The 72,089-nt window shown below is 34.5% G+C and overlaps 1 long non-coding RNA gene across 1 annotated transcript; it reads right to left on the reverse strand.

Annotated features, from left to right (window-relative positions):
- Positions 1-21,635: 21,635 nt before the first annotated feature.
- LOC126940238 (uncharacterized) lies at positions 21,636-37,824 on the reverse strand. The gene is made up of 3 exons (XR_007720685.1): positions 37,707-37,824; positions 24,473-24,527; positions 21,636-21,717 (listed from the first exon to the last, which is right to left on the reverse strand). It is a non-coding gene; the product is annotated as an uncharacterized LOC126940238 (long non-coding RNA).
- Positions 37,825-72,089: the final 34,265 nt, after the last annotated feature.

Below are 72,089 nucleotides of genomic sequence, written 5' to 3' on the forward strand. Positions count from 1 at the left end.
GGAAAAGAGATGTGATTTTCCAGAAAGGATATGTAGATCTTCTTGTTTAATGTTTAGATTCCCGTGAATTACTCAGGAGACTGTAAAGGTTCTTTAGGAATTATACCAGCAGAAACATTCCCAGCTTGTGAAGCAGGGCATTTGCCTGACCCCTTTGCTGGACTCACAACAGCAGTGTCTTGTTTACTCCCCTGATGGGAGAGAGCACACAAGCAAATGAGGCGGGAACTGGAGTGCATGAACACTGGAACTGGCTGCCCATTCTGGTGCCTGTGGGATCAAACTACTCATTCGGACTGCTGCATTCCACCCCTTGCAGGAGGGAGCATGCAGGTGAGTGGGTGCAGGAGCCCGAGCGAGCACTTTTGGGCACTGGCAGGAGCAAACTCCATGCAGGCCCTTTTCAGGCAGTGTGCCTGTGACTCCCAAAGCCCCAGAGGGTGTGTTACAGTACTCTTTTAGCTCTGCCATCTACGAACGGTTTAAGTGTTAACATCTCAGTGGGCCCTTTGCATCCATGCTCATGACTGCCAAGCTCTTGTCTGATGTCCAGGAAAAATGAGACTGCCCAAATGAATTGAATAATGGTAAATGTGGGAGATTTTATTGCCAATGAAAGTGATTCTCAGCGGGAAGGGGAGCTGAAAAGGGGATGGGGCAGAAAGGTAATCTTCCCCTGAAGCCCAGCCTTCTCTAGCTGGATACTTCTCCAAAGTTATGCTGTCAAGCTGTCCCTCTGAAGTCAAGCTGCTTCTCTCCAATGTCCAACCATAGTCCCTACATCCAGCTGCTTTTCTTCTCTGCTGACTGAGTCTGGGGTCTTTATAGACACAGGATGAGGTGAGACAGGGCCATGAATGGTTTAGGAAAAGGCAACATTCAAGCAGGAAAACAGGGATATAAGTTCTCACTTTGGGCTGCAGTTTCAGGCTTTTCAGCTTGAGGGTGGGGTTTTCACCAAGGACCCATCCCTTTTCTGCCTAAAATTTATCTGGATCCTGTCCCTATCATTTGGACTGAGGGTGATAGAGATGGGATGAAATGAATGAAGAATGAGTCTGACTGCAGGGCCATAGATGCAGAAGCCTGAACTGATAGAACATCCTCGGGCAGGAGGCTACAGTTGCCTCTTAGGTGGCCCAAGAGGGACAAGGGGACAAAGCACTGGGCCACCGAGGCTTAGTCTGAAGCCTTGGAATTTAATGAAGTTTGCCCTGCTGGTTTTTGGACTTGCTTGGGACATGAGACCCCTTTTCTCCTATTTTTCAGTTAGGAAATGGGAAGGTCTATCCATTCCCATACACCATTGCATTGTGTAAGCATATTACTTGTTTTCTGATTACACAGACGCACAGCTTAAAAAGATTGTTGCTGCAGGATAAACCATAACCAAAGTCTCACCTATAACTGATCTAGATGATTCGATGATAAGATTTGGGACTTTTTTAGCTGATTATATGTAGATGAGATTTGGACTTAGAGTTGATGCTGGAGTGGGTTAAAACTTTTGGGGATGTCAAGATGGGGTGAACATATTTTCCATGTGGGAAGGACATGAATTTTGTGGGGCCAGAGAGTGGACTGTTACGGATTAAATTATGTCCCCATAAAAGATATATTGAAACCCCAAGATTAAAATACACTCATGTACAAGCAGAAAGTCTGGCACAATGACTCTCTGCAAAATTGTTGTTTATAAATTTTAAAATATTTGACTACCAGGCATAGTAAGTGACAAAGCAGAATTTGTTTTCTAATATGAATCTAAGTGTTACAGAAAATTGTTCATGTCATTCTGTTTATAAAATATTTTCTTCCCACAATAATCAGTGATTATAATAAGGTAATACCATTAATTAAGATGATTTACTGAAATAACTATAATTTATTAAAATATTAACATAACTTATTAATATAACTATTAATAGAACTAACATTATTTATTAACATAACTATTAATTTTGATCATCACAGTAAATATAAATTAGTTGAAATTTTAAAACAATTATAATTAGAAGGACAGTTTTACTCAAAACCACTGAGATGTTTCTGGCATGTGTTCCATCTGCAAAAATTATAATTCAAGCAAATCTGCAAAGGTAGGTATAGGCACAAACCAAAGCCTTAAAGTCTATTTGAATATTTAGCAATGGAGTTCATCCAATTACCTCCTTGAAATGGATATGAATGTATTTTTACTATTGTCCATTTTATGGATGGCCAAAAGTTCTCTGCTAAATGGCAACTACATTAACAAAGAGAAAATGAAACAAAATCAATCAAACAAACAAACAAAAACAACAATCACCATTCTAGGCTTTGTATTTTCAACTTAGGCTGTTATCAACATCTTTATCCAGGGATAGAAATACCCATTTTACAGAGAGATTTCAGTCCAATAGCTGTTCATGATACTGCTCAGTATCCAGGAACTCTATTACATTCACCATACTCTATCAAAAATGGAAAATAAAATGATAAACAAAGGTTGGAAAATTACTTGAAGAGTTAACTGTCATGACCTAGATATTATCCTTTGCTGCCCTGGCTATCAGAAATTCACTTCCTGGAAATCAAAGGTTATCATTCTATAAGCCGTTAGCCAGTGAGGCTAACATTCACACCTCCAGTAACCTATTGTCATCTCAGGTTTATTGCAATATACAAAACAAAAAGTTTGTAATCAACAGACCCAGGCAGTTTTACCAAAGGAAAACCACAGAAACAACGTTGGAAGCAACCTACAAATGCTCTTGAACCTAACTGGAATTAACTGTATTAGTTACCACTAATTTCATATTTATGTCTAAAAGCACAGATTTGTGCATTTACCTTTTGAAATTCATAAAGCATCACACTCCCATGACTTCAGTGTACTAAATGGAGATATAAAACTGAGACGCTTAAAATTCTTTAGAAGCAGACAGCATTATAAAGAATTCAGTGTTTCCAAGAAACTTGGATCAAATGTCAGATTTTTAGACTTCTGAGATTTCCAGACCTAGAGGCTGAATGCCAGGAGCCACTGATTATTTCACCCTGTGTCTTCTCTTTCTTCTCTCTTTTCTTCCCATCCTTTTAAAATAGCTATCTTTTGTCATTTTCTAAATATTATAATATAGGTTTTTAAATATAAAAAATGAAAAAGAGAGACATTTATCCTTGTTTCCATTGTTTTTGTTTCTAAAAGCTAATCCTTGTTAATAAGATAAAACAGAAAGATAAGTAAACTTGGAAACTGGCCACTGTGCCACTTTGCAAATTGAGAAGTTGAGATGGAAGGTTTTTTTCAGGCTAGGGTTAAAAAAAATCAGTGTTGGTGAAGAGAATACATCAAGGCCTATTAATAATCTACTTCTTGTGTTTCTTGACATTACAGTTCTACATTGTATCTTGTCTAGAGTCCAAGTGCTTCTATATAGCCACTACCTAATGAATGAATTTACCAGAAAACAAAACAAAGTACAGCAAAAGTCACCAGAAACTGATGATCCACCTGAAACTCAAGGATTTCCTATAATCATGGACCTATTTTGATTTGGAAACCTGGATAAAGATGATAATTTGAACTCTTGACATTAGACATGATGATGTTTTCGCAGAGGTGAATTCTGGTAAAGAGCAATGAATGTAAAACACCCTGAAAGACTAAAAATATTTCACTGTGACCCTTGAAAAATTGTCTTCAACTCTTCTTCCTCACCAAAACTTTGCTAAACCTAAGTTGATCAACCAATAGCTGATACACTGCAACTACTATTTTTCTACTCTAACATCCTGTTGTGTAATTAATGTAACATGTATCCAAAGTTTACCGAAGAATTTCCTTAGTGAACATTATTGGAGGAAAACTAAATGTTGACTTATTTTCTATCTGTCACATAATAAAATTAAGCATCATGCTTCTCTCATTAACATTCATTTCAAAATTTTTTCTCATTTTGCAACATTTTAACATAAGCTTGAGCAAATGATTTAACTTGTTTTTCTTCTTCCATAATATGTAATGGACATTTAAGTTGGTCACCAGGAAACAAATATTTAAATGAACAAGAAACAAGAATGTGATGAATACAACAAGCAAACATATCATTGCCAATTTTCCAAAGAAGATACGCTAATAATAAGTAAGTTCAAAGAGTATTGTCTGTTTCTTTAAGTTTAACAGTGTAATCAAACATATGTATACTTAAGCAAATATAAGAGAGTTCATTGAGTCATTTGAGGTTTACCATACCTAACTTGTGTCAGGAGTTTGGGTTTGGTTGGTGTAAGGGTGGCAAAATATACACTTGTATTAATTTATTTACAGATAAAACCAATGAGAAAATATAATGGTAGATAAAATCCTAATAGAAAAATATAGTGATGTTAAGGATTACAAATTTTATTTCATAATCAGTTGAACACACTAAGCTTTTTTAAGGGATAAAACTTAACTAACTTCTGTTATAGATATAATTTTAGAAAGAATGTAAATGATGGTTTGGAAATATATTGGAAGAAGACAGTTTAAGGAATGATGAGGGGCACACACTTAGGATAGTGTTTCAATGAACTGAAAGTTTCTTTTACTCTAAATGTGGGAGCTAATAAAAGTCAGAAAACAAGTTCCCCAGAATCATGGATAGAAATGGTCCATTTCCTTTACAAGACAGCTTACTTCTGTTAAGAAATACAATGAAGTTCTCATTTCAGAAAGTATTTGTTGGGTTTCTTGGGTAAAATGCAATTCCAGCCCTCATCCTCACTCTATGTAGACTTATAGAGGGGTTTTTTCAGAACATGTCAAGGAATAAGGAGTGAATTTTGGCTTTGAGCAATTATTTACTACATATCCAACTGGAAAATTGGAAAATGTATTTCTATTTTAGCACTTATTGTCACCTCTTTCTCCCAAATTTCTACTCTGTTTAGTTGCCCTCTTTAGGTTCACCATGGCCTTCCACTCCTGCTTCATTGATTGAGGTCCATCAGTCTCCGGCAATGCCTGTTTAGCCAGTGTCTGTGGCTTAAAACTGTTCCTCCTCTTTTTTTTTTCTTTCTATTGAAACAGATTTTACTTGTGATTTATTTCCTGGGTGTTATACATGACTTAAGATAGAATATGGAATATAGTTTGTCTGAAAAAAATCTGTTTTATTTGTTAATGCACTAGCTTTTAGAATACTTAAGTCTAACTTCAAAGCACTACTTCTTAATCATGTGTAGGTTATGCAACAGTCAGCTTTAGTTTTTGTTCTAGGATTACACATGCTACCTTTGAGATCAGAGTCAGTGAGTGGCTAATATACCTGAATTGGTTTCATCATTTATAAAATGGGAAAGATATGATATGTGTGTATTCATGTGGTTTATGTAAATGTTGTGGTTATAGATGCTAAAGTAATGTTTAAATGATTTACTATGTATTTTAATATGTCTATTGTGCTCACTAAAAAAAAGCATTAGAACTAAGATATGAAAGTACTATGATCTCTAAATTGAGAAAAATCCTTGTGTTCAGCTTTGAGGAATTTTTTAAATTATATCCTATATTGGAATTAGAAACAAGAGATTACTCATATTAAGAAAAGGATAAGTGTATTAATATTTGTTCAAACTACTCTTTAAATACAAATTTTTAATTTGGATTTGGAGGGCTTTTTAAATTTAGGGTATATTTTATCTTCATATGCATAACATTTTTACAGTATCAATTTTATACATATGTAGCCACCATCTGTATTTTTCTCAGTTCTCAAAATATTACTGACATATGTTTCAAAGTCACTATCTTCATGACTACTTGAAAATACATTCTGCTTCTTTCTGCCTTTAGGTATTGTTTTACACACAAAACACCCACTGAAAAATTGAGGTCTTAGTGCTCTGCACTGATTCTCTATGAATTTCATCCTGTAATGCTTTCTTTATAGGTAAGCCAGGCTCAGTGGCTCACACCTGTAATCCCAGCACTTTGGGAGGCCTAGGCTGGCGAATCACCTGAGGTCGGGAGTTTGAAACCAGCCTGACCAACATGGAGAAACCCCATCTCTACTAAAAATACAAAAAAAAAAAAATTAACTGGGCATGGTGGCTCATGCCTGTAATGCCAGCTACAAGGGAGGCTGAGGCAGGAGAATTGCTTGAACCCGGGAGGCGGAGGTTGCGGTGAGCCAAGACCGCACCATTGTACTCCAACCTGGGCAACAAGAGTGAAACTCCATCTCAAAATAAATAAATAAATAAAAATAAATAAATTGTAGTTAAAACACATGATAAAAATGCTAAAAGCAATGAGCCATTAATTTATTCAAGATGGATTATACTTAAACAGAATAATAAGAATAATAAAAGGAAAACATCATTAACCTGGATCACATTATATAAATGAAGTTTTATACACATAAAAAAGAACATAAAATGTCCATGCATTGTTTAATGAATAATCATAAAGTGAACACCTGTTTAAATACTGCCCTGATCAAGAAATAACAAAGTATCACCTGTAACTTATAGTCCTTTCCCACATCTCACGTTTTCCCCAGTCACAAACTTCTCTATTGTAATCATCACTATATTGACTTCCATGATATTTGTTTTCTTACTTGTCTTTGTATTTTTATGTACACATTTGTAAACACTATAATTTAGTTTTGTCTGATATTGAACATTACACATATAGAAAGTCTTTTTTCAGGGGAAGAAGCCAAGATAGCTTCTCTTTTTCAGGGGAAGAAGGCAACTAGAAGCAGTTGCCGCTGGCAGCTCCCATTGAGAAAAACAAAAATGGCAAGTGAATCCTGTACCTCCAGCCAAGGTATCCAGGTTCTAGCCTCTTGGAGCAACCCACGAAAGGCAAGGAAAAATAGGGTAGAGCGAAAGCCCACCAGGGAGCGATATGCGGCAAGGGGAGCTACCTTCACCAGCCAAGAGAGGCAGTGAGTGATTGTGCCACCCTGCCCAGGAAACCATGCTTTCTCCACACATCTGTGCAACCCATGAATCAGGAGATTCCCTTGTGAACCCAAGCCACCAGGGTCATGGATCCCAAGTGCAGAGCTGTGAGACTTGGCAGCTGCTCAGGTTGCAACCAGTAGCAGTAGACTGGAGACTGTCTAAGATGACCGTGTTCCTGGGAGGAGAAGCAGCTGCCATCACTGTGGCTCCAGTTGGCCATTTTCCACTGCCAGTGCTGGGGAGACAGGGCAGTATGGACAGGGAAGGATTTCCCTTAGTGCAGCACAGTGGCTGTGGCCGATTATGGCCAGACTGCTTCTTAGGTGTGACCTAGATCTATTCCTCCTCACAGAGCGGGGCTGGAGTAACTCCAGTGAGGGGTTTATGGACAGAACTCTTAACTCCCTGGGACAGAGCCCCACTACTGGGCAAACTTAATCTTTCCTGCCTGTTGGCCCTAAAGAGACCAGGCAGTCCAGATGAGTGGGATTCCCCACAGTGCAGTGCACATGCTCCACCAAGGGGCAGTCAGAGCACTTTGTTAAGTGGGTCCCTGATGCTGTGCCTCTTGACTAGGTGAGACCCTTCCAACAGGGGTCGCCAAACACCTTATACAGGAGCATTTCCACCAGTATCTGGCCAGGGCCTCTCTGGGATGGAGCTCACAGAAGAAGGAGCAGGCAGACATCTTTGCTGTTCTGCAGCCTCCCCTGGTGACACCTCCAGCTGCAGAAGAAACCCAGGCAAATATGGTCTGGAGTGGTCCCCCAGCAAACTGCAGCATCCTTACAGAAGAAGGTCCTAACTGCTAAAGAAAAACCAACAGAAAGCAACAACAAAGACCCCACATCATACCCACCCAAATGTCAACAGCTTCAAAGATTGAAGCTCACAAAGATGAGAAAGAATCAGCACAAAAATGGTGAAAACTCAAAAAGCCAGGGTGCCTCTCCTCCAAATGATTGCAACACCTCTCTAGCAAAGGCATAGAACTGAGCTGAAGCTGAGATGGATTAAGTAACAGCAGTAGGTTTCAGAAGGTGGGTAATAATGAACTCCACTGATCTAAAGGTGTATGTTCTATCCAATGCAAAGAAACTAAGAACCATGATAAAACTTTACAGGAGCGGTTAACCAGAATAACTAGTTTAGAGAGGAACACAAATCACCCGATGGAGCTGAAAAACACAACACAAGAGCTTAACAATGCAACCACAAGTATCAATAGCTGAATAGCCCAAACAGAGAAAGGAATCTCAGAGCTTGAAGCAATTTTGCTGAAATATAAGACAGGCAGACAAGATTAGAGAAAAAACAAAACGAAAAAAATGAACAAAACCTCTGATAACTATGGGATTATGCAAACAAAACAAAACAAAGCTACAACTGATGGGGGGCACCCAAAATAGATGGGGAGCATGGACTCAAGTTGGAAAACATACTTCAGGATATTATCCAGGAGAACTTCTACAACCTAGCAAGACAGGCAAACATTCAAATTCAGGAAATTCAGAGAACCCCAGTAAAATATTCTATGAGAAGATCAAACCCAAGACACGTAATTATCAGATTCTCTAAAGTCGAGATGAAGGAAAAAAATATTAAGGGCAGCCAGGAAGAAAGGCCAGGTCACCTACAAAGGGAAGCCCATCAGACTAACAGCGGATCTCTCAGCAGAGGCCCTTCAATCCAGAAGAGATTGGGGACCAATATTCAGCATTCTTAAAGAAAATAATTTCCAACCTAGAATTTCATATTTGCAAAACTACACTTCATAAGCAAAGGAGAAATACATTTTTTTTCAGACAAGCAAATGTTGAGAGAATTCATTACCACCAGGCCTGCCTTGCAAGAGCTCCTGAAGGAAGCACTAAAAATGGAAAGAAAAAACTTACCAGCCACCACAAAAACACACTGAAGTATACAGACCAATGACACTATGAAGCAACGACATTAACAAGTCTGCAAAATAACCAGCTAACATCATGATGACAGGATCAAATTCACACACAATATCAGCCTTAAATGTAAATGGGCTAAATGTCCCAATCAAAACACAGAACAGGGCCAGGCAAGGTGGCTCATGCCTGTAATCTCAGCACTTTGGGAGACTGAGGAGGGTGGATCATGAGGTCAGGAGATTGAGACCATTCTGGCCAACATGGTGAAATCCCATCTCTATTAAAATATATATATAAAAAAATTAGCCGGGTGAGGTGGCGCATGCTTGTAGTCCCAGCTACTCAGGAGGCTGAGGGAGGGGAATTGCTTGAACTCCAGAGGTGGAGGTTTCAGTGAGCCGAGATCACGCCACTGCACTCCAGCCTGGTGACAGAGTGAGACTCCATCTCAAGAGAAAAAAAAAAAAAAAAAAAGACACAGGACAGCAAGCTGGATAACAAGTCAAGACCCATTGGCATGCTGTATTAAAGAACCCATCTCATGAGCAAAGACACACATAGGCTCAAAATAAAGGGATGGAGGAAAATTTACTAAGCAAATGGAAAGCAGGAGTTGCAATCAACGTTTATGACAACAGACTTTAAATCAACTAAGATCAAAAAAGACAAAGAAGGGCATTACATAATGATAAAGTTCAATTCAACACGAAGACCTAGCTATCCTAAATATGCACCTAATACAGGAGCACCCAGATTTATGAAGCAAGTTCTTAGAGACCTATGAAGAAACTTAGACTTCCACATAATAATATTGGGAGACTTTAACACCCCACTGTCAATATTAGATAGATTATCAAGACAGAAAATTAACAAAGATATTCAGGATCTGATCTCAGCTCTGGATCAAGTGGACCTGATAGATATTTACAGAACTGTCCACCCAAAAACAACAGGATATAAATTGTTATTGGTGCCACATGGTATTTACTCCAAACTGATCACATAATTGGAAGTAATACGCTCTTCAACAAAAACAAAAGAACTGAAATCATAGCAGTATCTCAGACCACAGCACAATAAAATTAGAACTCAAGATTAAGAAACTCACTCAAAACCACACAACTACATGGAAATTGAACAACCTGCTTCTGAAGAACTCCTGGGTAAATAATGAAATTAAGGCAGGAATCAGTAAGTTCTTTGAAACTAATGAGAATGAAGAGACAATGTGCCAGAATCTCTGGGACACAGCTAAAGCCATGTTAAGAGGGAAATTTATAACAGTAAATGTACACACCTAAAAGATAGGAAGATCACAAATCAATATCCTAACATCTTAACTAAAAGAACTAGAAAACCAAGAGCAAAAAAATCCCCAAAGCTAGCAGAAGACAAGAAATAACCAAGATCAGAGCAGAACTGAAGGAGATTAACCACATGAAAAAACCCTTAAACAAATCAACATATCCAGAGCTGTTTTTTGAAAAAAGTAATAAAATAAATAGACTACTAGCTGGACTAATAAAGAAGAAAAGAGAGAAGAATCAAATAGACAATTAAAAATGATAAAGGGAATATCACCACTTACCTCACTGATACACAAACAACCATCAGAGAATACTATGAACACCAAAAATAGACTAGAAAATCTAGAAGCAATGAATAAATTCCTGACACATACACCTTCCCAAGACTGAACCAGAAAGAAGCTGAATCCCTGAATAGACCAATAATGAATTCTGAAATCAAGGCAGTAATATATAGCCTACCTCTCAACAAAAAAAAATCCCAGAACCAGAAGGATTTACAGATTAATTCTACCAGAGGTACAAAGAGTAGCTAGTACCATTTCTTCTGAAACTATTCCAATCAATTTAAAAGGAGGGATTCCTCCCTAACTTGTATTATGAGGCCAGCATCATCCTGATGCCAAAATCTGAAAGAGATACAACAAAAAAAGAAAAGTTCAGGCCACAGACTCTGACGAACATCGATGCAAAAATCCTCAATTAAATACTGGCAAACTGAAGCCAGCAGCACATCCAAAAGCTTATCCACCACAATCAAGTTGGCTTCATCCCCAGGTTGCAAGGCTGCTTCAATATTTGCAAGTCAATAAACATAATTCATTACATAAACAGAACTGAAGACAAAACCACAATTATCTCAATAGGCATACAAAAGGCCTTCAATAAAATTCAACATACTTTCATGTGAAAACCTCTTAATAAAGTAGGTATTGAAGCAACACAGCCTTAAAATAATAAGAGCCATATATGAAAAATCTACAGTCAATAACATAGTAAATGGGCAAAAGCTGGAAAACATTCTGCTTGAAAACTGGCACAAGGATGCCCTTTCTGACCACTCCTATTCAGCATAGTATCAGAAGTACTGACTGGGGCAATCAGGCAAGAGAAAGAAAGAAAGGACATTCAAATAGGAAGAGAGGAAGCCAAATTGTCTTTGTTTGCAGATGACATGATCTTATATTTAGAAAACCCCATTGTCTCAGCCCAAAAGTTTTGTAATCTGATAAGCACCTTCAGCAAAGTCTCAGAATACAAAATCGATGTTCAAAAATCACAAGCATTCGTATACACCAACAACAGAGAAGCAGAGACCCAAATCATGAATTAACTCCTATTCACAATTGCTACAAAGAGAATAAAATACCTAGGAATACAGCTAACAAGGGAAGTGAAGGACCTCTTCAAGGGGAACTACAAACCACTGCCCAAGAACATCAGGGAGGACACAAACAAATGGAAAAACATTCCATCCTCATGTATAGGAATAATCAATATTATGAAAATGGCCATACTGCCCAAAGTAATTTATAGATTCGATGCTATTACCATTAAACTACTATTGACATTCTTCACAGAATTCACACATCTATTTAAAAATTCATATGGAACCAAAAAAGAGCCCAAATAGCCAAGACAATCCTAAGCAAAAAACAAAGAACAAAGATGAAAGCATCACACTACTGGACTTCAAACTATAATACAAGACTACAGTAACCAAAACAGCATAGTATTGGTACAAAACAGACACATAGACCAATGCAACAGAATAGAGAACTCATAAATAAGGCCACACATCTCAGCCATCTGATGTTTGACAAAAACAAGCAATGGAAAAAAGATTCTCTATATAATTAACGGTGCTGGGAGAACTAGCTGGCCGCATGCAGAAAATTGAAACTATACTCTTTCCTTACAACTTATACAAAAATTAACTCAAGATGGATTAAAGACTTAAATGTAAGACTCAAAACTATAAAAATCCTAGATGAAAATCTAGGCAATACCATTCAGGACATAGGCATAGGCAAAGATTTCATGATGAAAATGTCAATAGGAATTGCAACAAAAGCAAAACTTGACAAATATGATCTATTTTAACTAAAGAACTTCTGTACATCAAAAGAAACTATCATCAGAATGAACAGACAACCTACAGAACGGGAGAAAAATTTTGCAATCTATCCATGTGGCAAAGATCTAATATCCACAATCTACAAGGAACTTAAATTTAAAAGAAAAAACTAACAACCCCAATAAAAAGTGGGCAAAGGACATAAACAGACACTTCTTAAAACAAGACATTTATGTGACCAACAGAAATTTTTTTTAAAAAAGCTCAACATCACTGATCATTAGAGAAATGTAAATCAAAACCACAAATAGGTACCATCTCACCCCAGTTAAGAATGGGGATTATTGGCTGGGTGCGGTGGCTCAAGCACTGTGGGAGGTTGAGGTGAGTGAATCGCCTGAGGTTGGGAGTTTGAGACTAGCCTGACCAACATGGAGAAATCCCATCTCTAATAAAAATACAAAATTAGCTGGTTGTGGTGGCGCATGCCTGTAATCTCAGCTACTCGGGAGGCTGAGGCTGGAGAACACCTGAACCCAGGAGGCAGAGGTTGTGGTGAGCTGAGATCATGCCATTGCACTACAGCCTGGGCAACAATAGTGACATTCTGTCTCAAAAAAAAAAAAAAAAAAAAAAAAAAGAATGGTGATTATTAAAAAGTTAAGAAACAACAGATATTGGTGAGGCTGTGGAGAAATAGGAACAATATTACACCATTGGTGGGAATTTAAATTAGTTCGACCATTGTGGAAGACAGTGTGGTGATTCCTCAAAAACCTAAAACCAGAAATATCATTTGACTCAGCAGTCCCATTACTGGGTATACCCAGTATGGGTATACAAAGGAATAAAAGTCATTCTATTTCTATATAATCATTCTATTATAAAGATATATACACATATATATTCAATGCAGCACTCTTCACAATAGCAAAGTCATGGGATCAACCCAAATACCCATCAATGATAGACTAGAAAAAGAAAATGTGGTATATATACACCATGGAATACTATGCAGCCATAAAAAGGAACAAGACCATGTCCTTTGCAGGGACATAGATGGAGCTGGAATCCATTATGCTCAGTAAACTAATGCAGGAACAGAAAACCAAATACCACATCTTCTCATTTATAAGTGGTAGCTGAACAATGTGAACACATAGACACAGGGTGGGGAACAACACACAATAGAGTCTGTCAGAGTGGATGAGGGGAGAGAGAGCATCAGAAAAAAATATCTAATGCAGGCTGGGCTTAATACCTAGGTGATGGGTTGATAGGTGCAGCAAAACACCATAGCACACATTTACCTATATAACAAAACTTGCACACCCTACACATGTACCCCAAAACTTAAAATAAAAAAGTCTTTTTTTGTTCTTTCACCTAGCAATATGTTTTTAATCTTTTCTTGTTTTCTGTAACTGTAGTTTATTTACATTAAAATATAGTATTTTGTTTTTGCTTTCATGGTCTTGATTTTTATGAATTTATCATAGTTCATTTGCTTGTCTTGCTGATTTATTCTGTTATTGAGAATCCTCCACGTTTCTCATCTTGTTCTTTAAGGTGTGTTGATTAAAATTGTCCTTGCTTATTTCCATGTAAATTTAGAACCAGTTTAACAACTTTCACTCATATACCCAGAAAATGTTATTTAGATTAGAAATGCTTTTTTAAAATTTTACTTTTGCCTTACGCTTTTATCTCAGAGGCTGGAAATGCTTTGAATCTATAAATAATCTGAGGAGAATGAGGTATTTATAGAATTGTCTTTTATTTCATGTAACATGTCACACATCATCATCTATTTAGGTCAGGTAAAGTCACAGGGTCTAGAGTTGTTCATTATTGTCTTTGCACACTTTTGATTATTGATTTATCTCTTGTAATAATTTTAGAATTTTAAGATTTTATAATATATTTATTTTTTTGTTGCTACATATTTGTAGGTATTTCTCTATTAGACTTTTTTTTTTTTTTTTTTTTTTTTTGAGATGGAGTCTCACTTTTTCACCCAGGCTGGAGTGCAGTGGTGTAATCATGGCTCATGGCTCACTGCAACCTCTGCCTCCCAGGTTCAAGAGATTCTTCTGCCTCAGCCTCGGACTACAGGCGCACGCCACCATGCCTGGCTGATTTTTTTTTTTTTTTTTTTTTTTTTTAGTAGATACGGGGTTTCGCCCTATTGGCCAGGCTGGTCTTCAACTCCTGATCTCGTGATCTGCCGCCTTGGCCTCCCAAAGTGCTGGGATTACAGGCGTGAGCCACTGTGCCCGGCCAAATTTTGAGGTATATATCTGTCCATTTATCCTCTTGTGTTTTTATGTTTTTAGGATTCTTAGCAATGTTTTCTGTTTGTTTGTTGTTTTTCTTGATCAGAAGTACCCAGGATTTATGAAATTTGTGATTTCAAAATGATCAATACTGACTTTATTTGTTTATATGTTTCATGTTTTAATTTTATTAATAAATGCTTTTATCATTTTAAATTTTGTTGTACAGTAGTTTATTTTTCTGTTCTTTCATTGTGTTTCTTAAGATAAATATTTATCTCATTATTTTAGACTTTTTTCTAATTTATGATTTTCTAACTCTAGGTTTAACTGTAATCTATATCCTTTTATATATTTTGTGATTGCTATTTTTGCCTAATATTTTTCCATTTTCTCTGATATTAATAAATTTATGCCATCTTTATTTTGGTTAATTTTTATGTACTATACTTCTTCTGTATTCCTAGTTTTTAACCTTTTGTATTCTTAAATATTATGTGTGTCTCTTATTGAAAAACAAACTTTTCCATCTAGTCTAACAATCAACACATTTTAACTGGAATGTTTATTCTATGATGATATGATATAGGAACTCATATATTTACCAGTGTGAGACCACTTTTAAATTCACTAGGACTAAAATGCTATATTGCTTTATTCATTTTTTGTTCCATCTTCTTGATATTCTATAATTTCTTCTTTTTCCTACATTCTCCTTCCCATTTTAACTGAGTAGTATTTATTATGTTTTATGTTACCCTCCTCCCATTTAGACATGCTTTCAAAAATTATTTCAATGATTATTCTAACCAGAATAAGATACCAAAGGTTGAAGCCATGTAATATGAGTGACTTAGGATATTGTATTTTCATGTACCTTATTCTAATAGAATTACATGTTTCTGGTATGTTTTATACTTTTATATTTTTAACTGCATAAAGCCTTATTATTAAAGTTGTATACAGCAGCAGTCACAGCAGTCCCCAACCTTTTTGGCACCAGGGACCAGTTTTGTGGAAGAAAATTTTCCATGCACCAGCAGGGATGGTTTGGGGTAATTCAAGCATATTACATTTGTGTGCACTTTATTTCTATTATTTTTACTTTGTAATACATAATGAAATAATTATACAACTCACCATAATATAGAATCAATGGGAACCCTGAGCTTGTTTTCCTTCAACTAAACAGTCCCATCTGGGGTTGATGAGAGACAGTAGCAGATCATCAGGCATTAGATTCTCATAAGGAGTGCACAACCTAGATCCCTTGCATGTGAGGTTCACAATAGGGTTTGTGATCCCATGAGAATCTAATAAGGGTGCTGATCTGAGAGGATGTGGAGCTCAGGCAGTAATGTGAGTGATGGGCAGCAGCTACAAATATAGACGAAGCTTCTCTCATTTGCCACGCTGGTCACCTCCTGCTGTGCAGCCAGGTTCCTGACAGGCAACAGACTGGTACCAGTCAGTTGGCAGTTGGGGACTGCCGCTATACAAGTCAGCATTTACTTGCATTTCTCCAAATAATACTACTCTTCTTTTCTCAGTCTTTAGCTTTTATTTCTGCATTTTCATCTTGGATTATTTTTCTTCTTCTAAAACATCATCATCATCATCATTCTTCTTCTTCTTCTTCTTCTTCTTCTTCTTCTTCTTCTTCTTATTATTTATTATTATTATTATTTGGTACGACTGGTTTGTAACAAAATGCTACCTGGAAGGATAATTGCCAGCCCTGAGAGTGGTTATTCCTGTGATGAAATAATCTAATTAGAAAAGATGGTTCAAAATTTATCCCTTAATTACTGTATCTCAAGTTATGAATTGCACCAGTTGGGTCTTTGAAAGTATTCATTTTAACTTTAAATCACTGACCAGGGTTTTTGTTTTGTTTTGTTTTGTCTTTTGAGATGAAGTCTCACATTGTCACCCAGGCTGGAGTGCAGTGGCGTGATCTCGGCCCACTGCAACCTCTTTCTCCCAGGTTCAAAGGATTATCCTGCCTCAGTCTCCCAAGTAGCTGGCATTACAAATACCAAACCAGTGTGTAGAACCGAAGAAATATTTCATTTAAATCTTAGATAATTTAAAAGACAATGGTCACTGCTTTGAATTAATTTTTGTTCTGAAAGAGTAAAAGGTAGAATTGGCTCTCAAAAGAAGTAAGCAAACAACGTAATCCTGAAGAATTAGGTGAAATAAATAGAAATAATAAGGAAAATAAACAAATAAACAAAAACCCTGGAAAGGCAGATCTAAGAGACACAGTGTGTGAATAAAAGGAATTCCACAAGAGAGATAAGGATAATTGAGTAACACATTGCACAAGGATTTTAACTGGCAACTGAATGGATTAACCCAGTCTCTGGCAAATTTAATAAAAATTAAATGAAAATACATACATTTGTCCTCTGAAATTCCCAATATAGAGAAAAATAGGAAAAAAAGTATTTCCAAACTCTGTGTGTGTGTGTGTGTGTGTGTGTGTGTGTGTGTGTACCACGCACGTGCGTTGGAATGGAAAGAAAAGCAGCCTAAAAGCAGCCTTCTCTAATCAACGTTGACATTTGTAATCAAGGACGAGAGAAGGCAGTGGAACAATGTTTAAAGATAAATGTAATAGACTTTTGAGGTATCATACAAATCAAAGTCTAAAATGTACAGATTCATAGCATAGTTTAACATTCCTTTCTGATTTAAGGACGGTGCTTGTAATATGCTGAACAAAAGACAATTGAAAGACAGAAGACATTCCAGAGAGGAAAAACCAAAAACTTCCTGAAGCAGGAAACAATAGTGAGTACTGATTGTAGATGACTTTTCCTATTAATGAGAATACACACGCACATAGAAACACACACACCGGGGCACACACACGTTATTCTTGATACAACATAAGAGAATTCTTTTTAATTAACCTAAAATTAATTAAGCCTTAAAAACTATGACGATACGGCCGGGCGCAGTGGCTCACGCCTGTAATCCCAGCACTTTGGTAGGCTGAGGCAGACGGATCACGAGGTCAAGAGATGGAGACCACCCTGGCCAACATGGTGAAACCCTGTCTCTACTAAAAATACAAATATTAGCTGGGCGTGGCGGCACGCGCCTGTAGTCCCAGCGACTCAGTCCCAGCTGTGGCAGAATAATCGCTTGAACCCAGGAGGCGGAGGTTTCAGTGAGCCGAGATCGTGCTACTGCAATCCAGCCTGGTGACAGAGTAAGACTCTGTCTTAAAAAAAAACAAAAAGATGACAACAGAAGCTAGGATTTTATTATTAGTTAGAGTATAGGGGGAAAAAAAATTCTAAACTCTCTGGCCCAGCAACTGCTTCACAGAAGATTCCCAATAAATTATAGCTATGAAAAAAGCAATCACAATGGAGCGCCTCTGTGTGGCAATGACAGATATCATCTTCTGGGTAAAGAGGGTGACTAAGTATATATGAAAGGCAGAAGGACCTCTTTAATTTCTTTTATCTTAGGAGCAGTGGTCTCTGTAGGTATAACCTTGTGGCTTGCCCTTGGGAATGTCTGACATTTTAGATAATGTTGACAGGGATCTGCAAATTTTATGATACCCATATTGTGTAAAATAAAGTTCTAACCCCAACCATTAAGGGCAGCAAAAATATAGCAATAGGCAATGAGAAATGTAGATTTTTAAAAACTCAGTTTCAGGCTGAATATTCAGAAAGGTATTTTTATAACCTATAGATAGCTAAATATTACATTGACCAAAGTCTTGCCTTGTATATACATATACATTTATATACACATACATAGCTTACAAATCTTATAATCATATATTTATTTAGCTTACATATCTTACAATTATATATTAAATATACTATGTATTATATAACATATAATAGTACTATATATTTGTATATAGTACAATATATAATATAATATATATGTATAATATATGTATAATATATAAAAAATATATAATATATACTAATATACATAGTTATGTATATTATATAATATATTGTATATAACTATATATAATTATGTATATTAACATATGTTAATATGTTATATATAATATATGATATATTATATATAACATGTTATATATAATCATATATAGTTATATACAATATATTATATAATTATAATATTTATAATTTATAATAATTATAAAAAAAAAAAATAATAATATATATATATATATATAACTAGATATAATTATATATAGTATATTATATACAATATATATTATATATTATTATACATATATTACATATACAATATATAATTGTAAGATTTATAAGCTATGTATGTGTATATACATGTATATGCAATCACACATACTAGATGTATACTCATAAATGTAGGTTTTTAGATATGATTTATAAATTAAATATAATATATAAAACTATTGAATTTAAATATATATATATTTACTTACATGTATTTTTAATTCTACAATAATGGTTATTCTAAATTTAATTCTAAATTAAATTTGCCTACGGTCACACAGGTAATAAGAGGCAAGATTTGAACCCTTGCATTTGGCCCCAGAATCCCTGCTATTAACCATTGTGCTGTAATGCCCCAATTATAACAATAAAAATAATATTAAACATTTATTGAGTGGTTCTTATGGGTCAAGTACTATTCTAAGGATTTTTAAAACTTATTTAATTCTCACAACACTCTTATGAAGGAGATATTGTGATTATCAACATTTTTCAATTGGGGAAATGGGGAAATTTTGGTTATATTTAAAAATTTGTGTTATTTAAGCTTTGAATTTAGATCCAGTTAGACTCATACATATCTCTATTATATGGAACCAGATCAAGATTACTGATTAGAATTCTGAATAATGTCTTATTCTTGCTGGATGTATTACTTTTACAAAATAATATGAGCAAACACACATTATCGGATAAGTAAAATGTATAAAGAAAAGAGGAGAAAATGCAACAGTCTTTTCTATGATTCAGTTTAGAGACAGAGATTCAATAGCAAATGATCAAGTCCATATCTCCCAGTAAGTACAATTCAGATACACTGTCACTAAAAACGTTCCAGCCCTATCTTTTTATTCTCATACCTAGAATTAAGCTAAAGCCTTGAATTGCTCCCCAATGGCCACTTTAGAGAAGAGCAGAGGAATCCACTTACATACTAACAGTCTCTTGAAAAGTCAGGGTGTTTAATTAATCGATTTAATCTATTCTGTGATTCCTCTGAGCCCATTTTGATTAAGGTTGAATGCAAATAAATTATTATGAAAAGAACCTCAGCTTGTTAATGCCAAATATATAGTCAGTATTATTAGGGGAAAAGTTGAAGCTGTAAATTAAGGTAGAATTGAAAAATGCACTCAGTGACCTTGGAAAACAACACTAATCAGTCACTGTGCTTAGTTTCATTGAACCAAAAAAACCAAAATGATTCTCAAGATTGTGCTTTTGGAGATCACTAATGGACAGGAGCTGGCCATGAGATTAAACCCATTTGCCATCCTGATTATATTAATGTGTCCTTGATTTGGCACTGTTTTTAAATGTGTCACTCATTATTTACTTATATACTCAACTATTGATTCATTGTAAATTTCAGAGGTACTGAGAATTAAAAGCAATGCAAAGGTGTTTTTTTTTTTTTTATTCAAGTGGACCATGTAAAACCAAATCTCTTAATGTTTTTATCTGCACGGTCTCTTATCCCAAATAGGTTTTTCCCCATTTCTGCATGCCAAAATCCAACCACTCATTCAAAACTCTCTTTTATAGTAGATTTTCTTAAAGCTTTTTAGGCTCCTCCTCTTTTATTTCACAGTGGTAGCGCTCAACTTTAGAGCTAAAACAAACTTACTCTACTTACTCTTTGATGATGTATTTATATTTTCATTATGTAATATCATTTATATTTCTTCATGCATTTATTTACTTATTTATTTGTGAGACTATATATATCTATCAGACATCAGGCTTTGAGAAAAAATTTCATAAATAATTTATATTTTTATATATCAACTTATGTTTATCATGGTGCCTTTCAAAAATAAGATGTTTATTAATATTGACTGAATGGTATAGAAACTCTTTGAAAAGAGTAAGTTTCTCCTATTGACCCACTATGTAGTTGGACTCTGTTCAGTGAAAATGTCTTGAACAATTCCTACCTAATGAACCCAGATAATGAAGAAAATTTAAGGTTCAAGAGAGTTCAAGTCAAATACTCAAATAATTTGTGGCAGCAACAATAGCCTTGGTATTACAATGATTCTATAGATAATGTTACAATATAGCAAAATTCAGCCAAAAATATTACTTGAGGTAGTTACTGAAATTTAGTAATTAGAAGAGCATCTGATCAGTTCTGCAAATAACTGTTATTAAAAAATACTTTCATATCAAAGTTAGGAATTAAATTAATTACTGAGATACATGCTTTAATTGCTATGTGAATGTATTCTGTCATTTTCTTTGTTCAGCTGTATGTCTATGGTTTGGTTTCTGATAAATATTCACATTTTAAATAAGATGACTGTGTCTATGAAAATTTTACATTATATTTTATTCTATGTATATGTAAAATATTAAAAGCAAAAGTAAAATTGGTTAAAAATAATAAAGTCTTCATAACTGTTATCTTCCCTATAAATATAACACTTGATACACCAATAAAATTGCATTGCACATATTACTATAGACATTACTTACTTTTTCAGTAAAAGCATATATATTTCTCTGCTTTCTCAATCAGTTTCATCCCACCTGACCCCATTACACACTGCAACAGACCTAAACATGAAGGGATAAAAAATTTGTGTTGATTTGGAAAACCTATATATCCACAAGGGGACAGAATAAGTGAGGTTTCTGCAGTTTTAAATATGTTTTCTTATTGAATTTGCACCTGCTTAAAACTCTGCCAAATTATGGTACACGGACTAGTTCTATTTTCCATTTTCTTTGTGAATTAAAAGTAAAATAAATGCTCAGTTGAGCCTAGACAACAGATGGTCTGCAATAGGTATAAACATATTGTGCCATATGTCTGAATGGCACTTTCAGGAAGTACTTGGCACTGCTAAAATATTTCACTTGCAATACCTATGAATACACATATAGTACTTCAATGAAACATAGAGTGACTGATTTACTCCTTACCATTTGTGAGATGTATAGCTTGGAAATAGATTGTGTACTCCATCAGGAAAACAGCCAAGTTTCACTGAAGGACCCCTGATGAGACAGAGATAAGTAAAGCCAATATACAAAGATAAGTGTATGGAAAATTTTGTCATTGGATAGACCATAAATAAATATGCACAAATGAAGCTTGCTGTGGTTTCCAAACTGCCTCTGGGGTAGCTAGATATCTTGAGAAGAAATCTGATTGTACCTGAAGCTCTTTATACTTTTCTCCACTGTCATTGTCCTCCTTTCTATCCCATTCCCAGACACTTTTTATTCGTTATTGCAAAGTGGAGAAATAAGGACACTTTATAATTCACAATTTAAACACTTTAACAGAGCAAAAATTCTTGCATTTTAGAAATATTACCTTGCAGCCAGGCGCGGTGGCTCACGCCTGTAATTCCAGCACTTTGGGAGGCCGAGGGAGATCACTTAAGGCCAGGAGTTTGAGAACAGCCTGGACAACATGGTTGAAATCCCGCCTCTACTGAAGATACAAAAATTAACTGGGCACAGTGATATGTGCCTGAAATCCCAGCTACTTGGGAGGCTGAGCCAGGAGAATCACTTGAGCTCTGGAGGTGGAGGTTGCAGTGAGCTGAGATCATGCACTGCACTCCAGCCTGGGTGACAGAGAGAGTGTCTCAAAAAAAAAAAAAAAAAAAAGAAGAGAGAAAAAAAATTTTCTTTTACTCATATGTCATATTACAACAGCCTATAATTGGTCCAGGTTTTTAACTTTGTATCTGGCAAGACACAGGTGCTGTGCATATACTTTTTCAGATTCATATAGCTCACCTGTATATGCGTGTTTAATTTTGTTCTTTTAGAGGATAAATGGAAGTGTAGATAGGGGTTTCTTCATTTTTTTTGTACTTTTCCTCTCAATGAGCTTAAACCAATTAAGTAGCTTCAGATGTCACCTCTATGCAATTATCACACATCTAAGCTGCAGATTGAATCTCCAACAAACAGGTAAAATGTATGCATGATTGTTGCTTCAGCACATCTTACTAAACCAATGAAACAACACCACTCGTTTTACTACCATGGGACCCCCATCAGACTTATTCCAATTTAGGCTTCCACGGAATAGATTCTGGATTCAGTATGTGCAGAAATCACGAGTAAAACTTCCATCATCTTTGTCACTTAACCACTTTTCCAACTGTCCTGTTCAATTTATGGCTATTCCTTCTGATTTTATTTTACTGGCTCTCTAATATTCATATTATTTTGTACTCCCACCATCCTAATTTAGGGTATTTCCATCTCTTTCTACTCTGGAATATTGAAATAACTAAATGACTTCCTTAACATTTAGTGATGTTTTTTACAGCCTATTGTTTTTGATCATTTAGATTTTAATTGTTTCAAAATGGTATAAATATAACATATTTATTGATTTAAAATATAACATGATTTAAAATATAAGAAAATGTACAGTGAATCATTATTGTTTATTTTTTCAGGCATTTTAATCATACTTGGTAGAACTAAGTAGAATCAAGTTACAACTATGTATTATGTAACTATCTTAATTAAATTATGATTATATTGTAGATATTTTTACACTATGTAATATGTTTAGAGTATGAGGTGTACATTCTTTAGTGGCAAAAATATTGAACATATATTAATACAGCCCTAGTTTACCTATTTTTTTTTTATAAAAGTGCTTGATCAGTGGAGCTTCTGGACATTGGTAAAGAAATCCTATTAGACAACTCATTCTACAGGTAAAACCTATACATTCCTGTAAACAAAAAGGTATCTAAATGTACCAAAAAAAAAAAAAAAAAACCAAAAGCACTTAGATATTGGTAAATGGAAGAAAAGATGGAATTGAGCAGTATTACTTCCAAATTTATTTCTTAAAGTTTGATCCCAGTCTTCTCATCAGAGACAGAATAACACTAAGAACCCACAAGCTTAAATTCTTCAAAAACAGAAGACAGAGTTTGCTCGGCCAGAGTCACTGACAGCGAGAGGAAAAAAAAATTATTGGATAGGGTAGCATTCAGAAGGAATAGAACCAGATCTGTTTGTAAACTTTGCAAGAGTTTGTGAGCGATCCCTAAATTTTGAAGTTTTGTGGTATACCTCAACCCCAGTACCATAGATAAGGCCGGAAAGAATGAACTGATATTTGAGCTTTTGTCAACACAGCAGAGATAAAGCTGCATCTCAGGTAAATTGAATGTTTGTTTAACAACAAAATCAATATTTATAGAAAGTGCATACATGCCAGAACCCAGGGATTCCATCAAATATCAATCCCTCATTATGTCCAAGATGGAAGTTAAAATTAGTCAGCAACGGAAGACAAAGAAAAATACGACTATCCAGAAAATAGGAAAACCAATAAAGACAGAATTTAGATGACCCAGTCAGAAAATTACAGCACAGTAATAGAAATTTTACAAAGAATCCAACTGCAATTTTGGAATTTAAAAAATGCAATATGTGGAAGGAAAAAAGCCAGAATTCTTCACTGAATGAATGTAATAAGAATGGAGATAACAGAACAGAGTTTCAGTGAATTTAGCGTAAGATCAATAGAAATAATGTTTTTCCTAAAAAAACAGAGAGAAAAAAGTATTTTGAAAAGTTAAGTAAATTCTTCTGAAGTAAACACAAGACAATATATAATGGACAGATTTTTTTCTCCTCAAAATTTGTATGTTGAATCTCTGACCCCCAATGTAACTGTAATTGGGAATAGAGGCTTTAAGAAGTAATTAAGATTAAATGATGTCAAAAGGGCAGAGAACTAATCTATTAGGACTGGTGTACTTACAAGAAGAGGATGAATTAGCAGATCTCTTTCTCTCTGTCTGTCTCTCTCTTCTTCCCTGCACACACAGAGGAAAGGCCATGTGAATACACCATTAGAACAGGTACGTGCCCAAGAGAGGAAGAAAAGCTGCACCAGAAAACAACTCTTCTGATTCCTTGACCCTGAACTTCCAGCCTCCAGAACCATGAGAAAATAAAATTCTGTTATTTAAACCATGCAGTCTGTGTTTTCAATTATGTCAGCCCAATTAGACAAATAAAGAATGCAATTTTTTTATTTCAATAGTTTTTGGGGTACAGGTGGTTTTTGTTACATGAGTAAGTTCTTAAGGGGTGATTTCTGAGATTTTGGCACCTGTCACCTGAGCAGTGTACACTGTACTCAACATGTAGTATTTTATCCCTCACCTCCTCCTACCCTTCCCCTCAGTCTCCAAAGTCAGTTATATCATTCTTATGCATTTACATACTCATAGCTTAGCTCCCACTTAAGAGAACATATGATATTTTGCTTTCCATTCCTGAGTTACTTCATATAGAATACTTTTATTTAAAAGTTTAGCAAATAAACAATTAGAATCCAAGAATTTGAGAATAAAATGTGTCAGTAAAATTATCTGAAGAAATAACATCAGAAATTTCCTTGAGATGAAAGCAGGAATTCACTGATTGAAGAAGCTCAGCAAACCCAAGTCTAACTAAAAAGAGGGTACCCCATTATCACACTGCCAAAACCAACAATAAAAAAAAATCATCAAAGCAACCAGAAAAGAATAACATTACTAACGGGGAAACAGAAATCAAGATTACCAACTTCTCATCATCTTAAAATATGGAGACTGAACAACAGTAAAACAATATGTTCAAACTGTTGACTAGATAAACAAACAAAACTTGCCAACCAACAATTCTATATTTAGCAAAAAAATTATTCAAGACCAATGTGAATAAACACATTTTTATATTTGTAAATAAATGAATACTAAAATAATTCATCTTCAGCATACCTGTATTATAGGAAATGCTATATAGGAAATGCTAAAGGCAGCTTTTCCGTATGATTTGAAATAAATCCAATGGAACCACATAACTTCAGGGAAAAAAAAATCAACAGGAAAAACAACATCAGAGAAAAATGTGAATAAAGAGACTAATATATGTATATTATATATATTTTATAATATAAAAAACATTTAAATGAAAAACATAATTTTGCACTGTAAGAATTATTAAATAGATTTAATACATATGAAAACAAAATGATTAGGGAGGAATAAATTAGATTTAATACATATGAAAACAAAATGATTAGGGAGGAAGAAATTTGACCTATAGTTTTGTAATTTTTCTACATTTTTTATGTTGTGAACAATGTTATCTTCAAATTGACTCTGAAAATGTACTTGAGTGTAGTGTAATCCTTAGAGAAAATTAATGTAAATAAATATAGCTAAAAACCAATAAACAAATTAAGATTCTAAAAAGCATTCAATTAATGAAAAAGAAGTCAGGAGAGTAGCAAAGGGAAGAAAATGTATAGGAACAAAGAAATCTAAAATATAACTTGGTAGGTAGATATATATTCCAATATAATAACAAATATATGAAATGTCGATAAACTAAGAGCTCCAAATCAAAGAGTCAGAAAACAGCAAAATAGAATGATTAAACTATATTTTATTTGGAATATACACAATTTAAATATACGGAAATAAATAAGTTGAAAGCATATGGATGAAAATTGAAATACTATGCAAACAGTAAACATATAAAAGTCATATTGGTTACATTCATATTAGTTTAAGTAGAATTGAAACAGGGTGTTACAAAAGATAAAGAAAGAAAGTTTATTATATTAGAAGTGGCAATTAATCAAGACTAGATAAAATTGTGAATGTGTAAAAATCAAATAACAGACCTTCAGAAGTTAAAGAAAAACTGATATACTGAAAAGAAAGATACACTACAATTTACAGTTGATGATTTCACCAGTTTTCCTTTAGTAATTAATAAAACATATAGATACAGAATCAATAATGATACAGAAGTCGTGATCAACATTCAATCAAATGGACGTACATGACACTTGTAGACACAACAAACAACAACAACAACAACAAATTAAGAGCCCTTGCTGCACACTGCCAAAGACTCACACCCTGAGTCTTCCCATTATCTAGACATCAAACAGTTCCTAATACACTTCAAATGGTTGAAATAATTAAGAGTATATTCTTCGGTCAAAATCAAACTTAATTTAAAATATATTTGAGAAATTCCAGGATAATCTTAAATATAATTAAAAATTTTGGAGAAATTAACAAAAAGTAAAAGTAAGCCTTAAATGTGAATAGCTTATGCCTGATACAGAGGAAAGTATATAAAAGACCCAGGTTGTTTTTTAATTATTATTGATAATTGAGAAGTCATACAACTTCATGTGATTTTGGCAAAAATATTGGAAGTTTAAAATGTGTGAGATGTCATATTGACTAAAAAAAGGGAATACACAATTCTGTTTCCTTTAATTTGCAAAAGTTGCAAATCAGGAGCTAGGTTATGTGGAGAAGCTATATGGCCATGTGCAGTTCCAGAAACTAATGATCTAGTCCCACAGAGCAAAATAACCAAAACTAATCCTTACAAAGTGTTAGATTAATCTAATGTGTGAAAGATCTCAACAACTTTTCCAACTTAAGTATCCACCTTTCAAGCCAATCTAAATGATAGATTTATCAAAGATTGTGAAAATATTCTTCAGATGTGTAACCATAAGATTGTGTAGAAGAATAAAGCAGAAAACGTACAATTTAAGTAATTTTAGACACCAAATAACAAGATACATAATGAAAGCTGCTTTATCAGCCCTTGTTAAGCAAAATTTCTTTCAATATAATATAATGAAATAAAATTCACTAAGAAAGCCTTAACAATCTGATTCCAATTAATAAGAAAGCAGTATAGCTCTTAAGGTTGATGTCAGTTTGATTTTCAGAGCTGATGATTTATTATCATCAATACAAATACGTTCCTAATTTAATATTATGATATTGATGTAAGCAAACTTTCTTGTACTGACATTTATCATTGCTATTGCAGAAATTAATCATAAATTTGTTTGCTTCATTTTTAAGTATTCATAATCCTTCTGCAAATGTGTCATTCTGTAAATGTAATACAAGAAAAAAAGTTTTGGGAATTTAATTTAATTTTATTTCACTAGAGATGATAGTGTACAATGTGGTAAATGGCATTTAAAAAATAACAGCTCAGAAAAAAGGGAAAATATTAAGACAAGGTTACAAATAACATGAACATGAAGATAAATTATATGAACAAACACACATACTTCACACACGCATATGTGTGTAGATGAAAATATTAGTGAAATAGTTTTGTTAGTTTACTACAAATTATTTCCCAGATAATTTTAATTTGTATAATCTATGAAAAGTGGAGAGATATCCCCCAAGTTAGATGTAACTCATAAAATATCCCAATTTTAAAAAGAAACAGTAGAATTATAAGTAAAAGAAGAAAATAAACATAAACCAGACAGGATGAATAAATGGATAGATGGATGAACAGATGAATGGATGGATGAAGAAACAGAGATACACAAATAATGAAAACAAGTTAGCAAAGTATATTTATAATGCTTCCCATTCAATGTTTCTGAAACATTGAAATTATCTATTTTGATCAAGTAAAGTTACTTATTGCGGATAAGTTAAAATTAATTTTTTTCCCATACCTAATTATCCCAATGATATTTCTTTCAAATGTCCATATGATCCAATTCACTTGACATGCCCCAAGCAAAATCTAATTAATTTTAATTAATTTTATTTTTGTCTCTTCCAATTCCTTATTTTATTATATTATTTATATTATTTCGTTTTAGGGGTTTCTTCTTTAAAAATGTCTTACTATATGTGTTAGTGAAACATTTCTTTCATGAGCCTTACTAGCCCATGACACAGGTTCCAGGTGCATGGCCTGTTGTAAACACTATAAGAAAAATCTTATTTGCTTCGATAAAAGTGACATTTTTAGAGTATTAAACTAAACTTTCCAGAAGACCTAACTCAAATATCTACTTGCACTGAGGTACTGAGTAAAATTTCCTTGTCCTCATTTCCCTCATTATGCATTTAGAAGGTTGGTATAGATCTCGAATTCTAACTAAAGCTACCAGTAAATCTATATGCATAACTGATAAAGCAGACCCCCCCTCTCTGTATATAGATAGTAGGAATACTTTTTGCTAGAAAAATAAAGACTATTTCAACTTTTGTTAAAAGGAAGATTTCAGCATGCATGTCTTAATCATTACAATATTTGTGATGAAGTGTTGATTAGTGTAATAACATACCGGTTTTAACCTAACAGTAAATTTTAGTAAATATTTTTCTTCAAAAACTTTTTTGTAATTACTTTCTTCTTGTGAGTACATTTATATTATAGGTTTTCTTAAATAAATAACATGGTTTTAATGGTTGACAGTGGTAATACGGTAGTGGTATTATTTTTGCATTATGTACAAGTTTGCTTATGAGAGACACAAGTAGGATAGACTTCAGGGGAGATGATTTTATAGCTTAAAAACATCATCAAAAATCCAGCTTCTTTTACTCTTTGCATGGCCAGCCACAGTGTACATTGGTGTCTGGCTTCTTATTTATTTACAACATGTTGCCATCAAGACCTGGGGCAGGATGACACTTCACACTTACTCAGCAAAACTGGGAGTTTGTGTTCTTGTGAATTTCTTATAAGAGTTAAAAATGTTCTGTTCTCAGAATCCATCTTCAGACTTCGCCTGTTCCTTAACTGGTTGAAATTTTGTCTTAGGTGTACAATTCCCAAGTAATTATAATTGTTTTAGGGCAACCAGTGTGTAATATGTAAATGTGAAAGGGTCAATCAAAATGTTTTCTATATAAGCCATTACAAAATATTGCTGCTAATTATGTTAGTTCCTCTTTCTAGCTAAAGCAGACATATAGCTATTCCCTGTCTTGGTTTCTTTTATAATGTCTAGAGCTTTGGTTGCTGCAGATAAACAACATCCCTTAATTTACCTTGGAAAACAATTCTGACATATTTTTGAAAGATAAATATATCATTATTTTCCAAAAGATCTTGTTATAATATTATCTGTTTCTTTATGTGACATGTTTAGGGCATTACTGTAAATTTACTTTCAGCTCTAAAATTCTTACTCTCTAAACATATTCTGGTTGTCTTCTGGCTTTGTTTTGGATATAGAAAAATCACATTTCTTATGGACATGTAAGATCACTATTAATCAGAATACAGAGGTGTTTTTCACTAGCCTATGTTTTTTAAATATCTGCATTTAAAATTTTATTTGTTATCTACTATGCCAAAGTGACTGGGAGAGCCAGACAAGAAAATCTTTAAGTGTGATAACACACATATAATTTTTTCATACAGTAGTTAATACATGTGCACAGATAAATATACTAAAACTTGAAAGAAAAACACTAAAACTTAAGTACTTTTATAGAAACAATAGAATAGTACAGTTTTATATTGTACCGGATGATTGCCTCAGATATTTCTAACTTGTGAAAATGTTTTGCCCTTTATAAATAACTCATACTTGTTTTTTAAATTTTAACCCTATAAATTGGTGATTTCTTTTAGGTTTTGTCATTTTCTATGTTTTTATATGTATAAAATAATTTTCATATTGATAAGGTGAATGAACAGACTTTGCACACATTGACTGATGGACTTAACTGTTGCATTCTGATTTATGTAGTCCAGTAATTGATTTTCTTGTTGAATATGGCAGTATTTATTTATGGGCTTATTTGTCTAATTATGTTGATAAAGTCTGCAATATCTTTAGTTCAGTGACAGAGAATATGAAAGATCTATATTGTGAATTCAGTGATAGAGAATATGCATATCTATATGATCTGTTGTAGATAAACATCGCTGAACCCTCAAGTGGAATAGTGGCATTCATGTGCAGGATAGTCTCCATGCACTTTCTGTGTGCAACTGAACCACCTTTGAGTTTATGAAAAAATAGCAGGATAGATGAGTGAAGCAAGGCAGACTTAATCATATTTTGATAAAATACTTACTTTTATTAATAGGTATATTTTTCAGCTTTCTAAGTGAGATTTGTGATAGTTGAGAGGACCCTCTTCTCATAAGGTACTAACAAAGGATGAATATGCTCATTTTCTACCTATAGAATTGATCATAAAAGCACGTGGCCTTGAACGTCTAAACAAAAATACCATTATTCCCAGGACTTAGAAAGGTCGATAAAAAGCAAAGATGATAATTTGTGATTCTATCTATCTATCTATCTATCTATCTATCTATCTATCTATCTATCTATCTATCCTTTCTCTCTCTCTCATACATATATGAGATATATATTTTATATATGTGTATATATATATGATATGAGAGTGGGGCAGGGAAGTGCTGGGTAGAGAAGGTGGGGTCCCCAACAAGGGCTCCACCCTTGGGGCCTGTGATCCTTGGACCTAAATGAGGAGAGGCATTTCTGTTTTCTGGCCCAAAAAGTTGCCTTTTGGCCCTCCCTGTCCCCCATCCTGTGCCCAGATACCCTGAGAGACCTTAGCGGGGACACACAAGTGGCTGGATGTTGAGTGGAGCAGAAGAACACGCCAACAGACACTAGGAGACACTGGCAGGCCATCTACGGTGGAATGCTGCAGACACAGATGGAAATTTGACTGGTGGGGGTCGGAGGAGGGTCTGGCCACTGGGTGGCCGGACTCCAGGGGAAGACCATCTTTCCACTCCATCTTCCTCCTGGCTCCCCATCCACCTCCTGAGAGCTACTTCCACCACTCGATACAATCTTGCAATCATTCTCCAAGCAAAAGTGTGATCCAATATTTCTGGTACACTAGGGCAAGGACCTGGGATACAGAAAGCCATCTGTCCATGCAATAAGGCAGAGGGTCTAACTGAGCTGATTAACACAAGCTACCTACAGACACCAAAACTGACCGAGCACACTGTAACATGCCCACTGGGGCTTCAAGAGCTGTAAAAACTCAACCCTAGACACTGCCTTGGGGTCGGAGCCCAAAAAATTATCCCCACGACCTGCCCATCTGCATGCTACCCTGAAGGGTTTAAGCAGCAGGTCACCAAAGAAGCAAACCACAACCCTGTTGCATGCCCTGCGAGGAGAATAAGGGAACTCCTCCCATTTCATATATATCTGTCTACATCTGCATCTCTATTTCTATGTGTACCTCCCATCTTTTTGTCTGTCTGTTGTCTATGATCTATCTATTTGTACTTATATTATTTTCATGTTGAAAGTAGTTTGCAGACATGATGACCCATTAGTCTGGATAAGTTAATGTCTACTATTTATGAAAAAAGGCATCAAATATTACAACTAGGAAATTAACTTGGAAATAATACTAATGATGACCTGCAGACCCTATTTAAATTTCACCAGTTGTTTCAATCCTGTCCTTCATAGTAAAGGGATCCAATATAACATTGCACATTACATTTATTTATAAACTCTTTTGACTCATTCACTCGAGACTAGTATTTTAGTCTTTCCATTATTATCATGACTTTGACTGATATTTCATCACGATTTCATTCCATTTAGCACTTGTAGCAAGAATATCACAGATATGATGTGTGTTCTCCTTCCACTTTATCAGCTGATGTAGGATAGCAATTTGCCCTATTATGGATGATGTTCACTTTGATCAATAAATTTCGGTGATATATTCTAGGTGTCCTCACTGTTAATTTATTCATTGTCTTTTTTCAAATTAAAAGTATTTTGTGGAGAGATACTCTGTGACTACATAAAAATTCTGCTCTTCACATTTTCACCCATTGCTTCGGGCATCCATAGATACCTTTCCATATCAGTTGTTGCTACATAGGTTACCAAACTGTGATTTTCTAATTTCATAGTGCCTATATCTTTACTACTTGGCATGGAAAAGGATTTTTTTTTCTTCTCTCATGTCCTTTGGCATATGTCTCTCATTCTTTGACAATTTGATTATTTTCTGACAGAATAATATTTCAGGCTTCTCTTATTTCTTATTTGGCCATTTCTCCACATAATCTGTATTTCTTATGGTAGAAAAAATATTTAGAAATGCAAGATCTGAGCACTAGATTTTCTCATTGTTACTAGGTTGTTACTACTTCCAGATTTTCTTAGTGGACAGACCAAGGAGGTATATTACACACACACACATACGTGCACACACACACATTAGTATATTTCTGTCTGCACTTATCTACATATATTGAAAACCATTACTTCACACCAGTAGCTCCTACTTTATTCCAGAACCATATAGTCCATTTGTCTCTGATTCTTTATTTGTAACTCCCTTCTCTGACAATGAGAAACTTTACCTGTGTTTTTTTTCCAAGTATTTATATTTTTGCTCAATCCTCCCCTACCTGCCAACCCTGCCAGGCTATTTCTTCACCCAGCTCTAACAGTCCGGCTGTCCTTTACTTTACTGCATTTCTTGTTCCGTTACAAACATTGCTGGGCTCTTGACTGTTGCTTCGTGGCTATGATTCAGAAAGCCATCTTCAAAAACAGAGGAAGGCGAAGGGCTGTAATGTCTTTGCCTCCCTTTATGTTTTTCTCTTTGTAGCTATTATTTTTGATATGATTCTTAAAGTTTGCCTCATCTTTATTGTGTTGGTCTTAGTTTTATGGAGAAATACTAGAAAAATTGCTAGCAAAATAGGAAAGTTCAATCTCTAACAAGGCATAAACAATGTTGTAGGAAATTGAAACATATTCATTTACTTCTTCAGTGAACATATGTATATATATTATAGATATATTTACATAAAATTTATGTACATAATATAAAATATATGGTGACCTATAAGTGTATATGTATGTGTATATGTATATCTTACTATATAGCTTAGATTTATATGTATATACTATATATGTACACACACACAGAAAGATAAGAAAAAGAGATAGAGGCGTTCAAAGAGAGACAAAGAGATCAACAGAGACATACAGACCATCTTCTATTTACCAGGAACTAAGACATAAAATGACACATAACTTCCTTAAAATCAAGTAGCTAAAGAAAATTGCATTTAGATATCAATGTCATTGCCATACTTTTAACTACTATCTTATAATAATTGGTAGTTTATATATTTATCTTGTCATAACAAAATTAATTCTTAATTGCTTTAAAACTTCACATAAAATTAATTCACTACTCAAAATTTATTTCATTTATTATGTCCTTAGTCAAAAAGGAGACCAAAATAGGGATAGAATACTGTCTACTGTTGAGACAAAGTAAAATAATAGTGATAATGATAATCATCATGATAATAACAATTAAAATAAAAAACTTCAACTAAACAGATTGTCTATGTATAATTGAATTGACCAGACTCCTCTTGAGAAGAAAGCTACTGAGTATCTTTGTGTAGGAACACACATAAAAATAACTTATTGCCTTTCTGATTGTTCATTTCCTTTTTGAATAGGCAGAAAATTATTATCAATATAGAACTCTGTCTTTGAAGGTAATTTTAATCACCAATCACACATATAGTTTGTAAATTACCCTGAAGTACAATTCCGCAGTACATAAGAATTTAATAGACTTACTAAGACAGGTCCTTAGTGTCAGATAAAATACGATACTTTCAGATGAAATTACTTTTCAGGCCATAGTTGAGGAAAGGCTAAGCAATTTCCTACAAACAGTTATTATTGACCACTCTGATGGTAGCATGTGCTAAAAAGAAATTTATTAGTCTATTTTAAGCCTATGGATTTTCAGTGTATAGTCTAACACCATCCCTATATCTGATTTCTATTAAGCTAGGAGATGAACAGATTGAATATTTTCAGAGACCATTAAATAGGCATTTAGATTTTGTTGTTAATTCAGACTTGACATACTGCAATACTAATACTACAAAAGGTGACTTGTTTAGAATGCTTACTGCAGTTTTTTATGTGTTGTTTTTAATTTTGGGAGGATTCTGTTTTTCCTGTTATCAGTGTGATATAATTATGTATCTCCCATGTTAATGAAATGATTACGATGATGCCACAAAGTAACTAGATACTATAGTCTATTTTTTTCATAAAACTTTGAAATTTGCAGATTGGAAGACTGAACAGTGAATGATATTTAGTCACTGTTTATGTAAGTCATATTTTACAATTGTAGCTTTTATTTGCAAGGTACATAATAAAAATGTAATAATAACCAGCAATAATTTTGTCAAATTGATGAGTAACACATGTTTATTGTTTTCAATGTGCAAGAACTTTTCTACTCCTTTTGATAACTATTCTGTCTATTGTATAATAAAAGCAATCTCAAATACACAGGTGGTAAATAACTCATGCAAGGTCAAAAACTAAATTTAGAGAGGTGGAATTACAAAATAATAGGTCATCATGATTAAACATTACTCAACATAGAGTTATTCAGCATTGAGTAAGTAAATGTATATTTTTTATATAATGTAGTTACTATTGCTCAAGATAATGCTTTTTATTTATGTTCCTGTTCTATACAGAAATTACATTTCTAAAACCTTATTCTCATCAACTATCAGTATTAGTTACCTATTGCTATGAAAAATTAACACAAACTTAGTGGCTTATATAATGCAAATTTATTTATATTATCTTTCAAATTTATCTTATGGTCTGGAGGACAAAACTTTTCAATGGTTTTCACTGGAATAAAATCTGGGGCTGTGTTCCCTTGAGAGGGTGCACTAGAAAGTCTATTCCCTTGTGTTTTCTGGCTTCTAGAGATGACCTGTATTCCTTGGTTCCTGGGCCCTTTCTCAGTCTTCAGTCACATAAGTAGGACCCTGCTTCCATGGTCACATCTCCTTCTCTGACTCTGACTTTTCTGCTTCTTTCTTATCTGAACACTTGGGATTATACTGGGTGCACCTGGATAATCCAGGATCATCTCTGCATCTCAGGATCCTTAATTTATATGCAAAGTTCTACATTTTCAATAAAGGGAGGGAAACAAGTGAACACATTTTGATATGTGGACACAGAGTATAAGATACAAATATCTAGGATAGATTTGATATACTTTCTAAATGTTCACAGATTATAAGTTTGTTCTTTGAAAACATGAGTCAAGCAAATAAATGATAAAATGCTTATTTTTTTCTTAAAAGACGGAAAGTAGCTTTATTCTCATAGAATTTTGTTTATTCCTATAGAATTTAGAAATAAGATCTTCCTTCTAAAGAAGATTGAAGATTTTGAGAATCCCCACAATACGTGCCAAATCACTTAAAGAACACAGGATGTCTTCCTGACAAGAATCAGTCTTATTAAATGAATGCATGTTATTTAACGAAGAACATGCTAATAGGAGAGGAAGATGTTGAAGGATAATTAAGTGTAAAATATATAAAATAAGTACTGCATATTATGGTATGTGTCCGTCTCCACTCAGGGAGGTAAAATGGCAGATGATTTCACTATTTCTGGTATTAAGTGTCTCTCTATTGAGATGAGTTCTTACAGCTGATCCACACAAAGAGCTTTCTAATGAAATCTGATTCCAAGGAGTGAATAACTTAGGTGAGATTATTCTGTACCGCATAGTTATCACATTGTTCATTGTAAATATTTAAATTTGAATTCTAATTTATAGAATATAGAATAAATATAAATCTAGTTTATGTGATGGCATGTCAAGCATAAGTTATAAATGATACAGCTATTCTCAATATATCAGGAAATTAAAGTCTTTAAGCCTCCAACCTTAGGGCTAGACTTTAAAAATTGGTGAATTCATGACCATAAAAGTCACTTCGAAGATGTAAAAAATTACATCTAGGAGATGAATTCTCCTGACATCATCTTTATTTCACTAGATATGTATTGTCAAAAGTCTATAATCTTTACCTTTACAATGACAACAAATGAGAAAATACTGCTCATATTAACAATAGGTAATCTCTGATTTTCTGTTGTATTTACTGAGTATTAATATTTGTTAGTTGACATATATTACTGATACTTAATATCATTTGTTAATATCCATTAATCAATCATTATCCATTCATTAATCATTAGAATACATACATAGATGCACATGTTTGAATAAAAATGACCAAGGGAAGTAATATTTTCGTTTTAGGCCATTTCTCAGGAGAAAGACATATTCCTCTTTTGAGACATACAAAAAAAAATTTGCAAATTTAGATTGACCAGGCATGGCGACCCAGGACTTTGGGAGGCCTAGGCAGGGGCATCACTTGAGGTCAAGAGTTCGAAACCCCATCGCTACTAAAAATACAAAAGTTAGCTGGGTGTGGTGGTGCACATCTGTAATCCCAGCTACTCAGGAGGCTGAGGCAGGAGAATTGCTTGAACTAAGTAAGTAGAGGTTGCAGTGAACCAAGATCACGCCACTGCACTCCAGCCTGGGCAACAGAGGGGACTCCGTCTCAACAACAACAACAATAATAAATTTAGATAAATCTCTTATTGTCTTCAAATGTTCAAAATTCACCTAAGTCTTTAATTTTAGCTTATATATAAATTTAAAACATTTATTTTAAAGTCTTCTGGGTTAATGTAAATATAAGGCGGATATATTGATATGAAAGTCTTTAATGTACTGTCAGCGGCATTTGGCTTCACAGGTAGGTCTCATTGATGCTTTGGAATTATCAAATTAGGAATAGGATTCCTTTTGAAACTTCTACTATATGTCCTAGAATTAAAGACCTGAAAACTTCAAATTGCCTTTAGACAACTATAGTACTTATCAGGTTCCACTCTACTAGGCTATTTTAGGAAGATGTGGTCTATAGCTAACACTTCAGATCTGAACTTCTATGCATAATTTATTTGACAACAAAGATTTTGATGTTTTATCAATTATATCTCCATCTTTTAGGATTTACCTCAGGTAAAAGTCAATGCACAGGACAAAGAATAGCTAACTGAGGCACACGAACGTATGCATGCTTTAGCAGCATTTGTCAAAAGGACTTAGCATGCAACCTATGGAGAACATTTTTGTCTGGCTGGCTCCCAGTCCCTTCTTACTCATTGAACTTCATATCAGTCTTTCTCCTTGATTGCTGGCGTTACCTTTTATATCCCAACTCAAAATACTACTGGAGTTTGGATATGCTATTCGCTGTAGCTCAGCCCTACAGCTTACCTGGATCCTGCTACTAAGTTGTTGATAAAGCTGGATGCTGATCGTATTCAAGTACTACAGGTACTAGAAAACAAGCAAACCCAATATATTAGTTTGTCTGCAGAGATAGCATTTTGAGATACTAAAGCAATGTGATATAATAATACTGTAATATTTGTGCATTATAGATGTTTGTTTTTGAAGTGCAATAAAAATTTTAACACAAAAGATATTCAGTGGCAGTAATGTTAATTTTAATATTTTCACATGTAAAATAAAAAGCATTATAAACAATGATTTATATATTCCAAATAAAAATTCTTATAAAATAAATGACTTTAAACCTTTATACAGTTTGACATTTGGTGAAAAGATGTAAAGATATTTGACCTATACTTCTGTAGTAGCACTGATGTTCACTGATTCCTGTATATTGTTTTTCACTTAATATACAGGAATTATTAAAACATGTTTAATTAGAAGATTTTATGACATCCAAGAATGATGGAGATATTAATTATTTTGGTGTCATTGAGTAACATATTATATGCTGGTCATACTCATCAGATTATTTAATATTTACAAAGTAATGCAAAATGAAGCTGAAGAAAACATATTAAAATGACACATTTTAAATTAATTATCTATGATAACTCATTTGTGATATTTTATTTCCATCAGAATGTAACAATATAATCATGACATTCAGGAACACTGATGTATTGTCACTAAAGCCTAACCTACATTTAGAGAAATAGTTATTTTTAAAATACTTCTAAAATCTGTACAAACTTGGCAATTTGAAAAAAATTAGTAAACCATTTTGAGGAAACAAAAACTCCAAAAAAAAAAAAAAAATTACAATGGTCTTCAAAAAAATTCACAGTACTTAAAGAGGTTATAATTTTGAAAACACTTAGAATATTTGAGAAAGTCATTGAAAGAAGACAAAAGAATTCTCAACATCTACTCCATCAAGAGTCAATAAAGCACTAGGAAATCCGGCTTTATTGTAGTCCGTTTCCCACTAACAAAGCAATTTGTAGGCTGGAAATGATTTGTAGTGCATTGGCTGCCTAAACAAATTGCAGAGGCAATAATCCAAGGTTCACATTTGAAGATATTGGCACTTTTTCTGAAGTTAAATGCAGTGAAGCCTATTACATTTGTGTCTTATTAACCAGCTTCAAATAGGGCTATGAAGCACTTTGTTCTCACTTTACAGAAAGCCCTAGAGACATTATTTTGCTGCTAAAAGATTTGTCTATTCCACATTGTTTGGTAAATTTCCATTTTCTACAATGAATAATATAAGTAGGATTTTAAAATGAAAGAAAGCAATTGCATAGTGCTTTTTTCCCCCTAATCAGACAATGAGAAATGGCTCAAAACCTAAATGTTACATGCCTATACCCCCTGTGGAGATTTGAGGATTTAAAGTGGACAATTGGGATTAAAATTAGAACTGAACTAATTTTAGATAATGAATTTGCTTTTAATATTGGTAAACAAATTTTAAAAATGAAGTAGACAGTATTATTCCTGTGGTTGTCTGTACAATGATGTAGAAATAATAATACCTTTAGAATTTTGCAATTTTAAAGGGTGAATTTAATTGATTCTTGTAAATCAAGATTACAAAGCACTCATTTTATTGCCCACTAAACATAAAACCTCACTGCAAAGCTTGCTATTAATTCCTAGGAAAACTAAAGAAATAACTTAGATGTCATAAACTGAAGTTTAGAAAGCAAAACCTTCCTTTTATTAGTTGTTTTAGGTTTCATGCAGGAACCTGTAATGTGTTACAGGTATCGTAGTAAGTTTTCTTGCTACAGAGACATATTGATGTATTCAGGAGATGAATTTTGAGATCAGAATTACCTGGCAGAAACTTCAAATCCAACATCTTCTTGAATATAACATATAAAAACTTTTCACTTTTTCTGAATCTCAGAAATTCTTATGGGATAAATAATCCTAGCGTTTGCTTTAGAGAGCTACTGAGAGAGTTGAGATATAAAGTATTACATTTGATGCTACATTGTAACTTATCTGCACGGAAGGTATTCAGGGACATCTTTTTCTCTTTCTGTGGACTATGTTGAGTCGTAACCAGTGCTGTTTCCAAAGCATCTCAGATTTGGGAGCCATCCTGTATGCATTTTTCTATCCCTAATAATAATGTAGACATTTTCATTAATTATATACATTGAATGAACAAGTAAAATGGATACATTGAATGAATGAGTGTTTAAAATGAAAGGCACTTAGATCTTTATAATAAAATACAAAAGATCTTAGAAGTAATTGGTGTAGTAATTATTACACTTATCTTTGCCTCCCATTAATCCTTCTAACAATAACAAAAAAAATACAACTGGTATCTGATACGACAAAAAGTGCATTTTGTGTTGAATATGTTTGTATTTCTATAGGCATCCAAATAATGCTTACTAACTTTTCAAAAAATGCTGATATCCATTCTACACTATTTATTTGTTCCAAAAACATGAAGACAGCTAAGCCAAGTTCTCCTCATTTAGCAGCTGAAGCTTTTATGATCAAGATAATTTAATTCCCTTTCCTTTATTCAGACAGGTAATTAATGGCAGAGCCAGAGACTGGTCCCCAGCCTCTTGGAATGTAATCCTTCATTGCATTATTCTTTAGAGTACTCTACTTCCCTATTTGGAGCATTCTTCTCAGTAAGAGCACATACAAAGATGAAGAATGAATGGATTTGGGTGCACTGATTGTCAAAGCTTCAGTGAATAACCCATGTGTTCAAAGCTTTCAGAACTGTTCTGGTGAATGAATATTCTCTGAAAGTTAATGACATGTTATTTTGTTTCCTTATAAATTATCAAAATGCCAGCATACAACACTTAAGAGCTTAGACACAAAGGCATTATGTAGACACAGCTATAATAAGACAACACAATTTTAACTGAGGGGGCTTAGTGTGCCCAGTTTAAAAAAGAAATACAGAGAAAAAGTAGTGTTGTTGAGTTTTTGTTTTTAAAATTCTAGATATTATGAAAGCAAAAAAGAAACAATGTAAGAAAAACATAAAAAATAAAATTACTACGAACTTTATAAGTAAAAGATGTTTCAGAGACCAAATGGCAAAAAAAATAAAGTAAAAATGAAACTTCGATAGAATTTGCATTATTTATTGCATAATAAAAAGGCAAAATAATAGTTATGTATTCAAAGAGTTTGCCATTTAGAGGTGAGAATAAATATGTGATAGTCTTTAACATATTTGTCAGAGATTGCTATGTGTTTGGTAATGATATGAAGTGTTTTGTAAACGTTACAGCCTTTAATCATTACAACAAATAAGTAGCTGTCATTATTTTCAGAGAATCTGACAAATAGAGAGGTCAAGTAAGTTGTCCAGGTACCCTAGATAATCTCTCACTTTGGTAAGGTTCAAAGTGGTTGGTTTGACTTCTGAGTAGTAGTGTCTAATCATTTATGCTCAACTGCCTCTGAACCACTATGCTATCCTCTGGTAAGCTACAAAGCAATCATGATAGAAACTATGATATAACACAAACACAAATAAAATAATAAAGGGATGCAGGAAAGCATCAGCTCTTTCCAACTGGCCATAGTGATAGCTGAACAAAACTAGTGGAACTTATAATTGGCTTAGAAAATCCACAGGTAGGAAAGAGCGAGAGAAAACAAATCTTGTATGAACAAATGCACAAGGAAAAATTATTCATAAAATGCCTCCATCTACATGGTAGCGACAGAAATATCTTACTAAACATTATTTTCTAAACTTAACATTTAGATATATTACTTGCTATTTTTTCTATAACCTACATGATTCAATATAACTACCAAAGTATTCCTTTATATACTCATCACAGACATTGAGACTTATATGTTCCAAGCTTCATTCCTAAGTGAGTAGGAAACAGAAATCAAGGATGCAATTCTTACAAACATAAAGTTTAAAGTTTTGTGGGGGATTCAGACAAATAAAACTGTACATGCAATTTATATGTGATTTGGTAGTAGTCGAGGATTTTTGAAAGTTTAGAAGAATCAAAACAAATGCAACAAAGGATCAGGAAAATATTTCTGGAGAAAAAGATCCTGAAGCAAATACTGAAAGAAAACTAGGAGTAAGAAAGTAAACTTTTTCTAAATTTCAACTTTAATTTTAGATATAGGGGTACATGTGCAGATTTGTTACATGGGAATATTGTCTGGTGCTGAGGTTTGGCGTATGGATCTTCTTAGTGAGCATAGTACCCAATAGGGTACTAACCTACACCCCCTCCCTCCCACCTCTAGTAGACCACTGTATCTATTATTATCATGTTTATGTCCACATGTGCTCAAAATTTAACTCCCACTTATAAGTGAGAGATGTAGTATTTGCTTTTCTGCTCCTGTGTTAGTTCACTTAGGATTATGGTCTCCAACTGCACCTATGTTGCTGCAAAAAACATTATTTCATTATTTTCTATGGCTGCATAGTATATTGTTTATCAAATTTTCTTTATCTAATCTACCACTGATAAGGATCTGGGTTGATTCCAAGTCTTTGATATTGCGAATAGTGCAGCAATGAACATACAAGTGCATTTGTCTTTTTGGTAGAATGATTTATTTTCTTTTGAGTATATATTCAGTAATAAGATTGTTGGCTCGAATGATAGTTGTTTCAAGTTCTTTGAGAAATCTCCAGCCTGATGGCTGCAGTAGTTAATTTACATTACCAACAACAGATTATAAGGTTTCTCCTTTCTCCACAGCTTTGCCAGGATATGCTGATTTTTTGACTTTTTAATATTAGCCACTCTGAATGGTGTGAGATAGTATCTCATTGTGGTTTTGATTTGCATCTCTGATAATTAGCGGTGCTGAAAATATTTTCATATGTTTGTTGGCCACTTGTATGTCTTTTTCTGAGAAGTGTCTGTTCATGTCACTTGTCCATTTTTTAATGGGGTTATTTGATTTTACTTGTCAAGTGGTTTAAGTTTTTTATAGATTCTGGGTATTAGACATGTACTGGACGCAGAGTTTGTGAATATCTTCTCCCATCCTGTAGATTTTCTGTTTACTCTGTTGATAGTTTCTTTTCCTCAGCAGTTCTTTAGTTTAATTACATTCCACTTTTCTACTTTAGTTTTGATTGCAAATGCTTTTGGGTACTTAGCCAAAATTTCTTTGCCAAGGCTAATTCATGTGGTTTGACTCAGTGTCTCTACCCAAATCTCATCCCAAATTGTAATCCCCACATGTTGAGGGAGGGACCTAGTGGTGGGTGATTGGATCATGGGGGTGATTTCCCCCATGCTGTTCTCGTGACAGTGTGGGAGCTCTCAGGAGCTCTGATGGTTTTAAAAGTGGCAGTTTTTCCTGAGTGTTCTCTCTCCTGCCGCCTTGTGAAAAAGGTGCCTGCTTCCTCTTCACCTTTTGCCATGATTGCAAATTTCCCGAGGCCTCCCCAGCTATGCAGAACTGTGAATCAATTAAACCTCTTTCCTTTATAAATTACCCAGTCTCAGGTAGTTTCTTTATAGTAGTGTGAAAACAGACTAATGCATTGATGTCGAAAAGAGTAATTCGTAGGTTGTCCTCTACAATTTTTATAGTTTGAGGTCTTCCATTTAAATCGTTCATGCCTTTGTATTATTTTTTGTTTATGCTGAAAGGTAGGGTCCAGCTTTAATCTTCTGCCTATGGCTAGCCAGCTATCCCAGCACCATTTATTGAAAAGAGAGTCCCTTCCCCATTGCTTTTTTGTTGGCCTTGTCAAAAATCAGATGGCTGTAGGTGTGCGGCTTTATTTTTGAGTTTCCTATTCCGTTAATTGGCCTATGTGTCTGTTTTTGTACTGGTATCATGCTGTTTTCGTTACCGTAGTCCCTTTTCCAGGCACCCTTTGGGCCCTGGCACCAGCTCTAGTGTTCAGTCACCCCATGCAGAGTTCTCAGCTTCATCCCGCTTCAGCTTCAGCATGTGAGTCTTTTCCATGTCAACGTTTGGCATTTTCTCTCCGAAGATATGTTCAAATTATGTTGGTTTAATCTAAATCCCAGTGTGTTTTGGTGGGAGCAGCACTTCCTAGTGGCACTAGTCAGCCATCTTGAAACTCCACCAGCTTTTTTAAAAGCAAAAACATCATAAGTGAAGGGAGCAAATATGAAGAGTTAAGGAAGACAGAGATCATCACCATTCTCCAAAACATATGATCACTTGAAACATTCCAAGTTCTCCCTGTTTGTAACACAAAGATTTCACAGAATATAGCATCAAGTTCTACTAATAATTGAGCCTTTCGCTTGGTAATTCTTCTTATTTACAACTTATAATGAGACATGAGTTCTGCAAGAAATATCAACATGGCTCAGGAGTGACTGCCACACTCCATTTTAAATGTTGTATTTAAATGCTACATGCTAATGTGGTACATATTTTGTTGTTACTATTTTAATATTAATTGTTACATTCCATCATTTTCCAACAAAAGGGTCTACATTGTTGCATGATAGTAGATATTATCATCCTGCCTGTAGAGTGGTGTTTAATTCACACACTCAACAATAAGTAATGAGGCCTTTCCCATAAGAGTCGTAAGGTTCTAGGAACATAGGGAATTAGACTGACAAAGCTTTGTCATCATACAACATATGTTCTAGTTCAGAATATGTCAGGAATTAGGCTCCTGTCACTCCAAAATTTTACCTTTATATTTTCCTTTTTTATGCTTGGGCTAAGATTCTTCAAATCACTTTTTTTTTTCTTTTTCAGCTACTTTTGATATTTTCATTCAAATGAGTGCACTATAGGAAGTTAAGGAAGCATAGGTAAGTGTAATTTTTCTTTCTTCTTTATTTTTCCATTGAGTGCCACTGTATTATTGATTCTTCACCCTGGAAGCAGCATTTGGTTCTATCTTTTAGCACTCAAAACCAACCTTGTTATACTTTCTCAGAACTATCATTACCATCCAGACTTTAGACCCCGCTCAGAGCCCAGTTGTGAACTCGGAGCTCCTTCCTCTTTTCATATATATATATATATATATATATATATATACACATACACACACACACACACACACACACATACATACACACATACACACACATATGGGTCTCACTCTGTCATCCAGGTTGGAGAGCAGCGGCACAATCATAGATCACTCCAACCTTTGCCTCCCAGGCTACAGCTATCCTCCCCCCTCAGCCTCCTGAGTAGCTGGGACCACAAGGTGTTCGCCACCATATCCGGCTACTTTTTGTATTTTTTGTAGAGATGGGGATTCACCATGCTGCACAGGCTCGTCTTGAACTCCTGGGCTCAGGAGATCTGCCAATCTCAGCCTCCCAAAATGCTGGGATTACAGGTATGAGACACTGTGCCCAGCCAGGGCCCCTTCTTAGCTTTTGATGTACCAACAAAACCAGAAAGCATGCCCTCCTCAAGGTATGAACTAGAGATGATAGTATATAACTATAGATTATATAATACTTGTATTTTACTTAAATGTTTTCATTTGTGTTTCCAGACATCTACCACCTATTTAATATTCTCTCTCCAATTATCTCTATTGAAATGCCCAGTGTATTTTCACTTCCCCTGATTTGTCTCTACTTGGCATTAGATACACTACTTAATGATCCCAGAAGTTATTTTAAAAAAAAAAAGAATGTCAAAAATTGTATTATGAAATTTTGATTCTTCTTTGTCCTGAAAACTATAATAATCTTCTTGATCATAGGATGCCCTGAATATAAAATGCGTTAAATTAAAACCTGTCACTGATTGTGAAACGATGCTTACTAAAAAGTAATGTCTTTGGAGGCAGGGGGATAGCTGTTGTACATAACTGTTAAATTTGTAATGATGACTACAGGATCTATAGGGTGAAATATCTGATTGTAAATGCACTAAAAGACTTACAGGGAAAAAAATTACAAGCTTACAGCTTTACATTCTCACATTCTCAGACCAAACAGTCAGAGAAACAGAGCTTCTATGGCAGACTTAAAACGATCTCCTAACAATCTCTTATTTCTTCTAGCTATAGGACAAGGCCTACTGTAAGTCAGATACAAATGTAATTATGTAGGTTGCAGAAGGACAACAAACACTGAGTTCCTTGACTCACCAAGTCTCCTACGTCAAGGTTAGGACATTGATTTAGAGGCAGTAGGACCCTAAGATTTTAGGAATAAAAACAGAATCAGATAAAGTTGAGAATACTAAATTCCCGTATCTCTGCGAGTAATCTCTGCTAGCAGAATGATGTCTGCTATGTCTAAGGAGACCTCTGTCACACAATATCTAAGGAAACAAGTCTTGCCTTCCTTTAAGACTCTTGTTTACCTCACCATGGGTGGCCCATTTGCAAAGGTATGCTTATTGCTTATTCTTGCTAAAACTGACCTGTTCTTTCACAATATCCTCTAGTCAAATAACCAAATGTATATATTAGAAAGATAAATACATTATGTGACTCAGGTTAACTTATGAAATAATTTCCAGATTAGTTTACTATATAACCTAAGACACATATGATATGTTTAGGAATGAATTTGAATGGGAACAGACCAAGGGGATGCAATAAAACTCTAGAATATGCCACCTTTATATAAGTGCACTTACCAGATACGAATTTATGATGCTAGTTTGTACAGATGGATTGGGTCTTAAGAGTTGACCTGATTGTTTGAAACTTGGACATGTTGGTGTCCTACATCCAATAAATTTAGGCTTAGAGAATTAGACGTTTTGTAGTACATTTATCATAAGTTATGTTATGTCACCCACTCATTCACCATATGAGCCCATCACAGCGCTAAGTAATACATTTGTGAGCAGATTGCTAGAATACAGAAAATCTCTGTGGCAATTGTTTTTGGAAGGCTGGATATGATGGAGGAAGATGGTATCCTTAAGACAAACTTAACGATTGCAATGGCATCAGAGAGAGCACCTCACAATGATGATGTTGAATGGCAACACTGAATGGCAAGAGGCAAGGTGGCATAATTTCTTTAATGAGCAGTTAGGACAAATCGGTAAATATATTTGACAGTAGAGGTAATATCATATTTCTTAGAACACTGCCAAAATTACTGTCACTATCATATACTTGAAAATTCAGTATTGGTGATTTCTATATAACATCTCCATTTAACTCACCTGTTTGGCCTGTGAAGAGGCAGATGGATCTGAGAAAATGAAAGTGAAGTTCAGTTGTTTTTCAGAGCTGTGTTTACTAGAAAAAATCCACACAACTATTGATCAAATGCATTATTTAATTTTCTCAACATATAAGGTTCAACAGAAGTGGTACTCTTGCTTAGCAAGCACAACAGTATACATTTTTAAATTTCATATGGTATTTCAAGGCTATATCAATTCTATATCAATAATCTAGCCTGCAGGAATATTATCAGTATTGACATCCCACAGAATGGTTTATGCTGTTTCACTACATTAATGACAGCTGGTTTGCTGAATATAATACACAGGAAGAATCAACGGCCAAAAAACCAAAGTCACAGTAAGAAAAATGTAAACGAGAGATTAGAGTCAAACCTCACAGGGCTTAAGGGCCTTGTCACCTTGTTAAATTTTATTTGGTACAATATAATCATTCTGATGCCTAACATGGATTGATACACATTGCATCATATACCTCAAAAACAATATGTTACACATGTTTTATGTAACACATAAGACTCTGAATGTTGAGGCCAAGAGCAAGGGAAAGCTCTTTAGGAGTCCAGTGTGCAATGAAAGCTATGTTGCCACATAAACTTCCTTACAGCAGTTCCACTGATATATAAAATGTATGTGACAAATCTGGTGAAGTCTAGTAAGACACAGGAGACTCCTTGTGTTTTGAAGCAACAGCTTTCCGTTTTTCACAGATAATATCCTTTCTTATTTCCTTATGAGAAACACTTTCTGCCTTGCTATTGGGCCCTATATAAATTTAAAAACTTGATTATAAGACATCAAGAGATCATGTGGCTTGAGCAAACTATTTGAATTGAGTGTTTTTTTAACCAACCAAATTATAAGGCAGGGCATGCACAGAAGCCATAAATCATCACTGCAGATGATGCAGAAGAGATCAAGCTCAGGCAGGTAAATAAAACACAAGTAAATTGAATGAGCAGGTGGCTCAGATTCCTTTGATACCATCTCTTGATGCATTGCCATTCCTCCTCCTATGACCTTTTTTGCACAGTACCTTATAACAAATTGACAGAAGAAGAAATATCCTAGGTCTTTTGTCAATATGATAAATCCGACTTACAAGGGACTACTGCAGCATTAGATGCTCAATCAGAAGTATGTCCTTGAAAGACAAGTGTGAATGAAAATTATCCCAGTGGGTCAAACATCAAGCAATCCATTTTGGATTTCTTAGTCTGTTTTGAGAGATAGATAGATAGATAGATAGATAGATAGATAGATAGATAGATATATTAATCTCGGGCAGTGGCTAATGATTTGGCTGTATAATCAGAAACTTGGAAAATGACTGTATTACAGAATTGAAAAAATGGAAAAAGTGAGTTCAGAGGAATATATTGATAGTCTTACTGAAAGGAGAAGAGTATGAATTGAATGCTCACCTGACAAATGTTTATCTGTTTCAGAGAAAACTTTCAATAATCATCTGGACAACATGACCTGCCCTTTGAACATCAGTTAGCCTCTTTCTCCAGCCACCTTGCTTTTGTTTGTTTGTTTGTTTTGAGACAGAGCCTCACTCTGCTGCCCAGGCTGGAGTGTAGTGCTGCGATCTCGGCTCACTGCAACCTCTGCCTCCCAAGTTCAAGCAATTCTCCTGCCTCAGCTTCCCGAGTAGCTGGGACTACAGGTGCATGCCACCGTGCCCGGCTAATTTTTTATATTTTAGTTGAGATGGGGTTTCACCGTGTTGCCCAGGCTGGTCACAAACTCTCCAGCCACCTTTTTGCTTGAGCAATGGGCTTATTTATGAATAGCCACAAAAGAATAGATGAAGGCTCTGCACAGGCTGAACAATGTGGAACATCACACAACTCACTTTGCTGTCTTAATTACTCAGTGTCTAACTTGCCATCATCTAGAACAATGTTGAAGGCCTAGTATCACACCTTGGCCAGGGAGGATTTCATGGGATTTCATCTTTGGGAAGAGCAATGATTTGTCCTCACTAGTTTAGAAAGACACTGTATTTATGAAATTGACATTCTTGCACATAATGCTTTTGTTAGCACCCTATATATGTACTTGTGATTTCTGTATAAGAGATTTATTCTGTAGCAAATAAGTGTGGAAATAGGCATATGCCATAGAATTCTTTATCATGCCAAGCAGCTTCTCTGATAGAAAGAAGGAATGACTGGCTGAAGACTCAGTTATAGTGCTAGCTGAGAAATAATACACTAAAAGTATGATGTTCTGTCTTGAAAGAGGTGATCTATGCTTTAAGTTAACTTTCAACATAAGGGTTATTTATATTTTTTTGTTGTCAGAAAACATAGCTCATGCAATCAAGAGTGAAATGAGGAGGACTACATTACTCTTTCATTAGTTTTCAATTATTGCCCTAACAAGTTATCACAAACTTAATCGTTCACTTAAAACAGCATATATATCTTGTCTCACAGTTCTGTAGGTCAGAACTTTGGTGGGCTTGGATAATTTATTTGCTTAGAGTCTAACAAAGCAGAAATTAAAGTTTCAGCAAGTTGCCAAATTTTTTTCTGCAGCTTTGAAGAATAATCCCCCTCTAAGCTAGCCCAGATTATTGTCCCAATTCAGTTCTGTGTGACCATAGGACTTTTTCCCATCTCCTTGCTGGCTGTCAGCCAGATGTTCTTCCCATCTTCTACGGGCCGTCAACAGATCTTGCCTCATGGCCTTGTGACTTCATCTTCACAAACAACAATGGTGAATGGTGTTCTTCTTCTTCTTTAAACCTCTTTTTACATCCACTCTGCTTCCTCTTTCCTGTGCTACTTCCTCTGCAGCCTCAGTCTCACAGTCGATTGACTCTCCCTGCCTTAATTTTCTGTTTTTAAGAGCCCATGTGATTACACAATACCCACCTAGATCATCTAGGATAATACCCTTAAACCAAAGCCAGGTTATGAATAGCCTTACTTTCAATGTCAAACTCCCTTCATAGGAGTAACTAGATTAATATTTGTTGAATAACCAGGGGATGGAAATTGTGGTGGGAGTAAATACATGTAGAATTCTGCCAATTATACTATTGCAACTAATAATCCATCTAGAAAGTATTTTTTGCTTCTATACCATAAACATTGGGTTCTGCTTTTTTCTATTGAGGCACAGAAAAAAATGATTGAATTGGAGGTTGAGGTCATCACCTGGCCATTTCAATTCCCTCACTCCACTGAACTGACAAAAAATAAATTAGTTATAGTCTGACATGATTTATTATGATACTTACGAGATAGGTGTGTTGCTGACATACACTGGTGACAAGGAGGAGTATGCTTAAAATCCACAGTGACTAAGTACTAATCACTTAGTACTTCACGTGTAATAGCAAATGTTAATGAAAAACTACAACGACTCTTAAACGCCATATTACTCAAATACTACAGCTTTTAGAAATAATGTTGAGTCAATTCCTAAGGTAAAAAAACACAATCTGCTGAGAACAAGTAATTGGTAATTGAACAGAGAAGTTAAAATATCAACTGTAGACTCATTATTGGAGGAAAAAATATTGTAGCAGATATGCATATTCTCTTCTTTATTTTTTACACACAAACACATGCACACAGGTGGATATATTATTCAATTTCTGTTTCCTGCCTCTTGTTTTCATTATTATACAAAAGAGAAATTGTTTGTAAGTGGTTAACTTTACACATAACCTTCAGATTCACATGGGGACCATAACACAATTAGTAGACTAATTACAATAATTCAGAAATAGATATCATCATATTTGTTTAGAGTTAGAAAAAAATAGAGTACCTTCTGTTCTGTTTTGAAGAGAGGGTAATGAAAATAGTTGAATTTCTGTAGGCAAAAGGAAAACATTACAATTGATATTATATTGTAATTCACTATGGCAAGTGTTTGTATAGATACAGGCTAACCAAAGGAAAGCTGTATGCTGATAATCAACCTATTGTCTTCCTCGTCTCAATTCACCATTCTATTCTCTGCTCTGTGGTGCTGGGACTGAGAATCCACAAACAATATTTATCTTTTATCTACTGTATTTTAAACAGAAAGTTCTGACAGAAGGGGTTACTAGAGATTGATTATGAATGAGGAATATTAAAGACTGGACTTACTCATTTTTTGTTGTTTGTTTTGCTTTGCTACTTTTTCCACCATTAATGTTAATATTAGAGTCATTCAAAAAAGGGCTACATGTTGCAGTGTATGATTTACTCTCCAGTTTCTTTAGCACTGCCCAGAGAGCATCCCAAGCTTACTAGTCTGAACCTCATTTCCATGAGCCAAAAGTTCTACCACTACCCAGTCAGTATCTTCTCAGAAGTTCGAGCCTACCTTCGCAAGGCTCATCATTTCTCAGGTTCTGGTAATCCCCACATTTTCCATTTTCCCCCTCAGCTACGTGAGTTAAGAGCTGATGCCTACAGTTGCAATGCCTTTGTTGCTTCTGGGTTGCCTTTTTGCCTTCCCAGCACTTTTCAAGGTAATTTTCTATAGTAAATTTCCTGTGGAAATATCTACTACGGTTTCTGTTTTTACGAAAGTATTCCCTCAGATAGAGGGAAACAAAAAAATAAGCAAAATGATATAAATATAAATATAAATATAAATGAATGGGATTAGATAGAGTGAATTAGAGAGAGACACCCAGAAGGGAGAGGGGGGAGGAGGGAGGGAGAGAGAGAGAGAGAGAGAGAGAGAGAGAGAGAGAGAGAGAGAGAGAGAGAGAGAGAGACATATAGTGGAATTATGGGAGAAGAAAACAAGAAAATTGAATGGCAGTTGAATGGAGTAAATAGTGGCACTTTAAATCAGATCATTTGTGAAAGGCCGAAAATGGGAAGCTTTAGGGTATATAGCTTACAAATGAAAATAATTTAGGAATAAGAAAGCAAGGAGAAGAATTTTTTTTTTTAGAGAGGGAGCTATATGTCTAAAGCGATCTAAGCAAGAATACGATTGGCATTTTAAAAGGGTTTGGGCACTCACCGGAAAAAGAAAAACAATGTAGAGGATAAATTTGAAGAAGTATGCAGGCGGTGGCTCATCAGATCATACTAGGAGTCTCTCATAAAAAGTATTTTTTTTTTAATCTAAATTTTGGGACAGAGGGAGACACAGGCAAGCCAAAAGAGGTTTTAAATTAAAAACAGCTTAATATAAAATAGAATGTTTGGGGCCGGGCGCGGTGGCTCACGCCTGTAATCCCAGCACTTTGGGAGGCCGAGGCGGGCGGATCACAAGGTCAGGAGATCGAGACCATGGTGAAACCCCGTCTCTACTAAAAATAGAAAAAATTAGCCGGGCACAGTGGCGGGCGCCTGTAGTCCAGCTAATCGGGAGGCTGAGGCCGGAGAATGGCGTGAACCCGGGAGTCGGAGCTTGCAGTGAGCCGAGATTGTGCCACTGCACTCTAGCCTGGGCGACAGAGCGAGACTCCGTCTCAAAAAAAAAAAAAAATAGAATGTTTGTTCCAAATATAATGAAAATGCAGACAATGTACACTAATTTCACTTTAAAATTTATGATTATCTACTCTGACATGATAATATTGTTTATATCAATCAGCTATTTAATTCAACATCACCTTAAACCAACAAACATAAAATATAATTTAAGAGAAGAGACTGTTTTTCAAATATATTTATGCTTTGCAAAATAAATGCTTAAGAATTGTGTGTCAGGCTTAATTTCATCGTTTAACATTCAGGATTGAAATTCATACCCAGAATTTGTAAGTGCATTTGACGCCAGATAGATAAATATGATCCCTAGTTATTTAATAAAGGACTTGAATAACAGTAAAGAAAAATGCTAACTCAAAACTCATGTTCCCTGCTAGATCATGCCTCTAACCACAAATCTAGTAACAAGGAAATATAATCTACTTGCTTATGACAGAAATGCTTGAACAAGTAATGTCTGCCTCAGTCGGGGATGGAATATCCTCAGTGCAATACTGATATATGTGATGGTGATTTTATCATCAGTTTAGTAAAGACATATTATTTTCAACATGTGGCATAACACACTGTTAGTCACACTGGAGAACAGAATCCTTACCAGGATTTGTGCTCTGGGAGAGTTGTTACAGAAATGCTTAATTTCCCATTCCAAGTTTTGAGGACTAAATGTTGAAATCCAGGTAGCTGATTTAAAGCATATGACAAAGAAAAAATGTGGAATGTTTCTAAGGTATTGGACCATAATTGAAGTAGTGTCTGATTTTTTATTTGCAAAGTATGCAATTCTTAGTGATACACTTTTTTTTTTTTTTTTCTTAAATGTAACAAGACTGAAAAACATTTCTTAGTGGGACAAGGGGACTTAAGAATGAAAGAGAACTTTTGAAGAATTAAGAAATTGGTAAATGGTTTTCCCAAGACGAGAAGAATAATAAACGGTGGAAAAAACCATGGAGACTTTTAGTAAAAATAATTAAATTTCTTCCAATATGGATGCTGTGAAAAGAAGTTATTCTGTCTAGTTTAATTTTGCAGTGCATATTATTCCATGCAGTGTTGTGGTGTCTATGATATATATGGTTAGTTCTATCAGTCAAACATTGCATTTTTGAGTGATAAAAATGAAAATATTATAGATTAATCATCCACTAATGACATAAGCAGCAGCAAAGGCGGGCAAAAATTTTAACTGTAAGAGAGACAAAAAAATTTCTACCTGTTTTAAAACATATGAATGGAGGTTATCTTCTTGGAAAAACAACAGGTGAAAACAATGAGAAATGCACTGAAAGTTGTATACTTACATATAAGAAACTGAATGGCATTTTAATGGCTATTAATTTTTTCCATTATGAAAGTTATATAATCACTATAACATTGGATCTATTGTTGTATAGTACATCAAGACAAGGAAAAATCTTAATTGATCTATAAGGTAATTACTTTTGGTCCATCAGTCAGATCATGTTACGGATGACAAAAATGAAGAATACATAACAAACTGTATCTCCCAAAAATAATTTTTCTGGGAAATAATAAAAGACACTTTTACCAGGCAGAAAATATTTAGTCTTCATATAAAAATGTCTTATGTGTATTACTTTATACTTAATATAAATTGATTCAACTTTCTAGTCATATGTAAATTTCTGCTAACACTAAAATAATATTAGTTTATGTTTTTTACACCATTTAACAACATGCTAAACTAAATTGAATTTATGTTTCTCAACATGTTTTGAGCCCCTAAATTGTATATGTGTTATGCTAGGCATAGAAATACAAAGATAAATCATTATCCTTAAGTTTCACACATCCAGTAAGTGAGAATCCTAAAAAATGCAATTATGATATAAAACAGTAATTCAGAAAATAAAAGTATAAAAAGCACCTGATGAGCATAAAGAAACTTGGCTCTGATTATAGAACACCCATTTTCTGTTCTTTTTTTAAAAAAAAATTTGTTGAATTGTCTGTCAAAAAGGTGGTAAGTTAAAAAAAAAGTGTTATGTGCTAAGTGAGAAAAATGTTCCAGATATGCATAATTCAACTTATGTACGATCTATATATTTACTGTATGTGTTTGTTTTCCAGGAATCTGTAATTACAAAAATTTTACAGAAGTCATCTCTGATGCTCCCATCTGTTCCTAACACTGGACATACTGATTCTCAGAAGGGCTCTAGAGCTACACTGGACTAGATCTTGATTAGTCTAAGTCCAGGCAAGGAGAGAGAACGCCATACTAATTATTTTAACAGGGAGATATATTAGAAGAAATTGATTAAGTAGGCAGTGAAAGACTACAAAAAAGTAAAAGTAAAAACCAAAATGGTAGAAATATAAACTACGGGGAGCAGCTGTATCCATGCTGCTGGGGAAATAAAGAGGACTGGCTGCACTTAGCAGAACCTGGAGGCTTGGAGGAGGAGCCCGCAGGGCTGCAGCCTGGGCCCATCAGGAAGATTTTGCCCACTTGTGTTGGTATTCAGAGAAGGTGCCATGAAGCTAAATTCTGGGGATTTGAGAACAAGCTGGAAACCAGAACCAGTGGCTGCTTGCAAAGTGAGAACGAACAGCATTAAAAACGAAAGGAGCAGTTCCCTTCATCCATCTTTCGCCTGGCAGCCTCCCTGTAATACCCACTATTGTCAAAACCTAACCTAATAGAAAAATCAACTGGTCACAAAGAAAGACACTATGAAGTGTTTCAGTTCTACAACGAAAGTGGAAAGAAGAGCAGGTTTGGATCCAATCAAGAGAAAAATGTTTCATAACTCCCTAAAAGTCTTTAAATACACTTTAAAAATTGTTCAACTCTCATGTGAATCTCTCCACCAATTAGAAAAGTTAACTTGGAAATTTTGTGATTTCTACTACTCATCAAAGAAGGAAATTACTGGTGGGCTACGAAGTAACTAGAACTGTTAATATTCTTTAAATATTTATTCATTAAATAGTTACATAGTGTTCATTATTTAAATAACATGACAAAAGATGTTGAAAATTACATTAATCTTTTCTTAAATATAGAGGTAGCCTTTATAATATTAATATCTATAATTTTTCAGGGAATATAATATGTCTCACAAAATAGCAGAGAGGTGTTGTTTACCTGAATTAAAAATAGGTCTTGCAATAAACTAATTTGGGTTATACTTACAGTAATGTTTATTTCTTTTTTTTTTTAATCCTCGTTTTCCTGGATTAATTGTACTGTCAGTTGCCAACACTTTTCACATAAAATAAGACCTGACGACTTGAACCATTTAATGCATATGTTCTCCTTATCTGTAGAGCATAATAGGGCAAGAGACTGTAAAAGTAAAAAAAAGGCCGAGTGCGGTGGTTCACGCCTGTAATCCCAACACTTTGGGAGGCCGAGGTGGGCGGATCATAAGGTCAGGAGATCCAGACCATCCTGGTTAACACGGTGAAACCCCGCCTCTACTAAAAATACAAAAAAAAAATTAGCCGGGCGTGGTGGGGGGCGCCTGCAGTCCCAGCTAGTCGGGAGGCTGAGGCGGGAGAATGGCGTGAACTCGGGAGGCGGAGGTTCCAGTGAGCCAAGATGGCGCCACTGCACTCCAGCCTGGGCAACTGAGACTCCGTCTCAGAAAAAAAAAAAAAAAAAAAGAGAGAGAGAGAGAGAGAAAAGAATAGCTTATCTAGTACAACTTTATCAAATAGACTGCTTGATAGGCAGTAGATTTCAGGGATAGATTTTATGTATACTTTTATAAAAAGAACAACTAAAAGAGAGTTTTTACAAGTATTTTATATGTCATGTGGATCTCTCCACCAATTTTTGTGATTTTTCTCTACTCATAATAGAAGAAAATTATGTATGGGCTATGAAGTAACTGGAAGGCCTGTTAATTAAAAACAAAGCATTTGCACAAATACTAGAAGAATTAGGAATTGATTTTCAGTGTTCTAGACTATTTACTAAACTTAAGGCTGAGACTTTTTCTCTAACATTTTTGTCATGGATTGGAGAGCTTTGGATTTCTGGGTGTCAAAAATAAATAAAGGATATTCCTAATATGAGTAAAATATATAGATTAAATTTTCTTATTTTCCCTTAAATGCCTAATATTGTTAGTGTGACAAAATATTTAATGTTCCTCTAAATATCTAGAATATCAACTGCTCAGATTTCGTCAAGAATGTACTTTGACTTTTTTTTTTCTTTACTAATAGTAAATGCAGTGGTTAAAATAATGAAAGTTAGAATGTAAATTTTCTTTTTAAGAAGACGTATAAATTAGCTGTTAGATGGCTCTCACTGGGGTGGGGGGGAAGACCTATGGCTACAATTTCTTTAGTATTCTCCTCCTTTGATGGTTAATTTTATTTGTCAACTTGGCTAGGCCATAGAACCCAGATATTTGGTCAAACGTTATTCTAGATATTTCTGTAACAGTGCTTTTTATATGAGATTTATGTTTAAATTGGTAGACTTTGAGTAAAGCTGATTTTCTTCCATAATATGGGTGGGCCTCATTCAATCATTCAAATTTTTGAACAGAGCAAAAGACTGACCTCCCCTAAACAAGAACGAATTTTTCACTTTCTCTGCAATACTAGCTTTTCCTGATTCTCCAGCAGACTGTCTGAACTTGAACTACAACTCTTTTCTGAATCTCCAGTCTACCAGCCTCCCCAATCAGATTTTGGATTTACCAAACCCCTACAATCCTGTGAATCAAATTTCTTGAAGTCAGCGTCTTCTCTTTTTCTCTCTCCCTCTCCATATCAATGCACACAACTACTGGTTCTGTTTATCTGGAGAACCCTGACTAATACAGTTCTAATGAATGATTCCATTTCTTTTTCTAATTTACCAAGACTGTGGGAAAATCTTAGGCTTTTTCATTTTCTCAATCTTTAACAATCCAATAAATTCCAAAATTGTGTCATTTGTAATATCTCCTGAAAATTATTACAAATAATTTCTCTATATCTACTCTACATTTATCATGTATTCACATAATTCCCAACATTGACATGTGACCTTTCCCTTGTCTAAAATGTGTTTTCAAACTTATTTTACTGATTTTCTGCTATTTGTTCTTCAAGTTTCACTGCAGACGTGAATTTCTTAGGAAAGCATCTCCTGATATTCAACAGAGTAAATGTTGCTCCTTTATCATCTTTTTTGTCATTCTCCTAATATCTCCACTTTTGCTTGACTGGCAACTTATCTGTGTTTCGGTTCTTTTGTAAGTTGTTAAAAGGATGGAATTTTGCCATGCATCTCCGAACCTTCAAGTTTAACTGGTGTCTGTGACAAAACACATACTCCCTCATAGGCTGTTTAATGATGGGGGAGAAAGAAATATGGGATATTACATAGATGGATGACAAAGAACATCTAAGTTATCTAGGTATTATTTGAACTGAAACTCTGAAGACTTGAATTGCACAGTAGTGAACAGTGTGTTAATATGAGCCCTGTTTTATAGATTCCAATCCCAGCTCCAACATTAACTGTTGATTGTACTCCCTATGTCTCCATTCTCTTCATTGTATATTAGGTATCATAGTAGTATGGAACATGTTTTGCAACTCTTAAACTTGAAAATTTATCTATGGTAATTTTTCAAAGTATATCGTATACTAAGATTAAGCAAAATGCATTAAATATGACATTGTTATAAAGGTCTTTGTTCTTTTCTGGGTGCATTTCATAGTAAATATGATATAAAATTGAGTGTAGCTGTCTTACTAATGTAGCTATACTTCCGACTCCCTCCATCTGTTTGTATATCTCTATTGTTAGCTTTCTTAGATATACAGTTTTTCTTGAATCCATCATAATATCTCTACCCTCCTGTATCTACCTATATAGATTTCTCTGCCTAGGACATTCTCCTCTTTATAACACTCACACAGTTTGTCATAAATATTTGCTTAAAGATTGTAATCTCTAGTAGAGTTAAGCTTTGTAAAGACCTGTGAATGTTTTGTTAAAATATGGGATTATTGAATTTCATACTCTATATAATACGTAATCTATATACACAATTAATATTTTTAAATAAATTCACAAATATTTCACCCATTTGAGCAAATTTTTCATGTCCCTAGATATCAGTGTTTAATAAACATAAAACAATGTATATTATGGCTTTTTCCCTCTTTTATGATAGAATGTGATATTAGCAAGACATTTGATGAAATTTACAGCCAGAATATCTTCACTTCTTAGGTTAACCAAAAAAAAAAAAAAATAGAGAAACAATTTTCTCAATATATTTGGAAATATTTTATCTTGTCATTATAAATATCTTTGATAAAGAAAGGATCAGGTGGTTAAAGAAGAACAACATTAAGAAAGTAATTATCGGCCAGGCACTGTGGATTATGCCTGTAATCCCAGCACTTTGGGAGGCCGAGGCGGGCAGATCACGAGGTCAGGAGATCGAGACCATCCTGGCCAACATGGTGAAACCCCGTCTCTGCTAAAATACAAAACATTAGCCGGGCGTGGTGGCGGCGCCTGTAGTCCCAGCTACTTGGGAGGTTGAGGCAGGAGAATTGCTTGAACCCGGGAGGCAGAGGTTGCAGTGAGCTGAGACTGCTCCACTGCACTCCAGCCTGGCAACAGAGTGAGACTTCATCTTAAAAAAAAAAAAAAAAAAGGAATTATTCTGGATGTTCTAATGACAAAGATGCTATTCTTCTCATTATTCTAAGAGTTGTCTCTGCCTCTTGGGGATATTTGTAACCTCCACTGAGACAGAGTCCTTGTTACTTCACTTCCTGACTGCTTTTCAAATGCCAAAACATCTTCACCTGTATGTTAGGAATGCATTCAGCCAAGGCTGACCTGCAGTTATGAAGCCAGACTCCAGTCTTACTTGTAGGCTCTAGCCTACTCAAATCTCATGTCTGTATTTATCCACCCCAAATTATGTGATAATCATGAAAACATTCATAACGTCCTCGTTACGTTATGTTAAATATTTTAACATTGATTATGAACCTTTAAATGACCTGTTGCAGCACACTACATATAATACCTCTGATAAACTGAATTTTTAAATTGAATCATCTATAAGCACAAAATGTGGATATAATTTTATGGAGTAGGTATTTAAAAGAATGAAATCTCTTCCGGAATAGGTATATCCTAAATACTGTGCCCCCCTGTAATGCTAAAAATCATCAATCTTGTTTCTTTTACTGCCAATTATAAAAGATGACATTGATTTAATAAAGAATGTTAAAATTCAAGAAAAAAAGACAAAAAGGTCTGATTATAACATAAAATTGTTACTTTAAAAGCATCAATTTTTTTTTTTATCCCCTAAGAAGTTCTACAATCTTCAAATGTCTAAGCATTGTGTACAAAGCACATATACAGGTTTGTTAACATGGAGCCTGGGAGTATTTAATAGATGCACACTGGCAGTTGTAACACGAACAGCGTTAAAGGAGAGAATAAATATCACGGTAGGTATATGCTGAAGACAAGTTATGTCAAGAAATGGTGTATAAAAGTAGAGTTAAGTGACTTCTGAATCCAGCCATCTTTCAGAAGTCTGACTGCAGAAGAATAGAAACTCTTACACATTTTTAACATAATTCATAGAAAATAACAAGTAACAAGGGATAAAAGACAAGTTGTTTTCTGCATGTCAAGTAGTGTTTACGGGACTGAAGAGTACATTTTGACTATGCACAATTCCTGATAGGTTGTTTACAATTTCACTCATTTGCTTCTCACTCAAAAAATGTTATCAGAATCTGAGTATAAAAAATGTTTTCTTATGGAATAATAGTAAATAAATTTGAATTCATATTTGAATAACAAATTTTAAAATCGAATTCATTTTTAACATAACCACAGTAATAGGAAAAATTCATAACATGGTCTTTTGAGGTAAAATCAATAATAATGGTAATCATATTTTCGTCCTCATCATCTCTGTGACAAGAGTTTCTCAATCTGGGCTCTACTGAGACTTTGTTCTCATTATTATTTTATAAGTTGCGGTATCCAGCTATCTTGTGCATCATAGGATGTTTAGCAACCTCCCTACCTTCTATCCACTTAGATACTAAAAGCGTGATCTCCTAGCATTGTGACAATCAAATTATCTGCAGACATTGCTAAAAGTCACCTGAAGGTGCCAAATTAATCTTGGCTGACTGTACCACTACTCTAGAGAAAACTTCCTGGAAGCTCTGAAATTGTTTCTCAAAACTACCTCTATCGGACACTATTAAAACTTTACCCAACGTCTCCACCAACTTCTACACTTTGGTTCCACTAATACGGAGAAAAGTACTTCTTCCAGATCAGTTCTTCAGATTTCAGGAGAGCCATTATCACCATATTTGAAATTGTTTCTTATGTTAAAAATCCATTGCTTATGTATCCTACCATTTATTTATTTCATACTATTTTACATCAGCAATTGAAAAAGAAAATAACTTTTCAAACATATTTCAAATTTTTATATTGACTTGAAATCAGAATATTTTACTGGATAATTTTAACCTAAGAACATAATTTTTTTCATACCATTCTTTGTAATTATAAAATATTTGCTAGGCATGGTGGCTCACACTTGTAATCCCAGCATGCTGGGAGACCGAGGCAGGTGGATCACTTGAGGTCAGGAGTTCAAGACCAGCCTGGCCAACATGGCAAAATCCCTTCTCTACTAAAAATACAAAAGTGGCAGGTGCCTGTAATCCCAGCTACTCAGGAGGCTGAGGCAGGAGTATCACTTGAACCCAGGAGGCAGAGGTTACAGTGAGCCGAGATTTTTCAACTGCATTCCAACCTGGGCAACACAGTGAAACTCTGCCTCAAAACTTATATATATATATGTATGTGTGTGTGTGTATATGCACATACATATACACACATATACATATATATTCATAATTTATACATATAAATTATCTTTTTATAATTAACCTGATTTAATTAGAATTTAGTGTAGTCTTACATTTTGAACATATGAGCTTACACTATTAGTTTGTGCCACATTTGATTGGAAGCTCCAGTGAAGCCATGAAACTAATTGAACAAAAGTTACCATACAGAACATGGAAGATTACTATATTTTAATTTTTTTGTGGTAATATACTCTATCAATGATGGGGCTCCTTCTCCATCATCAACCACAAAATATTAAAATGAGCTGCTCATCTCTGAGTTGAGAGGTAGACATTTCCACAGATTTACCTCTGCTAAAGGGTATCATACATGAGGTGCAATTAAAGCAAATGGAAGGTTCATTGATCTCTGCCTAAGTGGGTCAGAAAAGATATAATGGAGCTGAATTTGGGTGGATGAATAGGAATGCATCCATGACAGATTGTTAATGACTCATTAACTTATTCACACTAGACAAAAACTTACTGGATAATGACATAATCAATATATTCTTGAATTACTGAAATATGTTCTGGTAGGCATTGCTCCAAAGAAGAGCAAGTGATCATAATTCATTTGCTTTATTTGAATTCTCCAATATCAAAATGTCTACACTGAAAAAAAAGTTAGTGATCAAGATGCATCAAAAAGTCTATCAAACTTCAGCCATTTTCCATTGCTTCTACCAACACGTTAACGGATTTTTATATGGAGGTGGACACTGGTGATGGAAGGTTCCTCCAGAATGTCTGAACTTTTCTGCGCTCCCTTCCTCCCAGCTGAACAAAATGCTTACGGTTAGTTGCTTGGGTTTTCCACTGCTAATGTCAGTTGCTCTTGTTTTTACAGTCACATAAGTTAGTTAACTATTGTATAAACAAATTACCATTAAGAAATAATTTTGTCTATGAAGACCTTGAAAATACAATAAAGGGAAATTACTAAAGCCTCTTGGTGTCTGTGAGTGGATGAGATGACTGTAAAAGGGTGGCAGCTTGTAAAAGACTAAAAGGGTTCTAGGCTCAGATTGCCATAAATTTATGTTCATTCTCAATTTTTTAGAATAAAATATGAAATTTCTGAGTATGACTTATGCAAAATTAACCACTCAAAACTCTAACTTACGCATGTAAAGAAACTCATATATAAAAAGCCTTTGGTACCGCTTTTAAAATTAGAGAAGAGAATGAACACTATACTCTTTAAACAAACAAAAATAATGATTAAGCATCAGCTTTTAAGTTTCAATTACAATTATATTTTTTATTAACTTACCTGTCCTTGAGTGAAAATCTTCAGTTAAAAAATGCTTCTGTTTTATATGTTTGTTACCTATTGTGATTTTCAAGGTACATGGTATACAAATAATGAAATTTAATATGATGCTGTAGAATTCTAGAAGGTTTTCCAAAAATATTGAGAAATCATAATTTTGTGGAGTTTCAGGTTTGGTTGGATCACTTAATGTGAAATCCCATCCAATGTTTCAATAGGATCTGTAGACAGCTACCTGCCTCTTTAAAAGACATTTGTTTGTGTGTGTTTAGATTAGTAGTACACATTTTTTTTTGAAAATTTAGATGAAATACAATAATATGAAGGCTTTACATTAGGATGCCCTACAAATGTAAGCAGTAGCTCAGTTTCTTTGAAAGAATAGACTCTAGTAACTGAAACCCCTACCTAGAAGTACTAGAAAAGTTTTTTGTATATTCAAGACACTTGAATAATCATTTTCATTGTGATGCTATTGACTATTATCAGGCTATGCAACCTAAGAATTATATTTTAATGATGATTTTTTAGTTTTGTTACTGCTTCAATTGTGTTATCATTAGGAAATTCAGTTCGTAAGAATGAACTTTTCCCCCGAAGTCATTTGAATGATGCAATATGAATTATTGAAACAGGTGTTTGTTTTTATAACTTAATTTTCCCAAAGGGGGAAGTACAAACAAACAATCATCACAAAGAACAACCTGTGATGGCTTTACACAGCTGTATTTCTCCCATTTTCAAGGGCATTGGGAGCCATTCTTTTATTTCTGACCATCTGCAAACCCCACTTAGGGTCATAAGCAGGTGTTATGCATTCCATGGCATAATATCTTTCTTTCAGGAAACAATAATTAAGTTAGGATTAAGAAAGTAAGAAGAAATTACTTATAAGGTCTCTTTACACCCACCTGATTTGTACAATGAGAAATTTTATAAAAATATGAAAAAAATTCTCCCAGAATAAGTTGATTTTTGTCTTCAAGGCCCTTAAAATGTAATTACCATAAGAAGTTTTTCTTTTGATTTGTTTTACAGGAATGTTACCTGAGCTGTTATTAAGAAGGGAAATATAGAGCTGCACTGGTAAAGGGTAGAAAAGGTCACTCTTTTTCCAATTTGCCATTAATGGCAAGGATCCAAGTTTCAAGAACACTGTGAAGGCTGTGGACATCCGGCTTGCTGTGAAATCCTTCTCTGACTTTAGGTGAAACATCGTTTCTTCACTTATCTTTACCCAGACATTTAATAATTTGGTTTCTCATTTTAAACTCACATTTCTTAAAATACATTGTAAAGATATTGTTTTACATTATTGTATAATTAAGTTTATGAATATGTAGACAATTTTTCTCTACTTTTAATCTCCTGAGAACACAAGAGTTAAATAGCCGGGCGCGGTGGCTCAAGCCTGTAATCCCAGCACTTTGGGAGGCCGAGACGGGCGGATCACGAGGTCAGGAGATCGAGACCATCCTGGCTAACACGGTGAAACCCCGTCTCTACTAAAAAATAAAAAAAAAAACTAGCCGGGCGAGGTGGTGGGCGCCTGTAGTCCCAGCTACTCGGGAGGCTGAGGCAGGAGAATGGCGTAAACCCGGGAGGCGGAGCTTGCAGTGAGCTGAGATCCGGCCACTGCACTCCAGCCTGGGAGGCAGAGCGCGACTGCATCTCAAAAAAAAAAAAAAAAAAAAAAAAAAAGAGTTAAATAGTTATTTTTAAATGATTAAGGCCATTAAAGTAAGATTAATATAAAATCTACCATAACATCAAATCTTATTTTAGCCAAGAACTGCCATTTGCTTTTCTGAATCCATAGTTGCATTAAAAGCAGTTGTTGGTGAATCCAAATTTCACCGTCTTTCCTTTTATTACTTCACTCACTGAGGTGTGTGTAGAAAGATAATGAAGTTTTTATTGTAACTAAAAACTAAATCATGAGTCATACGATAAAGTTGTTTTCTGGAAAAAATGTAACTAAATCAATATTGATATTTTAATGCAGTTATATCATTGCAAAAAATTAAATTCCACTATATTCTTATGCTCTTATCTTAATAAATTATACATTTTTTCTGCTCTCCTGCACTTGAAACCTTTAGCTTCTGTAACGGTTAATTTTATGTGTCTTCCTGGAGGGTGTTTTCGGATGAGATTAACATTTAAATTGGTAGACTTTGTATAAAGCGATTGCTCTTCATAATACAGATAGAACTCATGCAATAAGTTAAACCCCTGACTAAAACAAAAAGACAGGTCTTCCCAATCCAGAGGGAATTCTCCAAGAGGCGGTTTATGAAGGACCACAACTGAGGCATTAGCTTTTCTGATCCTCCTGCTGACCCACATTACAGACTGCTTTACACTATTGGAGCTTTCTGCTGAGATATCCACAAGCTCAGAGATTCTTTCCTTAGCGTTATCCAGTCTACTACTAATCACATCAAAGCACTCTTCATTTCTACTAGTGATTTTTTTTTTCTCTAGCATTTCTTTATTGTTCATTCTTAGAATTTCCATCTCTCTGCTTAGATTGTCCATCTGTTTTGGCATGCTATCTACTTTATTCAGTAACATATTAACAATACTTGGTTCAAATTACCAGCATGACAATTCCAACATTCCTACGATATCTGAGTCTAGTTCTGGTGCTTGCACTATGTCTTCAAACTTTGGTTTTTGCCTTTTAGCGTGTCCTGGAATTGTGTGAGTGTGAGTGTGAGTGTGTGTGTGTGTGATGCTAGACATGATGTACAGGGAAAAGGGGAATGCTGTAAACAGTCCTTTAGTAATGTGGTGGTAAGGTCTTGGGGAAGGGCAACCATTCTATAGTTCTGTTTAGGTCTCAGTCTCTTATTGACCCTGTGCCTCTGCTTCTCAGTTCTTCTGTTTCCCGGGTGGAGGGTGGGAAAGAATGGCTAGAGTGGGCTGAATCTGAAGATTTCCCTTCCCCCCGGGGCAGTTAGACTCTGATAAAAACCCTAGCAGGATAAGCTTTGGTTAGTTTCTCCTGATGGCAGAACTTGTAAAAAAGAAAAGAATGGTCTGGCTCATTTCAAACTGGTTTCTTTTTCCTTCTATCTGTTAGAAGCACATAACGAATTTTCTTTGCTATTCATGGTGAGAAACTGGTAAAGCTCCAGGAGGTAAAACTCACAAAGGTGTACTCCTCAACTGCATCACCGGACCCCCTGAGTTTTTCTCTCTTGTCCGCACTGAACTTCTAGCCAGTCATCAATTACATGTAGGTTTCTATACCCCAGCAGTGGTTCCCAAGGAATTTTGTCCTTGTGGTTTCTGCTTCATCAGGTTGTGATTCTCTGTATTTCTCGGTTGAACTCTCTAATTCTGGGGCAGCAGTTTTTCCTTTGACCTCCTACTGTCATATTTATAAGAAAAGCTGTTGCTGTTTTCAGTTTGTTCAGCATTTTACTTGTTAGAATGAAATAGCTATTTCCAAGCTTCCTAAATACTGGACCAGAAATTGCCCACATCAGACTTTGGAATTGCTGGCCTCCATAATCACATGAGCCAATTCCTTATATTTCTTTTTTGGTGGACATGGTGGCTCATGCCTGTAATTTCAGCATTTTGGGAGGCTGAAACAGGTGGATCACTTGAGGTCAGGAGTTCAAGATCAGCCTGGCCAACATGACTAAACCCTGTCTCTACTAAAAATACAAAGAAATTAGATGGGCGTGATGGTGCACACCTGTAGTCCTAGCTATTCAGGAGGCTGAGGCAGGAGAATCGTTTGAACCCAGGAGGCAGAGGTTGCAGTGAGCCGAGATCACAGCACTGCATTCCAGCCCAGGCAACAGAAGAGTGAGACTGTCTCAAAATAAATAAATTTATATAAATATGTTCTATATAATACATAAATAAATATATGTTATATATGTTATGTTGGTTCAGTTTTATATTGATTCTAATTATCTATAAAAAACCTTTTTTTAATTTAAAAGACATTTGAATCCGAAATTTTTATAATAATGTTAATTCCTTCAGTTATACAGTAGAATTGAAATGGAGCCAATATACTTTGTCCAACATTTTAACTCTTTAAATTTTATATCAAGGAGAACTCAAAGTTTATTATTTATTACCTTTAAAATACAATACTGCTTCTAACAAAGTAGAAAAATCATTGCTTCCAAATACTGGGTCACTGCCATTTTGATAGTGATGACTATGTTTATGTTTTTCCTACATTATACAAACAGATCTTTTACACTAAAGGAATTACCAAATCTATTAGGATTTTCAGTAGTATGCTTAACATAACAGTTTGTTTGCTCAACATTATTTTTGCTCTATCTTGCAATTATAAATATATACATACCAATTCTGATCCTTATCTTTGAGAAAATTATTATAAAATTTAAATCAAAAGATATTTAAACTGATTTTGTCATATCTGTTTACATCATCTTTCAAATATAAACACTATTAAGACTATATGCTCCATTCACTACAACTTTAAAGGTGTCTTTTCTTGTATGGTGGACACCTGATTGTTTGATGCAGTAAGTCCCAGGAGTTGCTGCCAATGTGTTACAGTTTCTATTTTTATAAAGCTAAATGAGAAAGTTAATGGTGACATAGTAAATTCTAAATGTATTTAAGGTGTTACATCTTAGAAGTCTTACTCTAAAGATCATGGCTTTCCTACTCTTCAGTGGTGAATTATATAGAAGACTGTATATTAGATTTGAGAAGTTGCTGTTTGTCTCACCCCATTTAATAACATTTGCTTTGAAAAAAATAAAAGTTGTACTTCATATATTAGGATATCTTTTTGAAAAACTTTATTGTTCTATTTGGCAAAATTGAAAATTATAGGGATAACGCATTTAAAAGACACATTGTGTATATTTTAATATTAAGCTTTAAAATATGTTGGAAATTTAAAATGATTTTATCAAATAAAGTGGCCAGCAATATAAACTCCAAACCAAAAAGAATTTTTTGAAAATGCTATTTTAAAAATATTTTTAAACTACAAGGATTGATGCTATTATCTGCCATCTTGACACAAACTAGCAATTGGGAAAGGAGAGATTCCTCTTTCTCTTATTTTATTCCCTTGTGCATAACTCTCTGAGGTATGCATGTGTTGGCTCTGATACTTTTGAAAAAAATTACATAAAAGTTTTTCTCCATATCAAGGAACCATAGTCTGTTGAAAAGAGTGAAAGTTAATGAATTAATAATTGCATATTGCAATTGTATTGCCGTGAATTATAAAACTGATTTCTGAATTCAGGTTACATGTAGAGTTAAAGAAAAGCCAAACATAAATAGAAATTTAAGTGCAGTAGTGCCCCTTTATCCAAAGTTTGACTTTCTATGGTTACAGTTATGTATAGAAAGTTACTGCAGAAAAATCAGAAAAATTTTGAACCACTGCCTGAAAATATTAAAAGGAAAATTCCAGGACTAAACAATTCATACATTTTAAATTGTGTGCCATTCTGTGTAGTGTCATGAAATCCCACACTATCCCTCCTGGGCTGTGAATTACTCGTTTGTCCAGTTTATCCACCCTGTATGCACTACCCACCCATTAGTCACTTAACAGCCATCTTAGTTACCAGAATGAAATACACATATAATATATATATGGATTCCTACTATCCAGGGTTTCAGCCATCCATGGGAGGTCTTGGAATATATACTGTGAACAGGGATAAGGACTACTGTTAATTTTTGTATAGTTCTTCTTATTAAGTAACTGGAATGTGCCAAGCAGTCAGAAAACTTGGCACTTGTTACGTTCAACCTCAAATGACCAAGACAAATAGATATTATTAACCTACATTTAACAGTTGGAAAATTTGAAACTCAGGAGATTAATTAATTTCCTGCACTATAACGTAGCTAAGATATGACAAAGGAAAGATTCCACATAGGACCACGAAGCTTCAAACGCAATGATTCTTAGAGACATCAATTTTAAAATTTTGAGTTTGTATCAGTAGTCTACTTCAAGTGTTTCAGAATTTTCTCATTTCTATCTGAAAACATATTAATATGATAATATATTTTGTAATTCCCCAACCCTTGCTAATGTAAGTTGTTTTATGTGACAAAATAGTAAATGTTTCTACTCTTGCTATCACTGCTTCTGGGGTAATCACAAAGAATATAAAAAGTAATTAAATCATAAACATTGTGTTCATATTGACTGATTACATTTGGATTAAGAAAACCTTATTGCCTAATTCTGGACTTTTTTACATTTCATAATTGAGAGAAAACAACATTTCATAATCAGTGCTAATGTTGTGTAAAAGAGCATTCCTTGTTTTTTGGGTTTTTTTTTTTTTGACTGTGCACTCTTTTCTGTTTCTCATTTATTTGGCTGGCATTTTTATTTTTATATTCCAGCTCTGATATTTCTGATTCATCCATCATGCCTCATTTCTTCTACTTACATTTCTTAGATATCTAGAGTGCTGTTTAATAGCAATGATTTGTGTATTTGATAATTATTGCCTCTAGCCTTATCTCTATTCATTACTAAATGGGATATTGGGAAAGATACTTGATTTATAAATCTCAATCTCATCAATAAATGGAGAAAATCAAAGTACTTATTTCATAAGGCTGTTCTGAGAACTAAATTAGAAAATATTTAGAGGTTACTTCAGTCTGTGGCACATTCTGTTTAATGTATGTTAGCAATATTCAATTGTTGCTGTATTGTGGCCCTCAGTGCTTAATCTATAACAGCAATTGTTTTGACCATGATAATGTATAGATCTCTTTCAAGATCATTGCAAGACACTATACTTACCAGGGCTGATACACATGGCCACGCAAGCTTTCCTGTGTGAAAGTCTAGGAAACATCTTTCACGTAGATTTTACTATGGATGGCACTGCCTGAAGTAGCATAATGCAGTGGTCCCTGAATCTAGTCAGCTAGCAACAGAATAAAACCAGAAACATCTAAACTCAATATTATATTTTCCCTCTAAGTCACTCATACCTAACATGACAGACGGTGTTAGTTGCCTATTCAGTTACTCTTCCTTTTTTTTTTTTTTTTTCTTTTGCTAAAATAATCTAGATGTAATTCAGGTATGTCTGAAGGTGCTATGTTCAGGAAAAATGGGCCTCTTCCTAGTCCCACAGGATGAGTGATGGTTGAACTAAATGAAGTACAACAATCTTATTCCTCTGTGTCAGTAATAGATTTAAGGGGATTGACAAGTGACCCAGTTCTGGCCAATGATATATTAGGCTGTTATGCTGGGTGGGCTGATGGAAAATGTTTTCTACTGTGACTAAAAAATGTATAGAGAGACACTCTCCTTTTCTTTCTTTGGATGAAGTTACGTAAGCAAGGGTGTCCTGCAGATGAAGTAGCCATAGTATTTTGTTTTTATCTGTTTAGAACTATTATTTATTTATGTATTTTTATTTATAATTGACACATAATTGTCCATATTTATCAGACACAATACAATGGTTCAGTGCGTGTATACATTGCATAATGATCAAATGGGGTAATTACTATATCCATCACCTTAAACATCATTTCCTTGTGGTGACAATATTCAAAACCTTCTTTTCCAGCTACATTGAAACATACAATACATTGTTATTTGCTAGTATTGTTACCCTGCTGTATAATAGAACACCAAAACTTATTTTCCCTAATTGTAACAGTTTACCCATTGAACAACTTTTCACTGTTCCCCCTGTCCCCACCCTTCTCCAGCCTCTGGCAACTATGACTCTATTCTCTACGTCTATGAAATCAACTTTTAAATTTCCACGAGTGAGATTATATGGTATTTGTCCTTCTATGCTTGGCTTATTTCATGTAACATAATGTCCTCTAGTTTCATCCACATTGCTGCAAAAAGCAGAATTCCATTCTGTTTTATGGCTGAATAGTATTCCGTTGTATATATAGACCACATTTTCTTTATCCATTGATCTGCAATGGGCATTTAGGTTGATTCCATATTTTAGCTATCGTGAATAGTCAAAGAGTAATAAATAAATAGTAATAAGCATTGGGGTACAGATGTCTCTTTGACATCTTGTTCTCATTTCCTTTGGACAGATACCCAGTAATGGTACTGCTGAATTATATGGTGGTTCTATTTTTATTTTTTTTTAGAAACCTTCATATAGCTTTTTATAATGGCTGTATTAATTTACATTCCCTCCAAGAGTGTATAAGAGGACCCTTTTATCCATGTCCTTACCAGAATTTTTTATTTTTTGTCTTTTTCATTGTAGCCATTCTAACTAAGATGAGGGGAAATGGCATTGTAATTTTAATATGCATTTCTCTGATGATTACTAATGTTCAGCATTTTTTCATGTATCTGCTGACCATTTGTGTATCTTCTTTAGGAAAATGTCTATTCAGGTTATTAGCCCATTTATCAATCAGGTTTTTTTTTTTTTCGCTCTTAAGTTCTTAAGTTGTCTGAGTTCCTAATATATTCTGGATATTAACCCCTTGTCAGATGCATAGTTTGCAAATACTTTCTTCCATTTTGTAGGCTCTCTTCGCTTTATGGTTTTCTTTGCTGTCCATAAACCTTCACCAATCTGGATATAGAAGGAACACACTTCAGCACAATAAAGGCCATATACAACAAATCCACAGCTAACATCATACTGAAGTAGCCATTTTAATCATGAGCCAGCAAGCCAGTGGATAAAACAAGAGATTTGGGGCCTGGCAAAATGCCAGTGTAGATAATCCAAATGTACTGAATGAAATTATTCAGAAGTAGTAGCATTTACTTTCCATTTACTGTTATCCACAGTTTTGGTTAAGCTTTCTATTAATTGCATGTAAAAAGATTCTGATACATTTAATTCATCTGACTTGTCTTTTTATGCAAATGGATTTGACAAGGTGACTTTTAATTCTGTTTTCTATTCTTCTCTCAGTATGCTTTTATTAGAGGCAACATATTATGTGCCTCTTCTTATAACCCTCTCATTTTAATTACTATATATTTTCAGTGCAAAAACCAAATACACTTTTAAACAATTATATGCCTTTAATCTCTACATTACCTGTCATTTATTTACTCATCTGTGAAATGGAGATAGTATATGCCTCCAAGGGTTACTGTGAAGACTCTCCAGGAAAATTACAGACATATTCTAATCCTTTAGTGAATTGCCTTTTAGTCTTCTAGTTGGTGAAAATATATATTAGCTTTAAAATATTTTTTAAAATTTTATGTACTGAAATAAATCTTGACTAAAGAGCTTTCATAAACTACAAGCACTTAGAAATGAACAAATGTTATCTGCTGCCTATTATTTGCCAAATACCATTGTAATCTTGACTTATCAGTAGTACATGTTCAGTGTATTACATACCCTAATCATTTGTAGGGTAGAGAAATTCAAAGAAAACAAATATTTATAAGCCCTGGCTATATTATGATACAAATAATAAATTTCAATTATATGTCTATAGTCATCATTTTTTGTGATATTTCTTCAATTCTAGGGAAAATTAATGGTTTTTCAGAAAACAACCAACTTAATCCAATTTCTCTAGAGA

Source organism: Macaca thibetana, chromosome 17 (assembly GCF_024542745.1).
Source record: "Macaca thibetana thibetana isolate TM-01 chromosome 17, ASM2454274v1, whole genome shotgun sequence".
Taxonomy (NCBI): domain Eukaryota; kingdom Metazoa; phylum Chordata; class Mammalia; order Primates; family Cercopithecidae; genus Macaca; species Macaca thibetana.